At 39.0% G+C, this 60,948-nt stretch overlaps 1 protein-coding gene and 1 long non-coding RNA gene across 3 annotated transcripts; one reads left to right on the top strand and one right to left on the bottom strand.

Moving 5' to 3' along the window:
• Positions 1 to 342: 342 nt before the first annotated feature.
• LOC139702523 (uncharacterized) lies at positions 343 to 29,141 on the bottom strand. Its single transcript, XR_011705132.1, has 3 exons — positions 29,107 to 29,141; positions 711 to 786; positions 343 to 398 (listed from the first exon to the last, which is right to left on the bottom strand). It is a non-coding gene; the product is annotated as an uncharacterized lncRNA (long non-coding RNA).
• Positions 29,142 to 29,244: 103 nt separating this feature from the next.
• Positions 29,245 to 51,666, top strand: Aldh3a2 (aldehyde dehydrogenase 3 family member A2). 2 transcript variants are annotated; one of them, XM_027922302.2, is made up of 11 exons: positions 29,245 to 29,604; positions 31,070 to 31,301; positions 32,056 to 32,141; positions 34,098 to 34,306; positions 35,503 to 35,620; positions 37,574 to 37,715; positions 40,109 to 40,275; positions 42,077 to 42,176; positions 46,267 to 46,502; positions 47,408 to 47,531; positions 49,929 to 51,666. In XM_027922302.2, exons 1-10 carry the CDS (start codon positions 29,452 to 29,454, stop codon positions 47,486 to 47,488), a joined length of 1,524 nt encoding a protein of 507 aa, XP_027778103.2. In that variant the 5' UTR covers positions 29,245 to 29,451; the 3' UTR covers positions 47,489 to 47,531; positions 49,929 to 51,666. The 2 variants fall into 2 exon arrangements, with proteins under 2 accessions (XP_027778103.2, XP_027778104.2); XM_027922303.2 differs by lacking the exon at positions 47,408 to 47,531.
• The last annotated feature ends 9,282 nt before the right edge of the window (positions 51,667 to 60,948 follow it).

Raw genomic sequence — 60,948 nt, 5'->3', positions numbered from 1 at the left:
ACAGTTTCATATCAGGTAATAAAATTGAAGATAAGTAAAGTCCATAATTTGTTAGTTCAACTATGACTTATAGACGCTAGAGAAAATTGTGCACACATATGCCATGGAGTATATCCACGAATATTCATTGCAACATTATAATAGCCCCAGGTGGAAATAACCCCAATGCTTGTCTATATATTACAGTAGATCATGGTGTAGTGTATGTACTCATTGAGATAAAAACTGTATTATTCTCTTTGCATGGCCATAACAAATAGCTGATCATCAAATGAAAAAGAGGAAAGGCTTATTCTGGCGTTCAGTTTCAGACATTTCCGTCCATGATCAGTTGGCGACCAGGCTTTGGGGCCTGTAGTGGGAGTGCATGGCAGAGGAAACTGCTAACCTCAGGACAGCTGGGAAGCAGAGAGAGAGACAGGAAAATACTGGGGTTCCAATATCTACCTCCTTCAAGGGAATGTCCCTAATGAGCTAATTTCTTTCTACCAGTCCATATTCCTAAAGATTCCATTGCCTTCCAATAGTGCCATGGGTTGGAGACCAAATCTTCAACACATGGATCTTTAGGGACATTCAAGGTCTGAATTATAGCAATAACTAAAAGTGGAAATGAATGAGTCACAGCAACATGCAGTAAGGTGGATACATTTTACCAAAATAAAGCAGACATAAAGAAGGAAGGAACATCCAGGTGTGGTAGCTCATACCTGTCATTCCAGCTCTTCAGGAGGCTGAGGCAAGAGGATCCAGAGTTGAAGTCAGCCTGGGTAGCACAGAGAGAAGCTGCCTCAAAACAAAACAATACAAAGTAATAACATAATGAAAATCAAAGGAAGATCAGTAGAGGAACCAGGGAGAGGAAGGGGATGTGCTAGGGTGTGACATTGGCCAAATTATATTGTTATATCATGTGCATGTATGAATGTGTAACAACAAACGCCATTATCATTATGTACAGTGATAATGTACCAATGAAAACTTTGGAAAGAGAAAAAAAAAATCAGGAACAAATTGATAAATAGAGAATGCCTCCATTTAGAGAGCAATAATATGCAAAAACCAGAACAGATTGTTTCTGGATGCATTCACAGGTAACAATCCAAAAAAAAAAAAAAAAAAAAGGAGGCTAGAAAGAATGAGGTGGGTTGATCCAGTCACACTTGCTATCTCTGGAGACAAGGAGGGTGGTAATGAGTGACTGGGAATCTGTGGGAGTTACCATTTTTCTCAGGGAAGTAGGAAACAAGGCTATCAGTTGAGGGTATGATCAGGACCCTGAGGTATGGAGGAGGTTTGAGGAGAGAGGAGAGAGGGAGTGTGATTGCCTGGGAAATAGATTGTGATTCCCAGGCAACAACAAGGGCCCACTTGGGGTTTCAAGTCCTGACTTTAAAATGAATACAATCAGCAAAATTAGGTGTTTTTCTTCTGGGTATAAACTGATTTGTAGGAACAATGATCACAGAAATAATGTTTTATATTCTAATTTTAAAAGTCAATTCAATATGAAAAGTTAAACACTCTTGTCACCAAATAGCACTCCACCTTTCACCACCAACCTAGTTATCCATAGGAAACTCAGTCTTTTCTGTAGCTTTTCAGTTTTTCTCTAAGCAAAACCAAGAACATTGTTATTTCTTTCATTTTTAAAAAATTTTTTAGTTGTAGATGGACATAGTACCTTTATTTATTTTTATATGGTGTGGAGGATTGAACCCAGTGCCTCATATGTGCTAGGCGAGTGCTCTGAGCCACATCCCTAGCCCTATTTCTTTCATTTCTTATACAAACACAGCATAGCACATATCATGCACTGTTTGCCTTTTTTTTTCATTTAATCATATAACTCAGAGATACTTCACTTAGCACGATATTCTCCAGATCCTTCCATTTACTGATAAATGTCATTCTTCTTAAAGGCTGAGTAATATTCCATTCCATTCCATTCCAAAATAGAGCACATTTTCTTTATCCATTCATCTGTTGATGGGCATCTAGTCTGGTTCCATAGCTTAGCTATTGTGAATTGTGTTGCTGTAAACACTGATGTGGCTGCGTCACTGTAGTATGCTGATTTTAAATTTTGGATATATGCTGAATGGGATGACTGGGTCAAATGGTGGTTCCATTCCCAGTTTTTTGAGGAATCTCCATATTGCTTTCCAGAGTGGTTGCACCACATTGCAGTCTGACCAGCCACGTACGAGTGTTTCCTTTCCCCCAAATCCTCGCCAACATCTGTTGTTACTTGTATTCTTAATAATTGCCATTCTCACTGGTATGAGATGGAATCTCAGTAATTTTCATTTCTCTAATTGCTAGAGATGTTGAACATTTTTTCATGTATTTGTTGCTCACTCATATTTCTTCTTTTGAGAGGGTCTGTTTAGTTCTTTTGCCCATTTATTGATTGTGTTATTTGTGGGATACGGTTCATATAAGAGGACTTGCTGGGTCAAACTGAATTTGTGAATTTGACAAACTATTGCCCAATTACTCTCCAAAGGGATCACACCATTTTTACACTCCAGTAGCAATAGATAATGTTCCCTATATCATCATGACATTGATCACAGAATATACTGGGAAACTTCTGTATTTTTGCCTAGCTGATAGGTAAGAAGCAGCATTTGTGTACTTTTAATTTGCATGTCTCTTATTAGGAGAAAGGTTGAGCACCATTTTGTATGTTCAAGGGCCATTTGAGTTCTTTTTGCATAATCTGGTCATGCCCTTTGCCCATTTTTATATCAGGTTGTTGGTTGTCTTCATCTTACATTTAGAAGCTCTCTGTAAGGATAACTATATAGTAACTTGCCCACTAATAAACATGGCTTTACCAGTGTCCTGGAATCCAACCTATTTCAGATGAACAACTGTTCCATTTGGTAAAGAACTGGAAGGGAGGTGGAAAATTAGTGGAAGCTTTGGCTTCATCTTATAACTCAAATATAGATAAAAAACAATGTGTTTTGAAAGGTGCAAGAGATTAAATAAAAATGCAGATGGACTCCCTTATATCACTCTTCCTTCTCCTCTAAATCCCACTGAAATAAATGATAGTGAGTCAGAATTCCTAGATGATAAAAAGCTGAAGGAATCAGAAAACTACTGGAGGAAAAAAAAATCATAGCCCAAATCCCTAAATAGAAGGCTACTATTATAGCATTCCTAACAAAATTCCAGAGTTAAATAAGAGTGCAGGAGGTTCTGGCAGAAATGACTAGGACAAATAATTTCAAGGTTTTATTTGGAGGAGTTGGGACAATTAGGCCTTTTTCCCTTTCTCAGTGCCTTAAGTTTCTGGTAGCTGCCATATTTGCTCTATGATGAATCCCTGAAAATTGCTTTCTCCATAAAGTAAACACCCCACCAGATGGGAGCTCATGGTGTTAAGTGCCAGGATAAATGGCAACATAGCAAAGCTATGGTAACTCTGGAAATACATAGCAGACCACGAGGACTCTTACTCTTCAACATATCCAACACAATAAAACAAAGATATGAGGGGTGAAAATGTGGGAGGAAAATAAGAAAAAGTACCATTATTTGCATATGATGAGGTCACCTACCTAGAAAATGCAGAAAAGCTAAAAAGTTATTAGAATGAATTAGAGGTTTCGAAAACTTGTTAAGCTATGAAGTCCACTTCTATAAACTCCACAGCTTTCTTGTATTTCATCAATTACCAGTTAAAATTTTAATGAAAAATATACTCACAATAGTGAAAACAAACAAACCATTAGAAAAATCTAAACACCTATGAATCAGGCCTCACAAGAAGTAGGCAAAATCCACAGGAAGACACACTCTCTGTGGCTGAACTGCTAAATCTTCTCATGGGCATTAAGTACCAGCTGCTCTATCTTTCCTTGGTTCCTCTACTGGTGTCTCTGACTCATGGGTCAGGAGTGTGTGGTGAGCTCTTTGATGAAGGTTTTGGCTTCTGCAGGATACTTGTCTGTCCCTAGGATCAAAGACAGTAGAAACTAACAGGAGTTTCCATCTGTCTTCATAGGGTCCCAGCTTATATGTGGGGCTTGTACCCTGTTTTTGATCTCTTCCACTTTATATCCATCTTCCCTTCCTGCTGGCTTACCTTCTGGACTGAAAACTCTAGCATCAGACCCAGCAACAATGAGAGATTTGTTACCCAGCTCCTACAACAGTGTAAGCCAGTTCCCTGTAATGAACTTATATGAAAATGTTCCCAGTGGTTCTGCTTCTCTGGATGAAGCCCAGTTGATGTAGTACATTTCAAAGGTTAAACATAAAGCAAATGGTATCAATTACATTACACAGGCAGAAGTGTGCTCTTAGGGAAAAGGTCATTGTTGACCAGTAGGACCAGAAAAGACAATACTTCTGAAAAATTATGGAAAAATTTTCTTTCTAAATTAGTCTCAGCTACTGTTTCAGAATTACAAATGTCAATGATTCAAATTTTATAGTATACACAGAATTACCTGAAATGTTAACTTCCTTTCACCCAACTTCCTGTTTCATTCCAGGCAATACAGTAAGTAAATAGTAGTGTGATTTACCATAGCACCAAAATAAAGCACAGGGATCAGATTCAAGATACTGACTCCATCAGTTATTAGCTGAGTCAGGTTCCTTTGCTCGGTTTGTTAATTGTAAAATGTGGACAAAATACTGCCTACCTCATAGTATTGAAGGGACTCTTACATGTAAAGATCTTTAGCAAAATACTTATTACAAAGGAAAAATCAACATTAGTAATTATTGGTTTTAGTCATCCTTATTCACTAAAAATGTATTTTTTAAATGGCCAAATGTTTGCAGTCTGCAATATCACTGTCCACTGTCTCTTCATATTTCTTGCATTTATTCTTTTCTTTTTTCTCTGTTTGCATTAGGGATTGAACCTAGAGTGCTTTACCACTGAACTACATCACCAGTCCTTCATATATATATATTTCTTTTTTTTTTAAGAGAGAGAGAGAGAGAGAATTTTTTAATATTTATTTTTTAGTTTTTCGGCGGACACAACATCTTTGTTTGTAAGTGGTGCTGAGGATCGAACCCAGGCCGTGTGCATGCCAGGCGAGCGTGCTACCGCTTGAGCGCACTCACCAGTCCTTTATATTTTTAATTTTCAGACAAGCTGAATTGCTTATAGCCTTGCTAATTTTCTGATGCTGGCCACAAACTTGTGATCCTCCTGCCTCAGCTTCCCAAGTCACTGGGATTACAGGCATGTGCCACTGTGCCCAACCTGCATTTCTTTGGTTTTAAAAGATGATAGTTCCCAGATTGCCATCACCTTAATAATTACAATTAATACTTAGATAATGATTATTATATACCAAGGAATGGTCTAAGAGTTTTCCATAAACTAAATAACTTAATCTAATGAAAACAACCTTGTGATATAGGTGCTATTGTTCCCCCAAGTTGAAGTGTCTGAAGCATAGGGATATTAAACAACTTGACCAAGGCACCCAGGTGGTGCTAGACTTCTTAGCAAGCTTTTGGTTCTTGCCATTCTCTCCCTCTACCCACCCTCAGAGACAAAGTCATTGGGACTTCCACAATACGTACAAATTAGGATTTAATTTTCTCTCCCTGACTGAGTCAACATTTGCTAAATTCTATCAAATTCTTAATTCCTATCTTCCTAACCTCATAATTCTATGAAAGGTGTTATCACTAACTGGTAAAGAACCTACTATGTTCCAGGCATAGAGGGTGAATAGGAGGAACGAGGGATGGGGTAAAAAGATAAAACATGATTAAAAGGTAAATGATGATTTATACCTATTGTCTTACAATTAATCTCATTTTTATATTAGTGTTAAACTATGCTTGAAGCATATAATTAACATGAATCCCAAGAAGGAATGCATCCCTGGAGTGGAACAGGACAAAATGCACAACCACTCTCCTTCATGCTTAGTTGGGTGTTCATGCCTGGGGAGAAGAACCTGGATTCTAAAGTTTTGTAGTTAAGCAAAGAGGAGACTGCTTGAGATTGAGCCACCTCAGTCCCTTCTATCAGTAGTCTGTGATTCAGTGACTTTCTCTCAGGCCCATTGGTATTCCTCTCTTCCAAGTAAGTGAAAAAAAAAGTCCATAAATGGCCACTGTATGGATGTTTATGAAAGCTTTATTTTGTAATACCCCCCAAATTAGAAACAATCCAAATGTCCATCAACAGGTGAATGAACAAACTGGCATATCCATATGATGTAATACTACACAGCAGTAAAAAGGAACGGACTGTTGGTACATTCAGCAACATAGATAAATCTCAGGTGTGTGAGCTGTTCACCAGAAAAATCAACCATGTAATTAGAGTTGAAAATTTCAGCCACACTGGCTCCCCAATACCTGGGGAAGAAAGAACTGCAGTTCAATTATATGGCCAATAATATAACCAATCACATCTGCATAATGATTATTGTATACCAAGGAATGTTCTAAGAGTAAAATAATATAACCAATCACATCTGCATAATCCCATATAACTCAGAGGAGCTTCCTCCTGGTAAACACTTGACATGCTGGGAGGGTGACACTCCTGGATTTCAAAAGAAGGCCTGGAAGCTCTCTAACTACCTTGCCTGTGTGTTTCTTTTGTTGGGGGGGAGGAGGCACTGGGGATTGAACTCAGGGGCACTCGACCACTGAGCCTCCTCTCCAGCCCTATTGTGTAATTTATTTAGAGACGGGGTCTCACTAAATTGCTTAGCGCCTTGGTTGCTGAGGCTGGCTTTGAACTTGCAATCCTCCTGCCTCTGCCAAAACCATCAAATTGTTTTCCATGGTGGAAAACAATTGTTTTCCATAATGCACCATGTTTTCCTTCCTACCATCAATATATGAGGTTCCAATTTCTCCACATCCCCAATGACACTTATTATCTGTGTTGTTTACAGTCACTTAGTGCATGTGTAGTGATATCTCTCTGTGGTTTTCATTTGCACTTATCTAATGTAGAGCATCTTTTCATGTGCTAATTGGTCATTTGTATAACATCTTTGGAGGAATGCCTATTCAAATCCTTTGTCCATTTAAAAAATAGCCAGGTATATACCACACTTGTCATCCCAGCTACTCAGGAGGCTGAATCAGGAGAATCGCAAATTCGAGGCTAGCCTGGGCAACTTAGAGAGACCCTATCTCAAAACAAAATATTAAAAGAGCTGGGGATGTAGTCAGTGGTAGAGTACCTCTAGTTCAATTCTAGAACCACATAATAAAAGTTTGTTTTATATCAATTTTAGCTTAAAGAAAAACTATGCAGAAAGTAGAGTTCCCTAAATGCTGCCTCTACAACAAGAGTTTCTCTTATCATGCGTTAGAGGAATAAATTTGTATATGATGAATGAATATTGATGCATTATTCACTAACCTCCACATTGGAGTTCACTCTTTGGTTTGTCCAGCTCTATGAGCTTTGACAAATATATAATGCCATGAATCCACTATCATTGTTACCAGAGACAGTAGCTTCACTGCCTAAAAATCCCCTTTGATCTACCTACTCCTCTTTTCCCTGCCAGTCACTGCTCTTTTTTAAATTCTCTGTGATCTTGCCTTCTCCAGAAAGTTGCATATTTGGAATCACAGAATATGTGACCTTTTGAGACTGGAGTCTTTCACTTAAAAATATGCATTTAGGGCTGGGGCTCTGGCTCAGTGGTATAGTGCTTGCCTAGCACATGTGAGGCACTGGGTTCGATCCCCAGCACCACATTAAAAAAAAAAATAAAAGTATTGTGTCCATCTACAACTAAAAATATTTTTAAAATATGCATTTAAAAATTATACTCCATGTATACATAATATATCAAAGTATATTTTAGGGGCTGGGGGTCATAGCTCAGTGGCAGAATGCTTGCCTAGCATGTGTGAGGTACTGCATATAAAGAAATAAGTAAATAATAAATAAAGGTTCATGAACAACTAAAAAAATTTTTAAAAGTATACTCTAATATCTTGAATATCTAAAAAGAACAAATATTTTTAAAAACCTTTCTCAGAAGGTCTGGAAAATGGCAGGATGAGTACCCCACACAAACCTGTTCCTCCATAGAATGGAAACAGAGCGACAGACGTGTAACTGCTTGAGGAGGTGAATGGCCAAGGGTAACGTTTTGAAACTGTCAGCAGAGAAAACGAATCCTAGTAAAATCCAGAGAGTAACAAAGCAAGAGAAGTGGAATACCCCAGCACTTGGCACCTCTCTTGGGGGTATAGGACAAAGGGCCAGAGCATGACTCAGAAGTCTGCCTCCCACACACAAACAGCTTAAATAAATAAGTGAGCTGGAGTCTGCACAAGAGGCAAGCTTTGGAGATCTCACTGCATCTCTCAGCTGTAGCCAGGATCATCTTGGAAAAATTCCCACTGTCTGAGATTTATACTGCTCTGGGAGTCAGAAAATCAGAGTTCCTGTGGACACCTCCCTGCACTGACCAGGCAGAAGGCAGCCATGCAAGACACTCTTGGCTTAGGGGAATGTCTCTTGACACAAATCCACAGAGAGTTTTATGCCACAGGGTTGTGTCAGGGAGATAAGTAGAGGACAATGCCCTCTGGAATCAGTGCTTTCAGCAAACCTGCCCTCTGTGACTGGGAGCAACACCAGTCCTATGTAGTTACCATCGGGGGCTGAGTCTGAAGACAGTGAGGTCAAGAGTAGCAGTTTCTATAAACTTCCTCCAGTAATTCAATTGCTCCCCAGTCCTCGGTGGCTTTGGCCTTTGCCACACTCCTGGGCACACAGACTGAAAACCTCTGGAATGAACGTAGGCCTGGAATGGGCTATATTCTACCCAAAGTTGGTTGGCAAGAAGGTCTGATCCACCACCACCCAGGCCACACAGACCCTTCCCGCTGGATGCAGAACTGAAAACCTCCAAGGAAGAAAGATTCCTGACCCTAAGGAAAGGTTCAGGAATGTTGTTAATAATTCATATATGTTGATATTTCTAAAGAGGAGTAATTCAGATGTCCCCTCTTAAGGAACCAGTAAACAAATGACATAAAGGAAATATTAGTAATGATTAAAAATATGTCTTTAACAAGTACCTAGGGATAAATTACATATTCTGTATAACCTCATATTTGTGAATAACAGAATTATACTGAAAAAAAAAATACATTGAAAAACCTTAACTTTTGTAGCTGAGAAGTGCAATTGTGTCAATTTTTTTTTTATATTTTTAGGTTTCCCCCCCCCCAATTTTCCATAGTTAATGTATAACTTAAGTAATAAAATGTTATTTAATAAATATGAGCATTTGTTTTGTACAATAGCAAGCAGTTCATTAGTAGGCAAAGAGGAAAATCTGACATCTCACTTATTCTAAAGGAGCTTAGAGTTTGATAAGGGATTTTTAAAATTTATTGTTTGTTTGCTTGTTTTTTTAAGGAAAGATGAAATAAATGTGAAACCTCAGCTCATTAAAAGCAGGGATTGAATAGTATTTCCCCAGTGTCTCTCACAGTGCTTTGGTAGAGAAGACACAATAGCACATATTGGTAGTTCTGTAACCAAATAAAGAATGATGAATTCCGACTTGAGATTAGTCAAATACAGTAGGGGGTCCCAGTCTTAACCTGTTACTAAAAAACAGACACAAAGCCAGGCACGATGGTGCTTGCCTGGAGCCCCAGCTACTTAGAAGTCTGAGAGTACAAGACCACTGAGGCCATGAGCCTGGGGGAGCCTGAGTGATACAGCTTTAAAAACAGGGAGGGAGGGAGGGAGGGTGAGAGGGAGGGGCAGGAAATAACATTGAAGACAATTACTTCTTAAGTCACCAAGAGATATTTCCAAGATGACAGGATAAGAAATGAAGTCTCTGTGTTTATAAGATACAAGAAAGTTCTTGTGAGAGCTACAAGATCAAAATTTCACCTAGAAATAGGGACAGGGTAAAATTTTTTTATCATGTAAAATTTTTACTATGGTTGGATACAGAGCAAAAGGAGTTGTTTAAATACATACTGCACATTCATTCCATTGTCTCATTAGACTATTTTTTTCCTAAAGAAAATAAAATTCATTATTACTGAAATCAATATAAAATGCAGATGTGGATATAATCATGGAAAACACATCTATAACAAAAGCACATGAATTATGTAATGATTCTATATATTTTAGAACCTCAATAAAATGGGTAATTTTCTTCTTTCTCTCTCTGTCTGTCTCTCTTTGATACGAAGGATTGAACCCAATTCCTCATGCATGCTATGCAGGTGCTTTAATCACTGAGCTACATCCCCAGCCCAAATTTCTTAAAAATATAAATGAATAACATTGATCCAATGAAAGAAATTTTCAGAATGATTTTCATAAAAGAAATTGAGAAAGTTGTAAGTAGGATTAAACTCATCTAAAATAGGAGCTCATGACAGCTCTATAGAATCCCACCAATAATTTATGAAGTAGATTATTTCTATACTATTTAAGTTTTCCCAGAGTATAAAAAAAGAACAAAATTTTAATTAGCTTTATGAAATAAGAATAATGTTAATACCAAAATCTAACAAAGAAACAAAAAATAAAGTTAGACTGGTCTTGCTTATAAATACCATTGCAAAAATCTTAAATATTTAACAATATGAATTCAGCACCTCAAAAAAAAGAATTTCATAATCAGGATAGTTCAATATGAGGAGATCAATAATTATAATTTATCATCACAATAGTTCTAAGGAAAGAAACGATAGGCTCAATATTATAGGCACTAAAATGGCATGTGACAGAATACTCAACACATCTTGAAAAACCAGCCTCTACCTCAGAGCAAAGCCTGTCCAAGGAAGGGACATCACCTTTGTCCTTGGAAAAACCCACAGAGCACTCTTAGGCACATTCCCACCCTGCTAAGTTGTTTATCTTCAAATAACAGGAGAGATCTGCTGCGCCAGGTGTCCCTGACTCAGTCAGGCTAGGTGGGGATCCATAGCAACCCCCTAGCAGCCACCAATCAGCATGAGACAGGGAAATACCTGGGATGCCAGATGACCCTCCCAGTAGTTTATGGTGGTTGATAATATATTGGGAAACCATGTAGTTCAGCACGTACACCCCTCTTGGCTTAAACCAATCAGTTCAAATGAATACCCCTTTTGTACTGACCAATCACCCCTACCCAACGTGTTCCCGCCAGTGAATGTGCTAATCATGTTTTAGAGTTGTTATTTGATTTGTGTGTGGTGATTTGCTAAGAGATGCTATGATGTATGTGAAGTCCCTGCCTTCTCCAAAGAATGTATAAAACTGCTGTAAACCCTGGGCTCGGGGCCTCTCAGCATCACCAGTTGCTGTGTGTGCACGCGGAGGACCGAGCTAGCTCGCAATAAACACCTCTTTGCTGCTTACATCGATCTTGGGCCTCTGGTGGTCTTTTGGGGGTCCCGAATTCGAGCATAACAATCTTATTGGCAATATTCAATAAAATAGACTCCACGGACACTTCATAAACATAATTTAAAAAAGACATGCACACACATACAAAGCTCTGTGTGTATATATATGCATGTAATTCAGCTCCAAATCTAGCATGCCATTTAATTGAGAAACATTGAAACATTATCACTGAAGTCATAAGACAAGAATTTCCACTAATACCACAATTTATTATACTACTACAGGCATTAGGAAAAAGAAAGAGAACTACAAATCTGTGGTAAAAAAAAATCTGTAAAGAATATCAAATTAAGATTATTCACAGATTATATGACTATATATCTGGAAGACTGAGAAGCAACTATAAGTCACTGTAAATAATAAGAATTCAGAATTTTATTCTGCTGCAGAATAAAATAGACACTAGTATTGCTGTATGTATATACATGTCTGTATAACCAATGTGATTCTGCAACCTGTACACTCAGAAAAATGAGAAATTATACCCATTTGATTCAAATGTATGATATGTCAAGATCATTGTATTGTCATGTACAACTAATAAAAAAAGAATTCAGAATTGTAACAAGATTCAAATTCACACACTTATTAATGGTCTTCATCTGTGATGTTAAAAGAAAAACTGTGGGGGATGGGGTATAGCTCAGTGGTAGAGCACTTGCCTAGTATGTGCAAGTCCCTATCTATGTTCTATCACCAGTATTGGGGGGCAGGTGGAACAAAACTTTAGACAGATTAAATTTAATAAAGCCTATGTGGGCAAAGAATGATTTATGTATTAGACAGTATTCAGAAATAGAAAAGGCTCGGAGAGCTCCACCCAATAAGCATGAGCAGTGAGCTTTTATAGGCAGAACACAGAAGCAAAGTAGATAGATCACTTTAGGTTTGCCTTATTTAGCTTGCTGTGATCAGGTATTTACCTTATTTGGGCTGTAAGGGTCCCGCGAAACGTCGGAGAAAGAGACCACCAAGTGACCACTCATGCAATTGGCAGAAGGGGGGGTTTATTGAACCAGCATGCTGGGGCTCCGTGCCCACTCAAGAAGGGAAAGCAGCCCAGAGCCCCGAGCAGGGGCTGAGGATTGCTTAAGTACACTTTTTGGGGAGGGCGGAGGGCTTTGTATACATCAGAACAAATCATCATGAGGCGCGGGAAAATTGAACAACAACTCCTAAACATGATTGGTTCATTCATTGGCGGGAACAGGTCAGGCTGGAGTGATAGGTCATTCCTAAGGAGGGGGTTACATTTAAACTGATTGATCCAGGCCCTGCAATGCCTGCGTGCAACCACACAGACCCCTTCAGTTATTAAACAACCAATCAGGGGAAATGTTTACTGGGTGGTTCTAAGCATTGTCTTAACAGCTAACTCAGACCTTGCAGCTTAGAAACTTTTACAACACCCGATCTTTTACGCTTTAACTTTTACGCTTTAACTTCAATTTCTTTTACCCTTACATTCCCCACTCCTTTTTTCTGACTACTTTTAATCTTAAAAGTAATGCATCACGATTATTGAAGGGTTTCACATTTCATGAGTTGTTTTGCGTTCCCTGGAATCATTTTCAGCATGGCCTCCATTTTAGATTCCACTCAGTATTAGACCCCGATTTATCTAACTACACTGACTACCTAACTTAAAATCTGGCTTTATTCCCCCCTCTAATTTGGGAACTCCTTACTGCTGTAAGGAAGGGGGGGCGAAGAGAATCTTTTTGGCTTCTTCAGGCTGAAAAGGGACGGTGTGGGGCAAGCAGTTTGGAGTCCCCCTTTAAAAATATCGGGTCTATCGAGTGGTCCATGATAAAAGTTCAATTAAGAAGTATTAGGCTGGAGGGCCATTCGAGTGATAGGTGGTCTATAAGAGAAACAAGAATTTATTAATTTACTGGAACCATATTGATGCAGCAATAAATGTCACAGCACAGGAATATGCCAATGAGTATAATGGCCAAGACAGAGACTAACAATGTTTTCCACCAGGAAGTACCAAGAACCAGAAGCTAAGATATTGTTTCCATGACAAAGTTGCTGAGGACATGGCTTCTATCTAAGCATGTAAATCTTTAAGGATATTTGTCACCTTGCCAGAAATGTCAGGGATGTAAACACAACAACTAACATTTAGGTTTACAGATGTCCTTTTTACTAGTATGACCTATGTCTAATAGAGAAACCTTTAATTTTGCTACTTAGGGCTGGATAACCATACTAGCAAACACCAAGCCTACCTGTGTAGGTTAGGAATATCTGTGGGCCTTAAACTAAAAACTACTTTGGTAGTTCCTTTTAATAGTTATCAGACATTCCTGTCTGAGAATCTCTTTTGTAGCCTCCAGTTTACTTATTTTTGGAAGTTACATTTAATTATTATTTAATTTAAAATGTCTAGGAACAGCTGTGCTTTGGCTTTAACTATCTTTGCTAAGTGTTTAAGATGAAGCAAGTCAAACTGACTTTTGTTCTTATCTATTGTCAACAGTCAGCTGAGTTTCCCTGGGAGTCCTCGGGGAACTTCATAGCAGCTTCTCAGTTCTGCTAGTGCCATTTACCTTAGGATGGGTCCAGGCCTTGCTTGACCATGTGGCTTCCCTCGGAAGCATCAGGGATGTCTCCCCTTTCTAATGACCCTCCTCTTTACAGCAAATGCACCGATTGGCTTTCTGTCCTCCACTGGTCTCATTAATCTCCCTGCTCAGGAGGTTATGTGGCCTAGAGTTGCTGAGCCCTTTGGAGAAGTCCCCTATTCCCTGATTCAGACTGACTCAGAGGGCAAGAGCCGAATATTGGTTTTCTTGGCCCTTTTAATTTAACTAATTTTAAAAACTTGATCTTAAACATCCAGCAAATAAGTTAACAGCCTTATATTAAGAGCACTGGGCTTTAATGTCTATCTCTCTATCCTGTAGGTGATAACTCCTTATCTTATGTTGACCCAGGTTGTGTTCTTAAAGCAATACCTCTTTAAAACATTAACAGGCAATCCTTAAACCATCTATAAGCAAACTACAAAACAAAACTAACTAGGGTAAAAACATATTTAGCTTATATAATAGCTACCTTGAATTCTGGCAGAGTTATACATCATAATTCCCTGTTTGAGATCCTGGTAATCGTGACAAAAACCAACTTTTGGACACAACTTTAAATGTACTGAAATCTGGCCTACTTCCTCCATAGTCACTTTCACATGTAGTGAGATGGGACAGAGCCTTATCTCAAGTAAGGCAGGGCTCTTCATAAATCTTAAGTACTGTAGTTCTGAAACTGATCTTTGCTTTTTTAAACATCATTTTACAAAGCCTACATAAATTGTTGCTCAAGTTCACATGAATATTAGCTAACAAAATATCACACCCAAAACATGAATTAAAGAAAGGCTGAAAGCTTTTAACCTTTTGTAGAAAAGTAGTAATGTACTTTTGTGTTTTGCAATAAAACCTTCACACAGATTAGGCTCTCATTAACTTAAAAATACATTTAAATTGTATCTCAGTGTAAAAAGTAACATAGAACTTTACATATCTTATAGATAACAAGTCCAGTTATAGAACACAAATGATATAAATAAATCAACATGTTTTTCTTTTTAAATCTAAAATTACCATACAATTTTAGAACACCAGCTTGATATAATGCTCTTTCTAAAGCTTCTACCTTACAGACTTGTATACCTGGAAGATATGAACACATTAATAGCACCATAATTACATTGATGTTTTTATATTAACCGAGGTTAGCTTTTAAAGTAACAACATTACAATATTGAAAAATAACAGCTGTTGTTTAACCATAGTTGTATAATCTTTAATTTCTTTAAGATTATTTGCTCAAAAACTTACACACATAACCAACTTACACAAACCTTTTTTATCACTTACTTAAACCTTCTTAATTACTTAATCACATAGACTCTCTTATCCAGAAACACATTTTCCCTCTATTAAATCCATACCTAAAACTTTCTAGTTTTTTTTTCCATCTGTTAACCTCCTTTTGTTCACACTTTAAAACAATATCTGTAAATTTCTGAATTTAAGCAGATTATTTTATAGACACCATCATTTTATCTGTTTACCCAATTTAAATTGAACCATTTGAATCACGTGAATCAAAGATATTTGGATCCATTTTTAAATTTTTTATGAGTGCTCCTCATCTGTCAATTGTCATATCACTGCAGGATATATGGACATACACACATACAGACATACCGACATACAACACATAACACAAGTGTAACACCCTTGTAGCTTTTTCAGGTGAAATCTCCATTGCAATGTTTAAAAACTCCACAGTTGATCAGAAATAGAACTGATCAGAATTAAAATCATGAGCTCCAAAAAAAATGCAGAATCTAAGAAAAAGCAAGAGTCCTAAAAAAGATGACTGGCCAGTAATTAATAAATACCATATAATTTTACTTTTTGGTTGGGTCTAGTTTGAGTTCAGGTAAAAAGACACTTTAACCTTTTTTTTTTTTTCCTTGGGCCTGAAATCTGCCCTCTGTTGAGCCCCAGGCTTCTTCTATTTGCATATCAGCTTAAGTCCTGGCTGAGGTCTGGAAGGAACTGGGAAAACTGGAATTCTGAGCAGAAACCTCATGCCTAAGGCATTTTAGCTATAAGTCATAATTTCTAGGTTTAAGATGTAATTTTCAAAATTTTATATCCTTATATCTTTTTACATTAGAAACACTTGCTCATGCAAAACTGAAAATAGGATCTTTTTCTGATAATATAAAGGCCACCATCAGAGGAAATTCCCTCAGGATCATTAAGCTGCTTCCTTTGTTCTGAAGTTTCTAAAGTAGTATTAAGTTTTATCATGTATATCCAAAATCAAGCCTTAAAAATTTCCAAGACTGTTGCTAATTAATGTCATTTCAATAAGCCAGACCAACATTTTAGTTAAGCAAACAGAGGTGGGGTAATCCCTAAAGTGCAAGTAAGGAAGGAGGAGACTCCCCAAAGCAAAATGGCTTTGGCAGCTGCTGGGAGCCCCTTAGTTCCACCTTTTACTTATAGGATTAGTTCCTCTGGCCTGGTCTGACCCCAGGCACTAGGCATTTCTCACATCTTCTAACTTTTCAGTAGTCAGCTTCCCAAAAAGTTCATCTTCTGCTTGCAGTTGTTTCGAGTTTGAGAAAAGTTTAAGTGAGATATCAAAGTTTTTAGACCCCAGGCATTTCCCTCTGCAGTGGGCGTGCTCAAGCCAACTACGGGAAGAAAAGAAAACACTGCTTCCCTAATCTCGCTTAACAAAGGGGGGTAAAGTTTATCAAAGTTCTTTAAAACACAGCTAAGAGAGGTGTAAAAGGTGAGAACAGAAAAGCTGGCAGTTCTATTGACTTTTGGTCACTCACAGGAGAAGCATTAGGTTAAAATTACTAAAGTTACTTCCACACATCTAAGGCCGTTTGGAATTTGGGACTCTGCATCGGTCCAAAGTAAAACAATGCCATCACACTTAACAGAGACACAGACAAAATGACACACAAAGATCATCATGTAGCTCCCGTTCGTTCACAACCCCAAGATCTACAATCTTGTGACTCAAGGAGAATGGAGGGAAAAGGGGGAGGAGCAGAAGGATTGAGTGATAGGATCTTGGGGGAAGGGGTCGGAGTGGAGGCAGGGACCAAGAAAGGCTTCAGGGACAGAGGCGTGGAATGGCTTTGTCCCATACTGGGAGTTACTCAGGCAGAGACAGGGACAATACAAACGTGACACAGAGACAAGGACAAACAGTAAATGGTTAACACAAGTTTAGAGGCAAAGATTAAAGACAGACTGTCAATCCAATCTGAGAGAAAGAATTGCCGGCGAAACCAAACGGGTTGGCAGCAGAGTACAAACGAGGGCACTCTTGTCCCTCTACCAACTGGGGGCACTTTTGCCCCCCCCCCCAATCCTCTAAGGCGTCCCTAAGAGGAGTGGCCTGTGGATTAGGACACGTCTGTCACCACTGCCAAGGAGAATTTACACTCTCCGCTGACGGCCACGCTGCCAACCCAACCAAACCAATCCAAGCCAAAGACCAAACCTGAACCAAAAAGCTCTGAGAACTTACGCTCTCCACCGAGCCAAAAACCAAAAAGCTCTGAGAACTTACGCTCTCCATCGAGCCAAAAACCAAAAAGCTCTAAGCGATCACAAAGGAAAAACAAGAAGGAGAACAAGGAGGAGAAGAAAAGGAGGAAGAAGAAGAGGAAGAGGCGCCTTACTTACCCCCTAAAGGAGTCCATTGGAGGTCTCCTTGTCCGGCGATGCGCTTTTCCCGGCCAACGCACCAAATGTAAGGGTCCCGCGAAACGTCGGAGAACGAGACCACCAAGTGACCACTCATGCAATTGGCAGAAGGGGGGGTTTATTGAACCAGCATGCTGGGGCTCCGTGCCCACTCAAGAAGGGAAAGCAGCCCAGAGCCCCGAGCAGGGGCTGAGGATTGCTTAAGTACACTTTTTGGGGAGGGCGGAGGGCTTTGTATACATCAGAACAAATCATCATGAGGCGCGGGAAAATTGAACAACAACTCCTAAACATGATTGGTTCATTCATTGGCGGGAACAGGTCAGGCTGGAGTGATAGGTCATTCCTAAGGAGGGGGTTACATTTAAACTGATTGATCCAGGCCCTGCAATGCCTGCGTGCAACCACACAGACCCCTTCAGTTATTAAACAACCAATCAGGGGAAATGTTTACTGGGTGGTTCTAAGCATTGTCTTAACAGCTAACTCAGACCTTGCAGCTTAGAAACTTTTACAACACCCGATCTTTTACGCTTTAACTTTTACGCTTTAACTTCAATTTCTTTTACCCTTACAGGGCATGGTCTGAAAAATTGGATACCTGTGATTAGCTGAAGCTCAGCTGTTTGCAATTGACTGAATTTTGGTTCAGTCAATTGCAAATTTTGGTTCCTTATTTACTAAGTTAACATTTCCCTTTGTTATGGAAGAACTCTTCAGTACAGATACAGCTTCAGGGCAAGGGCCCACTGTTTATTTAACGATATAACCACCTAGATCATTTAATGGAAGGAAAGGCCTTATCTACACGGAAGGATAGCTGTGTAGGGATAAACTTAAGAAATGTACAAAAGTTCTATGAGGACAGTGATAAAAATATGCCTGAGTGAAACTGGCATTTCATCAGCTATGTGAACATAAAAGCTGTGTTAGAGAAGCACCCATTTCATAAAAACAGCTGGCTTCCAGGTATTGGTCATGATATTAACAAATAACTTTACTTGTTCCTTTCTAATTTAGACATGTTTTCTTTTTCTAATTGTTCTGTGTCAAACTTCCAATACTATGTTGAGTACAAGTAGCAGAACCAGACATCCTTATCTTGAGCTGAGGGAAAAACTTAGCCTTTCACCACTTTGTTTATAAATGGCCTTTATCACATGGAAGAATTTTCCCATCTTTGAATCATTTTTGTTTTTCTATCCTGCATTTTTTATTGTGATAAAACACACATAATAACATTTACCTATACAACTCAATGGTGATTAGTATATTCACACTGTACAACCATCATTACTACCTACCCACAGGACTTTTTCATTATTCCAACTGGTAATTCTGAGGCCAGATTTAAAGATAGGTAGTCAGTGTAGTTAGGTAAACCGGGTCTAATATCGAGTAAAATCCAAAATGAAGGCCATGTTGAGAATGAAGTCTGGGAAAAGCATAACAACTCTTGGAATATTAATGTCCCCAAGGCCCAGAGCCCATCCCAAAGAAATGTTAAAGAAACAGCTCCCAGCAAACTTAAAGATGCTGACCCAAAAGTCCTTCCTGCCCAGATTACTCCTTTGGCCCACCTGTGCCCCATCCTTCAGGCCTTCCTGAAAGAGTAAAAGAAATTGAAGTTAAAGTGTAAAAGACCGGGTATTGTAAAGTTTCTAAGCTGCAAAGCCTGAGTTAAAAACGTAAAGGACCAGGTATTGTTAAGTTCCTATGCTACACTCAAAACCTGAAATTCCTGTAGCTGTTAGGACAATTCCTGGGACTGCCCAGTAGATATTCCCCCTGACCATTTAGTTGTTTAATAACCTAGACCCTGTGCAGCCTTGCACGTAGGCATCTCAGGGCCCAAACCAATCAGTTTGAATGTATCCCCCTCCTTAGGACTGACCTATCACTCCCGCCCGACCTGTTCCTGCCAATGAATGTACTAATCATGTTTGAGAATTGTTGTTTGATTTTCCCACGGTGTATGTTGATTTGTTAAAGGAGACTGTGATGTATGTAAAGTCCCTGCCCTCCCAAAAAAAGTGTACTTAAGCACTGCTCAACCCCTGCTTGGGGCTCTGGGCTGCTCTCCCTCCTTGAGTGAGCACAGAGCCCCAGCATGCTGGATCTCCAATAAACCCCCTTTTGCTGTTGCATGAGTCGGTCTCTTGGTGGTCTCTTCCCTTACATTCCCACCTACATTCCATCACTGAAAGATAACATAACAGAGGACAGGAATGCGGGAAAGCTAAAAGAAGACCGTAGCTATAAAAGAGGGAGACCTCCCCCACTTCCACGGATTCCACCTCTTGGGTCCCCTTCTTCCTCTGGGAGAAGTCTTTTCTGCTGTCCTTACTAAAGCCTCTACTTTCCACTCTGACCTTGCCTCGGCGTGCTTCTCTGGTGTTATACTTCAACATTGGGGAAGCAAGAACTCTCACCAGTAAACAGCGGTAACAATTCTACACCCATTAAATGGTAACTCCTGTTACCCCCACTCCTTCCTGAATCCTACCACCATTCCCTGGTAACCACTACTTTCTGTCTCTGTGAATTTGGCTATTTTAGGTAAATCATACAAATGGAATTACATAGTATTTGTCTCCTTTTATCTTAGGTAATTTTATTTAAACTTCTATTTTTCATCTCTTTACCTTTTGTTCTCATTTTCTGTTAAAGGGTTCTTTACTCTTCCATTTCTTTCTTGAGTTTTAATTACTTGTTTGTCCTATCTTGTGTGAGAAACAATGCTCACCTGCCCAAACCCAAAGAATGGACTCAGAGATCCGAGGTGTGGTAGAAAAGTGAGACTTTAGTGACAGTCTTGAAAGGATAGGAGGCACACCAGGAACAGTTATAGTAAGCAATTTATTTATTCCTTGCATACAAATCCTCCTGCCCCAACCCTGGGTACTATGGGGGTTATAATCATCCCAGGTATCACCTAAGTTTCCTTATAAGGTCATTCCCTTTTTGGAAATGACTCCTGAACCAATCAAATCTAGGTGTATGTCTTTAAAAAGGAGTGCACCCTGTGGGGCCTAACTTTGGACCCATTGAGTTGTTTATGCTCAAGGATGCACCAAGCTGGGGAGTGCTGGGTGGGAGTGGGGGAGTTTATTCCTGATGTCTGCCAGTGCAAGATAAGGATATGCTGACAGGTTGCTGGTGGTTTTGTGCTTTATAGTCATCAAAACAAGCTGTTGTGCAAACTGGCTACCAGTAATCCTTCATTCAAAGCTGAGTCATTTGCATCCTTTAAACTAAATACTTTGCTTTGAAAATAGACCATCAAATATTTTATTCCTCACATCTGTTCTATCTATTCTTTAATCTTACAACCTTCCTTTAAACTTTTTTTTTTTTTTGGTACCAGGGATTAAACTCAGGGTCCTCAACCACTGAGCCACATATCCAGTCCTATTTTGTATTTTATTTAGAGACAGGGTCTCACTGAGTTGCTTAGCGCCTCACTGTTGCTGAGGCTGGCTTTGAAATGGAGGTCCTCCTGCCTCAGCCTCCTGAGCCACTGGGATAACGGGCGTGCACCACCATGCCTGGCTTGGACTTTTTTCTTTTCAAAGATCATGTTTAAATCTGCCAAGAAACTGTATCATACACCTGGATATTTCTTTTGCACAAGGTTTGTATTTCCTTTTTCCTTAGTTATATATACATGTGCATGTGTGTAACGTCTATGGTCCTGTGATTATTCTTTTTTGGCTATTACTGATCTGTGACCATAAACTACTACACCAAGGCTAGCATTTGCTGAAAAGGAGTGAGGTAAGAGTTAGGAAAGGTATCTAAGGCAGTCTGAGGCTCCAATTCAGATTTTATTCAGATTTGCTTAACCTTTCATAAAATTTGTTATTTCTAATCATATAAATTATGAAAAGAGTCAAAAAACACATGAAAAGGTGCCCATTGAAAGGAAAGTGACCACAACACTCGGAGCGACCAAGAGATTTTTATTGCAGCAGTGCAACAGAGGAGAAAAGAGAGAGAGAAGCGGGGGGGGGGGGGGGGGCAGCTGGGGAAGGCTTTTATAGCCCTTCTGCTGTGCTGCCTAAATCTAACAGGTCTCTGGGTTTGCAAGCTGCCTTGTTGGCACAAGGGGGGTTAAGTGTTCGGCCTTGAGTGGGGGCTTGGGCATTTGGGCTTGAAGCAAACAGGTGATAAAGAACCAGACAGAGGGTTTGAGAAGCTAGGTCATCCTGCAACTAACTTTGTTTGGCATGCCCTGCAGACAACTTATTCAGGCTGTCCTGCACCTAACATCCATGATCATTAATCAGTAGGGAAATGCAAGTTAAATTCACAATGAGGTATCACTATACATCTTTCAGAATGGATAATTTTTAAGAAACTGACATTAGCAAGTGTTAGAGAGGCTATGGAATACCTAGACTGTGCCATACATTACTGTTCTGTATATTGGTATGTATGGTATTCCAGTTAAATTGGTATAAACATGTTGAAAACTTATTGGGCTACTAAAGTTAAACATGTATTGCTTCTGCCCAGAAACTCTATATTAGCAACTCTATATTAGGCCCTACCCAACTGAGAAATTATCTGGGTAGTAGATATACAGGTAGGTTAATTATGTACACTATTTTGTACTTAAGTACTATATAATAAAATATACTATTTATGTACACTATTTTGTATTTAAGTACTATCTAATAAAATGTACTATTTATTTAAGTACTATCTAATAAAGTGTATTATTTATTACCAAACTCTCCACCGCCAAACTGATGGCCCATATGCAGGGTTTAGGTCTTTGATCTCCTCACTTGTTGGCACAGAGCTTGTTTTTAAGGCAAAGGTGAAATAAACAATTATCTCAACTTCTGAGGGTGGAAAACGGTGTGTACCCAGGACTTATTTCTTTCTTCTGGTTAATTTCATTTCTTAGATAGCTGGATATGATTTACTTTTTAGTTATTTCCCCCTACAAGGAGTATATTTATTGCTTAGGATTATTATTACAGATTTAAGATATTTTATTTCCTCCTACTCCACAGTGTAATCTGAGGACCTAAACAATAGAATTGAGTGAAATTTAGCAAGTTTTTCTATAATAAAGTCTCTTTTGATGGGAAGTGGCAAATAGTTGATTTGAATGTCTGTCTTTAACATCTGAAAATTTACTGACTCATGAAACTACAAAGTGCAGATGTACTTTTACCTACAAGTTTTTACTAAGTACAATAAATCTTATCAGGACACTGTCTCTAAACTCTTCTTTATTTTGTATTGACTTTATTTTTAAGGATTCATTTCCCTCTGGGTGCTAAAAAAACTAGTTACACAGAGCTCTATGATCATACCAAATACATATATAGTAATCCTACAGGGAAAAGCATTTCTTTTGCATGATAGTGTTAACAAAAGTTCCAGAGAGGACTGAGCTTGGGGCATCACACATTCCTGAATCAATCACTGTGCTGAGGAGGATTTGATTTTCTGTCTAGATATGCATGGATCATATAAACCCCTGGGGTTATGATGGGGAGTGATGATAGTGAATTTCCCATAAAAAGATGCCTCCTTTTTTAAAAAACTGGAAATGGGGTTGGAAAAGTACTACGGACAGGCCTTCTAATATTACTACAATCTAATACCTTTCCTGAAAGTAGCTTGGGAGGACTCATCCCATGTTTTTGTATCCTGTAGTTGCAATTTCATTGGCCCTTAGCTACTTAAATGAATGGATCATATTTGAACCAGAAAAGAGAATGTTTCAATTTGGGAGCACAGTAAAAGAATTCTCAGTCCTCTCCTTGATTCCATACATAAATTGCCTTGTTCTCTTAAAGTGTTTGAATATGGGCTTTAAATATGCCTATCAAAATGCCATCAATTGATTTCTCTAATAAAATATGCAAGAGCAAGTAAGAGTCAACTCTGTGATTATGCCATTAGAATTACAATACATTAGTTTTGTAACCTTCACATCTTATCTTCAATAGAAGCACCTCTTCTCAGAGATTAACTCACCATAGAGGATATTGATTGCTCTTCAATTTCACACTGGAATTCTTATCTCAGGGTTTACAAATGTTCACTCTTTCAGATTAGATAAAGATAGTAACTGAGTGTACTGTATGGTAAACTTTGAGCTGATTTAAACATTGCCACACAGTTCTAGATGCTGACCTTAGACAGTTGGCTTGCTAGGCACAGACATTCCTCAATTATGTATGGAGTTGATTGATTTAAAGATTTCGATGTCTGGGGCTGGGGTCATAGTTCAGTGGTATCGTGCTTGCCTGGCACATGTGAAGTACTGGGTTTAGTTCTCAGCACCACATAAAAATAAATAAAATAAAGATTAAAAAAAAAGATTTGGTATGTCTTGGGGGGGCTATTGCCTGTAATCTAACAAGCGTTTACCTTCTCCCAGGCCTTCTCTTACCTACAATTTCCCAACTTTAACCATAACATCTCCATATGGACTGGCTTATTTTGTTCTGTTTTAGCAGGCAAGGGAGAAGCAGAAGGGAAGAAGAGTTTGATAATCTTGCCAATTTTCTTGCTCCACTGTTTTATCAGCTTTTTGGCTGCCATGACCAAAAGACCTGACAAGAACAAATTTAGAGGAGGCAAAGTTTATTTGGCACTCATGGTTTCAAAGATCTCTATCGATCCATAGTTAGCTGGCTCCACTGCTCTGGGTATAAGGTGAGGCAAAACCTCATGGTGGGCGTGGTGGAGAAAAGCAGTTCAGATATAGCACCAGAAAGCAGAGACACAGACAGTTCCCCTCAACACAGACAGAATATAAACCCCAGGGCTCTCCCCCAGCAATCTACCTCCTCCAGCCACACCCTGCCGGCCTACAGTAATCCCAATCAGGGAGTTGATGCACTGAGTAGGTAAGGCTCTCATAAAATGATCATTTCACCTCTGAACATTCTTGCATTGTTTCACACATGACCTTTTGGGGGGACTTCTCATATCTAAACCGTAATATTCACCAAAAATCTCCTTAAAAAACCTCAAATTACAGGCCATTGAGAAAATCACAAATTAGCTGGACATGCCATGCAAAGGAAATGGAGTAAAAAAGCCCTGGGGTGAATTCTTAATTATTTGTTTCATAATTGTTACATGCTTCTTTATGATTTATAAAGGTTTTGTAGAGAAAAGTAAAATCTTTAAGGCATTTTATGATAACACATTAAAGGACTCTGCTTTTGTGTCAGCTCAGGTGTTCACGGGAACAGGAATATAGAATGCTAGTCCTTACTTTTAATTGCACTTTCATGATTAATTTTTCTTCCTGTTAAATCTTTTACACTGGTATGTAAAATAAAAAGAAATGATTATTTGATTTCCCTTCTGATGATCTGTAATGATTTAAATTGCAGATATTTAATATTACTTAATGTATTCAAACATAAGTTTGATTTAAAAAAAATCTCATACCTTGTGAAGGCAATGAAATATTTCTCAATGACCTGAGGACCAAAGGAACCATCTTTCCAGTTAAATGAGTCTTATTACAAAGGACCAAATGGTTAAAAAGAGAAGAATGTGTACATTTACTTAGCTTCTGCATGTGAAGCTTGGGTTCCACTACTACCTGTATTACTTACCCATCTTCATCCAAGTGAAGCAAAAGGGAATTCATAACATTTTTTTTCTCATCTGAACAACTAGTGAAATGAATAACAAATCTGAATTTTAATCTTCACTAAATAGCTGAAAACCTTGTCTTTTGGCTGTGTTGGGCTACTGCCTCATCAAAAATACATAAAATTCTCTGTCAATTAATGAAAGAGAAAGGAGTAGTTTGGCAATAACTTTCAAATTTTCCTGAATTCAGATTTTCAGTTATGGCTAAAATGAGGCTTTTCATTCTTGCATGCCCCTTTAATAATTTGGCAGGCAACACAGTCCTAGAATTTAAGCTTCCTTTTTAGTTCATGACTATTAAATAGATAATTCCTCAAAACATACTTCTTATATTAAGGATTATGTAACCACATTTTAAAAAATAAATTCGTTTTTCTTGTTGGTATGTGTTTCCTTTTCATTTAATTTGATTATCTGCTGGTGTTGGGGCCAATAGATTTGTGAATATTCTGTGAATGTGTACCTGTATAAGTGTATATATATTTTCTTCCAGCTAATACCTCAGATGTGTGATTGTTTAATAATATATATACCACACTACATTTGCACATAGCAGGGCTTCCATTAGCAGTGGATATTCATATTTCTAAATTTGAATATCCACAGAATTAGTCCACAGAATTTCATTGGTGTAAATTCTTTCAGTTGATCTTTTTTCATATTTTAATGCAAATTCCTACTGTAAGGCCTATACTTCTTTCTAAATCTAGCAATCTGGAAATATATAAAGGTAAGAAGTGTTTCTTAAAGTATCTTAATTTAGTAAGTGATTAAAAATTGGGATGATTAGTTGCCAAGATGTCTAGTAACTGCATAGCAGATGACACCTGGCATGAATACGGGTCTCATTTACCTCACAAGATTCTATATGTTCTGATATTCTACTTTGTCACTTAAGAGCACCATTAAACTTTGGAGTATTTTAATCATTGCTTTGAAAATGAATTGTTTGTGAGATTGGATGACTATAATAATGATAAGAAATGTAATTGATATTTTGTAATTTATATTAAGAAATGCTTCTTACCTTTTTTTGCTTTGATTTTGAGATTGCTACATAAGACTTTCTTATTTAAAGTTTAGTTTTAGTTTGTTTTAAAAAGCTACAGGTAATTTTCAAGGTATGATGGAATTTTTAATGGAAGCCTTATGTAAGTTGAGTGAAGTGAAACTGGTAAAGGCAATATTACTTTATTTGTAGTGCATTCAAGATTATATAATTAGGTTTAAAGATGAAATGTTTGATTTGTAAAATATTTAATGTTATATCAGAGTTATATAAAATAAAATTTTCTGTGTGAGAACTGTTAAAATGCATTTGATTTTTAATGAATGTTCTACTGAATGATTTATGATGAATTTTTTGTCTTTCAGTCTCTGTAGTTTATCTCAATATATTAATAAAAAGGTTTGTTCTCACAAAAAAAAAAAAAAAAAAAAGCCCTGGGATGAGAATGTGTTCAGTGACCTTCAAGGAACATACTAAAAGGGAACATCCTGAACTTGAGACTATTATGTTAAGTGAAATAAACCAAACTCAGAAGGTTGAGAGTGGTATGTTTTCTCTCATATGTGGAAGCTAGAGAGGAAAAAGGAAAAGAAAGTTGGAGGTGGGGCAGGGATCTAATGAATCAAAGGGAGATCATTAGAGGAAAAGGACCAGGGGATGAGAGGAACAGAGTGAGGGCAAAAATGTTAGAGAGTGATATTGGCCCAATTATATTGTTATATTGTGTGTATGTATAAATTGTAACAATAAATCCCATTATTATGTACAGTTATAATGCACCAATAAAAATTGTGGAAAGAAAAAAAAAGAGGGAGCATCATACAAATGTAGGTATACCCAGAGGCCAAGACATACAGGGTTGTAGAATTTGGTGTGGGCTTTGGATATTATTCTTAGTGTGACTGGAGGCTGTTGGAGTTTTGAGCAGGGAGCCTTCTAAAGGATCAACAACAGTTAGGTGAAGAAATAGGCTATAGCAAAGTCCATGAGTCAGGGTCCAGTCACAAAATAGAAAATAATCTATTATTTCATATTGGGGGAATTTTAAGAATAACAGATGTCAAAACAGAGAATGGGGTGATACAAGAGATCAGAAGCTTCTACAAATAACCTTGGCTGGAACCCATAGGGCTGAACAGCTCCTGTGCCAACTGAATATGCTATTGTCTCTTATCCTCTGTCTAATAGACAGGTGTCACCTTGACCAAGGAAGGAACTCCTAGAGTCAGGAAGAAGCCAGGTGGCATGAGAGCCTAAAAAATATTATCTATGCATTCTGGGTCCCTGCGGTACAATCAAGGCAAGTGTAGAACTGAGAAATAACAGATAAATAACCACCAAGGAGGCAAGAGCAGAAGTAGGGAGACCATTAGGGTGCTATTGCCATACATAGATCAGGTGAAAGATGATTATTGTTTGAACTAGGGTAGAAGTATTTAGATTTAATATCTATTTTAAAGACAGCCAAAGAGAAGAGCTAAGGGCTTCAGCTTGAGTAAATGGGATGAAGAACAGTCTCATTTATTGAGACAGTGAATACAGGACGCATATATTGTATTTGGTGAAGAATAGAGTTCAATTTAAAGTTAAGACTCCTATTATAAATACAAATGGAGATAAATAGAATGTAGCCGAACCCTTTGGAATTCAGAGGAAAGATCAGAATTAGAGCCTTCTCTGACCACTATCCATAGGATTACTTGAGCTAGTGACGGTGAAAAGAGGACTAGGGCACTTGAACACTTAAAGAGAACAGAAAGGGGCGAAAGATACAGCAAAGAAAACCCAGAGGACTCCAGTGGGCTAAAACAAAACCCAAAAGAGTGCAGGGAAAGTGGGCGGGGGCACTGTTTCTAGAAATGAGAATGACAACTGTGCCAAATGTTGCTGAATAGAACAAGAATGAGAACTAAGCTCTCCTACTAAATCTGCAAAAAGGAAGTGGGAAAGAAAACTTGAATAGTGTGGGTTCCCTCTATTAGGAGGAGTTGAGAGGAAAACCGGGATGATTTGCAGCTGAGAGAGGGAGGGAGGTGGGGGATGTGGCTCAGAGGTCGAGGGCTGGCCTAGCATGCACGAAGCCCTGAGTTCCATCCCCAGGGCTTCCCCGCCACCCGCAAAGCCCTAAAACCAAAACCAAAACAAAACAAAAAAAAAACAAAACAAAAAAACGGTTGGGAGATGATAATGCTCATTAATTATATTTCTGGAAATTATCCCTGGGCTAGCATTCCAGGAGATTAAGACCTGATTTCCTGCCCTCGAGAGAATTTCTGAGCTCCACCTGCAATGCTAAATTGTGGCAGCTAATTCGCGAAAGGCAGGCTCGCGGTGGGGGGGGGGGGTACTGAGGGGGTACTGAGGGGGTGCTGGGGGCAGCTGGAGGAAAAAAGGTGGGTCCTTCCTCCACTTGGTGGCCTCGGTGGCTGGTGGTTTGTGGCTGAGGCGGCGCTGGGCGCTGCTCTGGGGCCCACTCTCCCACCCAGAGGCGAGACCCTGCCCACCTAGGCCCAGCGCGTTCGGCACCCCCAGGCCCCCCGACTCTGTGTATTCAGCCACATCTGAAGAGCCACAGAACGGAGGAGGAAGGAAACCCGCTTTCCAGGGCGTCTCGGTGTGTGGGCTGCATTCTCTAGGCGTCTGGGTACTTCCTGCACGATGTCTGGCTCTCCGCAGCTGCTTGCCCCTCTGCGACTCAGCTCACTTCTCCAGGACTACTCTTCCCTTTTTTTGGGAACCATCCAGGGGTTCCCTTCCCCAGCCCCCGCAACCTCTTCACTCACCTCGAAACCCAAAGCCCAGCCACCTCCGCTCGCCGTCAGGGAGGAGGGAGCCGGCGGGGCCGCGCGGTCACGTGGGCCGCCAGGACCAATAGGCACGCGGCTCGGGGTTGAGCTTAGCCTTGCGGCGCTTCTGTTGGGCAGTTGTACGTGGCCGGCGCTGAGGCAGCCAGGGAAGTAGCATTTAGTGGGACAAGTGAGGGGCGGCCTGGGTTCAGCGGTGGGAGTCCAACCGAAAGGAGGAGAGAATATCTGAGAGGGGGGACAGCGCCTGCAAGCACAGCTTCCATCCCGTTCGCCACGCCCCAGCGCCCCGGGAGCTTGCCTTTTTTTCTTCAGGACCAGGCCATGGAGAGCCAAGTCCGGCAGCTTCGACAAGCTTTCCGGTCCGGCCGGTCGCGACCCCTGCGGTTCCGGCTGCAGCAGCTCGAGGCCCTGCGAAGGATGGTGCAGGAGCGCGAGAAGGACATCCTGTCTGCCATCGCCGCCGACCTGTGCAAGGTAAGTACGCGGAAGGAGGGGCGGGGATGCTAATCTCGTGAAGCCTTACTCCGGGGCCAATTTCCGCCCGAACTTTTGCTTTTCCCTTTATTTCTGATTATGCAAGCACTGTTGGAGTATTCTTCCCAGCAATACAAACAAAGCAAAATTCCTGTCGACTTTCCGATTCTCCTTATCCTCCAGTCTTGCTTAGATCCAGCCCTAACTGTATCAGCAGAGACCCTGGAAGTGCATGCGTTTCCTGAAGTCTGTAGTTCCTCTTCTGAGAATTTCCTTTTATATTCTTGCTCATATTTCTGTTGCACTTATGGTCCTTTTCCTTATGATTTGTAGGAGCTTTTTGTATATTCTGGACGTCAAAAGTTTATCAGCCTGACTTATAGCAGATATTTTGCTCCAGGTCTATTCTTGACTTATAACTTCGTTTTTAGTTTCTTCTGTAGACAGTGGTTTGGGGGTTATTATTTTTGCACTCAGATTTTTCTTCATTGCTTTGTGTATTATTAGGTCTTTGCTTCTCAAATTCTGCACTGACTGTCTCACCTGGGGATCTTAAACACAAATTATGGTTCAATAGGTCTGTGATGAAGACTTGAGATTGAAAGTTTCCAGCGAGGTCTCCTGTGAGACTATACTGCCTTTTTTGGAAGCACATTTTGAGTAGCAAAGTTTTAAGTAGTATTTAGGGTATAATTTTTTCTAATTTTCTATTGCTGTATTTTTTTTCTAATATTTCTGTATTTTCTAATATTGCTTTCCTCTTGTTTTTGCTTTTTATGTACATTCCAGGGATAGCAAGGCCTTCCCCTGGGTTTGATTCTTCCTTCCTCAGTCAAAGACTATTTCAAGGAGTAGTAACAGTAGTAGCTATGGAATTTCCTTTGGAGTACTTATGGTGGAGAGGCACTGTGATATTAAGTAAACAAAGTGGAGTAATTAAGATTCAGAACTGCTGTAAATCATTTATTCATTCTATAAGCTCCAAATTTTTTTTTTCAGTGTGTGGTAAATACATGATTACTGAAGAAATACAGTAAGTTCCCATCTCTTAAGAGCTTTAAACTTAGTTGGGAAACAGAGCATACAGATAAAATATGAGTATAGTTATAAACCAGAGTGTTAAAGGTGAAATATTAGGATACAGGTCAAAAGCATAACTGCTATGTTAGTTAAAATGTGGTCAAGGCAGGGCATTATTAATCAGGGAGGTCTCCTTGAGAGAGATAAATGTTTAAATTGAGTTTTAAAGGACTTAGATTAGTAAAAGGAGGTTTTAAAAGCATTGCATATATTGCATAGGGAGTTAATAAATTCTAATAGAGGAGTTGGATGGCAAACCAGCTAGTATGGTAACCCATTTATTTGTTACTACAGATGTACCTGGCCTGCAGCTTTTGACATTCATGTACAAGCCTATCCTACTCATTTTGTTAACTGGAAGTTAACTTCGATTCTCTTCTAACAGAGTGAATTCAATTCATACAATCAAGAAGTCATTACTGTCCTTGGGGAAATAGATCTTATGCTGGGGAATCTTCATGAATGGGTTACTGCTAAACCAGTTAAGAAGAACCTGCTCACTATGATGGATGAGGCCTATGTTCAACCAGAGCCTCTGGGAGTCATACTGATTATTGGAGCTTGGAACTACCCCTTTGTACTCACTGTGCAACCACTGGTGGGAGCCATTGCTGCAGGTCTGGTGTCAGCTTATGTCTTTATACCTTTTTAGAGGGGATTATTCTCTCACATTGGTTATAAAGTAAGGATTGTGGCTAATTAAGTACATTTTCTTTGGTGGTTTGCTTTGGTTTATACCAGAAGTGTATCGAGAATTCATAAATATATACTTTTAAATGAGCTGCTGACAAGATTTGAATGAATGTTGTTTTGAAGTAACTGGGGAATGAACCTGTGAGACTGAAAGGCATCTGAGTCAATAGATGCAGGGATTTGGGGTCAGGCATCCATATTTAATGTAGTTTCAATTGCTGGCTCTGGCCTTGGTTGTACCATTTGATTCTGTCTGACCAGTTTTCTTCATACTGATAAAGGATCTGGGAGTAATACCAGCTTGGGTGTATACCAAGTGCCAAGAGATTGATTTCTTACTGTGGAGAATCCAGATTGTCAGCTTTATGTTGACATAGTCTATTTGCTCATTAATTCTAGGGTACAGAGTAGAATCCAAGAGCAGAATTAGGAGAAAAACATGATAGCTGGAGGAGTGGGAAAGGCTGGAGATGTATGAATTAAGGGGTTAGCAATAAAGAAGGAGAAAATAAAAAGGAAGAGAAAGTAAGACAAGCTCTGATGTCCCTTGATGAAGACCAGACTTAAAACACTGCAAAAATAATTGGAATATCTCACCTGTACATGAATATCATTTTGGTAGCCATTAAAATGACTAAAGTATTTGATATTACTGTTCTGATTTTTTATTTTGTTTAGGAAATGCTGTGATTATCAAGCCTTCTGAACTAAGTGAAAATACAGCCAAGATCTTGGCTAAGCTCCTCCCTCAGTATTTAGATCAGGTAAGAATGTCTTGACCCATTTGAACACATCTGTTCATAGTGGAAGGTATACATTTGATTTTCCTGTATGTCATTGCTAGCTGGGGAATTGTTTGCAGTTTCCTTAAACCTTCAACAATTGGCTTACTAAAAGAAGATAAGTTCCAAATTACACTGTGGAGAAACCTGTCTTTTGTAGTTACACAATATATTTAGGCTTGTGGCTTCCTAAGTACGCCAGCTATTCACAGATATTCTTCTACAGTATGGTGTTTGTGATTAATCCTTGTTTGCATTATCGTGATTTTTAGATGTTTTCATTTAATGAATTACTTAATGAGGGGCTAGCACTGTGCTGGCTGCTAGTTTATTTTTGTCACTGATAATCTCTTTTGTCTTTACAGAATATAATACTATATTATTATATAAGAGTACTTCTGCTTTTTAAAAGGGCACACTTGCTGCATGAAAACTACAGAAAGTGGATTCTCACTCTGAGTTAAAGTGCTGGCATTTAAGAGTATCAAAGTCTGAATAAAGAAGATTCTTTATTCTCTTAAGAGCTTTAAACTTGGCTATGGGGTGATTTATTCCTTTGTCTGAATCAGAGGTTCTTGTGCTCTCCTAGGGAGGAAGATAGTCACAAATTTAGGACTGCTGAGTTCCACATGAAATTGTTGTGGAATTCATTTAGCTTTCAACAAGACAACTTTAAAATATACTGCCTGAATTGTACATATTAATTTATAATGGCCTTGAGGCCAACTCTGGCCCTTGGAATAACATTGTTCTCTTTGTTAGCTTATCACTGTCATGACAGCCCACAGAACAATTTTGTTCTAATAGCTGTGGTTATCCAATCCAGAAGGATGAAATGGAAGATAATGAGATGTCAAGGATTGAGTAGGACATGGAGCCAAAAGATAGAAGATTAAGGTCCTGCTTTGTCCCTCACCAGGGGTAAACTCATTAGTAGTTGACTGTCCAGGCAGGGAGGGAAATAAGGCTTTAGTTGCTTCAGTTAGCTTATTAGGCAGTCCATTACATATGCTGTGGACATGAAGCCACAGAAAAGTTAAAACTTGAAACGTGTTGTGCAGTTAAACCATGAAATGAATGAGAACTAATTAGCCTTTTAAGGAGAAGGAAATCAAATGGAGACTTGAGGTCCACAAGCCAGCTTTTGCTTCATACTCAGAACTCAGAATCTTTTCAACATCTCCCTCTGTCTTCCTTCTTTGCCATTTGTTCTCAGTCATTATTTTTCATGCTGTTATTGTCCAAAGTAGTCTCTCTTTTAGAGTAGCTACTAATAATAGATGCACAGTGCATCTAAAGGTTCAGTCCACAGAAACTATGTGAATTCTCCCACTAACAGATAAGAAGACTGAGGCTCAGAGATGTTCAGTAGCTTGCCTAAGGTCACACATGTTAGCGAGTAGCAGAACCCAGAATCTGTCTGAATATACTTCAAAAGTAAGCATTCTCAGTCCCATGTTATATATACTACTCATTCAGCAGACATGAACTTGGCTTCTTTCTTGGACTAAGTCCTATTCTACAAATAGATTAAGCCATGCACCTTGGACCTGTCATGTGGTCATTGATAGTAGCCACTTTCTCACCTACGTCCTCAGCTTCTATATAACACCCTTCTTTTCTCTCATGCATTTCCCTGGTCAGATTCAGCCATTTGCTCTTGTTTGTGCCTCCATTGCAAGCTTACATAGGAAAAAAAAAAAAAAAGGGGTTCTTTTCATGTCTGTTTCATATAGGTTTTAAAGGTTCCCATGTATCAGCAGACACTATGTCTTTTCTTCCATTTGTCCTTGATCATGTCCCTCTTCCATCTTCACAGGCACTTGTCTCAGTCTCCTGGTTTTACTGAATGTTACATGTTTATATTGAAGAAGTTGCTGATGTTAGACAATAGGATTAATTTGGCAATGTAAGAGTTCATGTTTCTCTTTCTTTGAGGACCTATATGCTGTTGTTAATGGTGGAGTTGAGGAAACCACAGAGCTTCTGAAGCAGCGATTTGATCACATTCTCTATACGGGAAACTCTGCAGTTGGAAAAATTGTCATGGAAGCTGCTGCCAAGTATCTGACCCCAGTGACACTTGAACTGGGAGGGAAGAGTCCATGTTACATTGATAAAGATTGTGACCTGGACGTTGTCTGCAGGTGAGTCTGGCTTTGGTTTCCTAATTTCCCCAGCACAATGGAGACTTTTCCTAGTACATTAATGTGAGCCTTTGCACTTGAACCCCGTGCCTTATGGTTCTAAGACAGGTCATTAAACTTTTGTGGTCAAAGTGCTGAAGAGTAATAGAAGCCTTTCACAAACTGTCTTTTGATGCCACTATCAGAAATGATGAGCCATAGGTTCTGATATTGTGTAGATGTCCTTAGGAATATTGGAAAAGTTCTTTCTTTTCTCAAGATTCTAGTTAAATCTGGTGAGAAATTTTATTGTTCTCTTAGCCAGTGATCCAGTAAGTAGATAATCCAAAGTATTGTGTGTACCTAGTGAAATTTTTAAATTTTCAGTGGAAGAGGTATTTTGTTGATCTCTTAACTAAGATCTTTTTTTTTTTTTTTTTTTTTGATAGAAACCAGTACTTCTCCTCTTTTAACTTTGAATAGCATCTTGCAGTCAGGAACTAGAAAATAAAAGGATTCAGGTTCTCTTCTTGAGGGTTTGCTACCAGGAAGTGCACAAACATAGAACTACCTCTGTGCTTTGGGTGGTGTGGCTTCCCTTTCAGAGACGGGGAGCCAAGAAGGAGGTGTGGTGGTGGGTCAGTGTTCCAGGTTGGCTTCATAAATATAATCGTAATCACCAGAATAAGAGAACCTCTGTCAACGAATGTTGTGGTCATGGCCTCTGTCCATACATAGAAAGAGTTTTTCGTCGGGGAGGGCTCCACATAGAGGCGAGTGGTCTTAGATCCTGACTGTGTCCTGCTTTACTGCCTGCACATCTTGCCAGCAGCAGCTATAGCCACAGCCAAAAGCAGCAGAGTCTGAAGCTAGCTCTTGTCATCCAGGACAGCCTTCTGACTGGAGATTAGAGGTAAAGAGGTGTTGGAAGTCTCTTTCTCCTTCCTGAGGCAGGCAATGACTTCACTGCTTTTCAAGTACTCTTTCATACGAGGTGACTTGAGAACCTTCCTGCCACTTAGAATATTCTACCACAGAAGGAAAAAGTATTTTTATAAGTTCCAGGTAAACAATTTAGAGATGAGTTTATTTATTTTTTTAAAAGAGTACCAACTAAATATATAAATACATTTTGGTTGGAAAACATTCAAATGACACAAAGTATGTAACAAATGAAAATTTGAATTTTATAGCTAACCTAGGTTTTTTCCCTCAAGACGCATAACCTGGGGAAAATATATGAATTGTGGCCAAACCTGCATTGCTCCTGACTACATTCTCTGTGAAGCCTCCCTCCAGAATCAAATAGTGCAGAAGATAAAGGAAACTGTGAAGGTCTGTGTTTAATATATTTGATTCTACCGATTTCAGTATGTAAGGAATCATTCAACTATTTGCAGATGGCATCCCTATCCCCCTCTCCCAGGAAATTTCCAGAAGCATATGTGCCTGAATTAACTTATTAACCAGTTAAAAATGCTCTGCGTACCTTTTATAAGAATGGGCAATGGGAGCAGAGTTAGGTTGATGTAAATCCACTTAACCTGTCTTTTGATTTGTTGATTAATTGTGGTGTATTCTTAAAAAGAAAAAAGGTAAATAGCTAATTTTTTCTTTCCTTTTTTTTTTTTTTTAATTGGGAGTTGAACTCAGGGCCTTACACTTGCTAAGCAAGCACTCTACCACTGAGCCCTTTTTAAATTTTTGAGATAGGGTCTTGCCAAAATGTTGAGACTGGCCTTGAACTTGTAATCCTCCTGCCTCAACCTCCTGAGTCACTGGGATTACAGGTATGTACCATCTTGCCCAAGCTCTTTATCTGTACTTTTGAGAGAATGATGCCAATCCCTTGAAGTATAACCAGAGACTTTTTGACATATTGGCCTTTGCTGGTTAAGGCTGTCAGTTTTTGTATATGTAGAGGGCCTGGGGTTAAAGGGAGTGAGTTAAACAAATACCTACTTTGTAGAGTACCCTTTAGATGGTTATCAGTTTTATAGGAAGTTTAAAGTAAAGTTCTGCATGAGGGAACTAAGGAAGGCTTCATGGTGTTATCATGAGCTGAGATTTGAAAGAAAAATGTAGGATTTAAGTTGGTGGAATGCAATGGGTTCACCCATATTACTGAGTTCAGCAGTGGGAGGGGGTTGCTATGCACCCTTACCGAAAGAAATTGTTGGAATAATTGTTGTTCAGTCAACCAGTGTTACTTGAACACTAGAAGGAAGCATCAAGAATTCCAAAGAGGCATGTATGATCAGAGAAGGAAAATTGCATACCAGGGAGTTGAGGGAGGTAAGATAAGGTGCTAAGCTGGACATTAGTAATGGGACTGAAATATGAATCCAGACCAGGAGAACATGAAAGTTGGCCAGTTACCAGGGAATATGGGATGGAAGAAGAGTAATTGAAGATACTTATGAGATTGAAAACATTGGGAATTGGCAAATTGCTTGTTGAGTATGGTGATGAATTCAGTTTCAAAGGAATAGGGCCCCTTTGTCTTCCTTTGAGACATTTACACAGTGTTTCTCAACTGAGCTTCATGTTAGAATCACTACAGAGCTGTTTAAAAATAGATTTTCAGCCCTTATCCTCCAAAGATTGATTCAGATCGTCTGGATCCTCTAGGTGATTGTGTGATGCAATCAGCCCTGAAAACCACTGTTCGTGGCATGGTCTTTGGGCCCAAGAACGCGCATTTCAGCAAGCTGCTAGGTGGTTCCTGCCACTCAGACTTGAGAGTTGCTCTTGGTGGAGGGTGGGTGAATAATGTTCATTTTATTTGAGATTAAATCTAGAGCCCTCACAAGGCTTTGAAGCGATGCAGCAATTCAGTAGTTTTGGGTTTGTTTTACCCAATAAATATTGATTGTATGCTTATTGTGATTCTTTGACCTTGGTATTTACCAAAGCTGTATTTTGATCCTTCAAGTGGTTTCACTGTCATCCAGAGAAGATACAGGTCAACGAAATAGAGTAAGACTTCTTCTCCAAAACCTGCTTTCACAATCGTCCTGGGGAAGCCCATAGGTAGATTGCAAGAGAACCTACTGGAACTATGGAAAATAATAGATCAGTTAGGGGGTATGTTTTATTTCTTACCCTAAACCTGCCAAAAAGCTTAAACTTATTGCTATTATACTACTACTAAATATTTGGGGGGTAGAGTGTTGGATTCTATGAGGATATAAAACCAGATTGATTTTCAGGCATGAGTGGATTTTGAACTCAGAGTAATTGAAAAATGAATTTGTGACAATTAAATGCTTTTTTTTATTTCAATAGGAATTTTATGGAGAAAACATAAAAGAGTCTCCTGATTATGAAAGAATCATCAATCTTCGTCATTTTAAGAGGATACAAAGTTTGCTTGAAGGACAAAAGATAGCTTTTGGTGGGGAGACTGATGAGGCCACACGCTATATAGGTAATGGAAATTTACCTTTTTCTATGGGAAAATGACAGTTTGACAGATTTTACTGACTATTACTTTATCGACCCTAAATAAACTATTATTTATACATAGCATTTCATTATTAAACTACTGAATTCTGCTTTATAATATACCACTTTTTTTAAAAACCGTTTTAAAATGAATGTGCATATACATGTTTAATACCACTTGTGCAACACCGTTACCCTAATTTTTTCATGTTTACATGTATATTATCTGTTTTTTAAAAATTCCTAACAACCCTGAGAAGCAGAATAGAACTTTGTAATTTTCTTGCATTCGTGGATGGGAAAGTAGCACGAAGAAATAGCTGTGTCAAAATTCCGCGGTTAGCCAATGCCATTGACAACAGCAAAAGTAATGTTTTGGTTTATCATGCTTGACTTTATTATTTGTTTACCTTCTTTGTGGGTTTTTTTTTTTTTGCTATAATATGTATTACTTTGAATTTAAACACATTTTTCTAAAATAACATATAAAACAATTATATGACACATTTGTTGGCAAAGAATCTGCTCCAAAGAATCTTAATCTCTTAAGAGTTAGGAAGTTGCAAGAAACCAAAAAACCAACTTAAAAAAAAAAAACTTGAAAGACTTAAGTAATAAGGAAAAAGTTATTCTCTTATAATAATCTGTCCTAGTCTGTCCTGGATTGTATAATTCAGTGGCTCAAGGATACCTTAAAATCCCCTTTATCAGTCTTTCTCTTCTCCTGTCCTCTCCGTATCACCTTTGCCCTCTTCTAGCTAATAAATGGCAAAGACAAGGGGCTATCATCCGTAGCTTTGTCTGACTGAGCTGGAGCTAGGTTACAGCACCTGAGCATACAGCTATGCTGAGGAGTTGTGGGAGGCTCAAACAAGATTGGTTCTGTGACCCAAGGAAGATGTGGGCAGTGAATTTAGGGAAGCAGCTTATGTAGGAGTACTGCTGCAAAGAGCTGTCCTCAGCCACGCTGCCAAAAGAATTAAGTAGAAAGTAGGGATAAAGAAAAAGAGCCAACTTGTTATTTTCAGATGTCTTCTCTCTTTTTGTTTTTTAAATATTTATTTTTTAGTTATAGGTGAACCCAATAACTTTATTTTATTTGTATGTGGTGCTGAGAATTGAACCCAGTGCCTCATGCATGCTGGGTGAGTGTTCTTCCTCTGAGCCACAACCCCAGCCCAGATGTCTTCTCTTTTAGTTTTGATCCAGTTTATTAACAGGGTCTTCTTGAATACTGCAAATTGATGACTTTACCTTGCATGGATGCTGGGATACTCTGCACAGCTTCTTCAGCATTCATTTTGCTCTTCTTTCTTGTGCTCGTTCCCCATTGTAGACAAAATAGGGAATCTTTTTTAAAAAAATATTTTTAGTTGTAGATGGACACGATATCTTTATTTATTCATTTATTTATTTACTTATTTAATGCAATACTGAGAATTGAACCCAGTGCTTCACATGTGCTGGGTAAGCACTCTACCACTGAGTTTGTTTCTAATTTGTTGTAAAACAAATTATGGTTTATTTGTATATCAAAGTCCACCATGGGCTGGGATTGTGGCTCAGTGGTAGAGCACTCGCTTAGCACAGGCGGGACCCAGGTTCGATTCTCAGCACCACATAAAAATAAAGGCATTGTGTTGTGTCCATCTACCAAAAAAAAAAAAAAAAAAAAGAATTTCTCTCTCTCTCTCTCTCTCTCTCTCTCTCTCTTTATCTCTGTTAAAAAAAAAAAAAAAGTCCACCAAATGAATTCATATTAATAGCTTGTTGTTTTGGGTGATGAGGCCCTGGGGTTATCCCTGCATCCCTCCCCTGCTCCCTGGGGTTAGATCTGAGTCCACAGGGGTGAGTGTCGTAAGTCCTTTTGACTTACAAACACCTGTATAATAGGAAAACTTTCCACAACCCCAGCGCCAAAATAGGGAATCTTGACCACATAAGTATGGTTTTCTAAATCTAACAGAGTTGTAATAATATGCATGAAACAACTTGAGTTAAGAAGAAGCAGTATGATGAAGAGCTGTCAGTATTCCCAGAAAGACCAGTTCAGGGAAAGATGTAACTATAACCTATGGTTAAATATGCATATGACCAGGAACATAATGTGAATAAGATGTATTTGGATATGTATCTTTCTCTTGGTTTGCATAAGAATCCTGGTCCACTTGCTCTGAAGATTCTTAATTGCACAGTTCTGTCACAAAACCAGGGCTGGCACATGATAAGAGGACTTTTTTTTTCCCCAGTAGATATGACTTGGGTGGGAGAGAGAGAAAGGTATGGGTAGGTGACTCAGTGAAATAAAAGTAAGATGAGAGTTTTGCATTTTTGTCTTCTACTTTAACATTTTCATTTTGTTTATTTTCTCTTTAGCCCCAACAGTACTTACTGATGTTGATCCTGAAACCAGAGTGATGCAAGAAGAAATTTTTGGACCAGTTCTTCCAATAGTGCCTGTGAAAAATGCAGATGAAGCCATAAATTTCATAAATGAACGTGAAAAGCCCCTGGCGCTGTATATATTTTCTCATAACAACAAGGTTAACTTTATGAAAAAAACAGCTCACTATCATGAATGACTGTTATGTTTATTGTATATCAAAGTCCACCAAATGAGTTTATATTCATAGCTTGTTGTTTTGGGTGATGAGGCCCTGGGGTTATCCCTGCATCCTTCCCCTGCTCCCTGGGGTTAGATCTGAGTCCACAGGAGCGAGTGTCATGAGTCATTTTGACTCACAAACACCTGTATAATTGGAAAACTTATAAGTACTAACATTTAGTGCTTTTGTGACACTAATCTTCCAGGCATTGCTGTATGAGAACCTGTCCTTGTAACCGAAATGGCATTCCTAGCCACTCAGATGAGGCTAGGTAGGACACAGACCTTTGGCACCATCATATAAATAATTGTAATACTTTGGATTTCAGTTTCTCAAATTAAATTTCTTTTTTGTTAGAATGGGGAACCCATAGCTTGTAGTCCAGTATCTGTGCCACTTTCTGCATGGCTCTCTCATTTGTGTCTCTGGGTAATGGGCTACTGCTAAAAATCAGTGGCCTCTTTGTGGGCAAATAGGCTTAGGTACTCTCTGAAGAAGTGGGAAAAGAAAAAGGGGGAAGATGGGACCAGTCAGTCTGAGGAGTTCATAAGCCAGGTATGTTCTGGATAGTTCTGCTGGTAAAAAATAGCAGTTTTTCTGTGACGGCTTCTGGAGCTTATGATGCTAACGAGACACCAATAGCTATAGATATTTGAAGTGAGACCAATATGCAGAGCCCAGAGAAGACTGAGTTATTCACAGAACAATGATCTGTCATTTTGAATGAACATGGATAGATAATGTGGTGAGTGGGAACTCTGAAACCTAAAGTCTCTTGGCCAGGGTGCAGCTGAGTGAGGAGCCCTGGGTCACCTGAGGTCACTACAGCCCATATTTGACATCTGCCACGAAGAACTCTCAAGGGCTTGTCAGCACTCAGGTGAAATGATGCTAGTATAATGTCATGTCCTTTTTTGGATCTTAGGCCAGCCAACCATTTACTTCTTCAAAAATAGGATGCTAAACTTAAAATCTTAAATATCTTGCATTTCATAAAGATTAATACATTTTAATTGTATGCTACAATTTAGAGCAGATATTTTTAGATCTTTGGATTTTAATTTCTAGAAATCCAAAGATTTTAGAGAGAAATAATTTTTAAAAAGTGGGATATAATCTGAACTGTCTGTTATAAAAGCCTTTTGCTCCTGTTTTGTAGAGAATTAAGTCTATGTGGCAATCAAGTGAACAGGCTCCAAGAAAGTTCAGGGGTGCCTCCTGCAATGTATAGTTGAAACACTGGGAACCAGAAATGTTTTATGTTATTAATTTTTTTTAGATTTTGGAATATTTGCATATGCATAATGAGATATCTTAGGGATGGGACCCAAGTCTGAACACAGAATTCATTTATGTTTCATATACAAATAGCCTACAGATAATTTATGCAGTGTTTTTAGTAATTCTGTGTTTGAAAGAGTTTCATAGCATGGAATTGTCTACTTGCAGTGTCATATTGTCACTTAAAAAGTTTGGAGCATTTCACTTCTGCTCTTCAGATTAGGATGCCCAACCTGTACTTGATAAGTGTCTGAGAAGTTAGATATCAACATGTTTGCTAAGTTAACCACAGTGTAGTTTGTTTTTATCCAATTGGCATGGTGTCCCTAGACTCAAGAACTCCCGCTGGCAGGTAAAGAATGTGTTTCCCTTCCACACGGTCCTACCTATGAGGAGCTCTGAGCACTCCCTGAGATGCAAGTGTCACTGACCTGGATGCCTTTGGTCTATTCCTTAGCTCATCAAACGGATGATTGACGAGACATCCAGCGGTGGTGTGACAGGCAATGATGTCATCATGCACTTCACTCTCAATTCTCTGCCTTTTGGAGGAGTGGGTAAATATCACTTTATTTGCTCATATTAAATTCAGAAGCTCTGCATTTCAACAGTCTTTTGTGCAGCCTGTTAAAGAGCTGATTGCTATAGGTCACTGCATGATTGTTCTCTTCTGAGAGAGGCCTTCCCCAGCTATCCAGTTTCCTGATTCCTTGTACCCCAGGGTGAATCTGTCCTGTCACCACTTTCTGTCCTCACTAGCACTGGCCACACTTGTGGGTACTTTGTTCATTTCATTGCTTTACTTGTTTATTTTATTCCTATATTTAGGAGATTTGAGGACTAAGACTCCAGTCTCAATTAGTGAGATTCCCTTTCTCTCTCCCTCTCTCTGTCTCTCTCTCTTTCTCTCTCTCTCAGTGAGGTAATGAAAGAAACATTTAGAATGTCAGAGAAGAGACAGCATTCAGAGGGTTTTCTGATATCCCTTTGTTTTCCACTCAAGGTAGAGTCAAGTATAATCAGCTAGTACCTGTATTGGGTCCTCAGCCCTCTGTCGGGGACGAGTGGCCTATGCTTGCCTGTCCTTCATTTGAAGAGAGTAAGATTCCCATGTTCTAGAGAAAATGGGCTGTGGACACAGCCTGGTCCTGGCCATTCCCTTTGGGATGTGATCTACCTCTCTCTTCCCCACATGAGATGATTGACTCACCTTTTTATTTCTTTGGGATCTAAGTGGTAGATATCTCTGCTGTACAGTAGCAATAGTACAGAATAACCAATGTGGAAAAATTCTCACAACAATGAGCAAACTATAGAAGCAACTATCTTGAAAGCCCCTGGTTTATTTTCTCTATATGTAATAATGTAAATTAATCCATGGGATGAATAGCCAGTCTGGCAGCAACATCTGTTCCTGGTTAAGGAAACCTTGTTCCATAGCCAAGGAGCGCTGACTTGCTCCCATGAGTGCTACTGGTCCCTTCTGGGGATGTAAACAGCACCAGCACCCAGCACAATACTGACATATGGCATATGTGACCCAGCACAATACTGACATATGGGGAGAGACTAGGTAGACACTACCAGATCCAGACTGGAGAGGGTGGTGGCAGAAGAGATAGGGGAATAGGAAGGAATATTTTGGGGGTCAAGCAGAATTTCCAGATGGAGTGTATGTGAAGGAACAGGTGAATGAAAGCAAGTTGGCTCCTGAGATTTTGGCTGGAACACTTATGTTTTATAGCCCAAATTCTTAAAAGATTAGACTGTTGTCTCTAGATCCTCATCTCATCCCACAAGATTCTGTCCCCCACTGTGCTACCGCAGCAAATCTGTTATTGTTTCACATGATGTTACCAGTGCCCCATTTGCACATTTAATTAATTGGGTTTATTTCCTATTTCTGCTAGGTAACATGTGGCATCATCAGTAATACCCTCTTTTTAAAAACAAAACAAACCTTCCTTCACCAATGCAAAAGCAATATGGGCTTTTTAAAAGAACTTGGACAAAATAGAAGAGCCTAAAAAATAAATTTAAATTATTCATAACCCTACATGTGAAAATAACTGATATATGTCTTGCACATATATGTGTATATGCCTACACAGATTTAATGTTCTGTGCAAAGTGGTATCTTATTGTATGTGACAAGATAGTGTGAATGCTTTATGTCATGATTTTAGTAACTGTTCCATCATATGAATCTGGTAAATTTGTGTTAGCAATTCCTTCAGTTATATTTTTGTGACCTCAAAGTTTTGGGTATTATAATTTTTTTGTAATATATTTGTACAATCTGATTATTTCTTTAGAAAATATGTCTAGAAGTGTAATCACTGTTTTAAAAGGGCTTATATATTTCTTTCCTGAAGTGAAATGCTTTTTTCTTCTAATTCTAGACACAACATAGGCTTAATGGCAAAAGGCCTAAGCAGTTAAACAAAACACAGAATGATATAAGGAAACATGCAATAACCTCTCAGACATAGACACTTAATTATGTGTATAACACCAAAAATTTTGGTATGTAGCTCAGCTTTTTCTTTAGAGTTGCTTTCAACACATCTTGCTAGTTGTATTATCACTATTTCTGTGAACAGCGTAGGAATGTCCACTTCCTTATATCCCTAAACTGGATTATTCCATTACAAAGTTGCTAGACCAAAAAGGGTCTCATTTTAATTTGAACTCCTGTCATAATTAGTGAGGGTGAGCTAAAGATTCTTGTGAATTTCCTCTTTATGTCCTAAGATATTTTGTTGTGGTCACCTCTTATTGATTCATAAGTCGCCTTTTTTATAAGTAAAAAAAATTAACTGTATCTGTAACAAATTACTTCTTTCCAGATTGTAATTTGTCTGTCAGTTTTGTCTGTGATTTGAAACCTTTGTATAGTCAAATCTGTGAGGCCTCCAACTTCTAATTTGGCTTAGAAAGTCTTTCCTACTTTAGCATTATAGATATTCATGTGTAGTTTCTTTAAATTGCCTAATTTTCTTTTTATGTTTTAACCATGGGTTTAATTTTGGAATGTTTTATAAGAAAGAATACACCTTTATTTTTTTCCAAAGAGTAAGTTTGTGCTGGGACCATTTTTGTCATAATTATCCCTCTATCATCTATATTCAATAAAAACAATTACTTGGGTCATTTTTACATTTCCTCTTTGCTTCCTTAACTTTTTGCTTATCTTTCCCTGGACCAATGTGCCAGTTTTAATTACAATAGCTTTATAGTTAGCTATGTAGTTAGCATATCAAATGTGCTTATTATCTGCCAAGAGTTGAGTCTATGCACTTTAGAGACCAGTAGCTAGTAAATAGTAGAACCAGGAGCTGAGCCCAAATTTCCTGTTTCTAAAACCCATACATGCAACCAATTGAGTAGTTTACTCCTCAGGAACAATTCTGCTCAATATCTAAAAGTATATCCCTTGTGGATATTATTTTCTAGTGTTTTCTTGCCTATCACCTAGGCAAGATGAACTTTAAAATCAGTCACCATCTCCTCCTACTCAAAGAGAAAAAAATACCTTTGAGATTTCCTGGAATTTTGATTAAAATTGCTTTAATCTTAACAAATTGGGAAGAATTTAGATCTTTAAAATATGGAGTCTTAAGGGGAAAGTGTTCCATCTCTTCATTTATATAGCTGTTTTATGTCTGTCAGTAACACTTCGTAGTTTTCTTTATGTGGCTTTTTACCTTTTATTTTAAGTATTTTTCACGCCATTTTTCTTCCTTAAGTTCTTTATACATTTTCCCCCATTTCCTTCCTACCTTGGTCATGCCTTTGGCTGGCCCCTTGGCCTCTGCTCTTCCTCAGTGTTAGGGTTTCTCAGGGTTTGGTCCTGGGGCTTTATTGTGAACCAGTCTTGCTTCCTGAACGATCTATCCCTTCTTGTAGCTTCAGCTACCACTTCACCTACAGCCTGGCCCTAATAAATTGCCCCTTGTCTTCCAGTTACCTGGCCTTATTTCACTGTGTCATGTACCTGCCATTCTCCCTGCCCAGCACATGTGTCTCCCCTTGCATCTCTCAGTCTGTTGTACCCATAGTGAGTTAGAAAAATAGAAACTTTCACAGAACTGGCTTCTTAGAGGGCAAAGTTTTCACTTACTTATTCTCACCCAGCTGCATAACCCTGTCACCCTAGTCTTTGTCACTACTTGGCTTGGAGGAAGCAAGTGGGTAAATGGAGTCATGGATAAATAGAGCCATATTGGGATGATAGGAGAAGAGTCTGACATGTTCTGGCTTTGCCACTCAACAGCCACAGCAGGTTAATTAACCCTGTGAGCTCCCTTTCCCTTTCTAGAAACTGAACTGATAGAACTCAATACAGTACTGATGAAGTGAGACTTATAGAGAATCTATTTAAACTTTTCACATAGTCCCTGCTACCCAAGAAGGACTACAAATCCTTTTCTTGCTCTTGGAAAGCATCCTGGTTGAAAGGGAGGTTGATTGTGCTAAAGACAAAACTGGGGAGGATTTCTTGAAAAGAGACATTTGCTGGCAGAGAAATTCAGTGTGGGCATTCATGCAGCAGGGAGTGCATGTAGGTGTTCTCCATCTGCGTGGAGGCAGAGGAGTAGCCCAGGTCACCTCCAGTGAAAACTGTTTTGTCTCTTCTCTTTTCAGGTTCCAGTGGGATGGGGGCTTATCACGGAAAACATAGTTTTGATACTTTTTCTCATCAACGTCCCTGTTTATTAAAAAGTTTGAAGAGAGAAGGTGCTAACAAACTCAGGTATCCTCCCAACAGCCAGTCAAAGGTGGATTGGGCAAAATTTTTCGTGCTGAAACAGTTCAACAAAGGAAAACTTGGGCTTCTGTTGCTCACTTTCCTGGGTGTGGTGGCAGCAGTGGTTATCAAGGTGAGTCCCCTTTCCTCAGGAGCTGCCGGTTCTGGTCCTGCCCCAGTGGCTGCCACCTTTACTTCTTTTCTCCTGTCTTAGACCTTCTCTAGTTTTATAAATTAATTCTATCAAGACTCTACATAAACTTTTAGTGTCTCACACAGGTTCAGTGTCCAGCTTCTTGTTTTTATGAATAAAGTTCTTGGCACACACCCATACTCACTTCTCATCTTTGCCTGCTTTCCTAATACTATGGCAGAGTTGAATAGTTGTGATAGAGATTGACCAAAACTTTAACCGAAAAAGTTTGCTGACCTCTGGCCTAAGAGTTTAAAATACTGGAGTTTGCTTACAGAGTCCTGAGCTGTCTAACCCTCTGATCCTTATGGTACCCGACTTCCCTCTTCAGCTTCAGTTTCACTCTTGAATGTGCATGAACTCAGCATGCCACGGGGATGGGAGAGAGCATTCTGTGGTGGACGGTAGTGGTGAAGGATATTTTATGAGGCTTGAGTGTTTCCCCCCATAATTAACTACTAGATAATGTTTGACTTTGTTGATTGGTTGTTCTAGAGATGGGCTTAGCAAGAGGCCCTTGAGAAAGCTGCCTTCTCCAGGCAGTTTGTGTATATTTGGTGTGAAGGAGAAAATCTATGGGGTTGAAAGTTAGAATGGAATGGGGGAAGGCACCTGTGTCATTGTATCCCCTGGCCAGCCAAGGAAATGCATTGAAAACATTTGACAACTTCCAATGAAGAATGGGCATGAAAGAGAGGCAAGATTCAAGTATTTAATGGAAATTAATATATTTATATCTATGTTTTGTGTGAAATTTAAAGGGGGGGTTGGCTCGTCTTACAGTAGCACAGTTTTGGTGGAACTGGAGATACCAGTTACATTTGAAATCATTTGGGTTTTCTCAGAAATACCGAGCTGTGCTGAGGAGAAAGGCCCTGTTGATTTGTCTGGTAGTTCACAGACTGCATTGGTCCAATAAACAGTGATGGACAGGACATTTCAAATCCAACTCTGTCTTTTAAGAGTGAGGTAGGAACTCCTTATTTTCTTTCTATGCATATGGTAGGACAAGTTTTTGGGTATTTTTTATTTTGTTTTGTTTTTTGGTACTTGTTTTTCTCCAATTGGAGGCTTAGGGTTACTGAAAGTAGAGTGTTTAAACTTACCCGTCTCGTTTCAGACTTTGCCGAGAGTATTGAAGTGTTAAAATTCACCTTACTCACAGATTTAAATAGGACAGGGTGGGTCACTGGGAATCTAAGAGAAATGTATAGGGGCAACTACTGAGCCTACATCATTTCTAGAAAAAGAATGGCCATCTATGAGCCTCATTTCTCTTCCCTACACACTCAGCTTTCCTGGAGGAAAGGCCAGCTCTTTCAGACCTGTAGTCACCGTTTAGACTTTGAACTCCATTTCATTATTTAAGAATAATTTTTAAATCATTCGGTTGTTCAGATTAGCTTTGAGTTTTTAAAAAAGTTTGACTTTGGAATTCATAGTGACAAATGTATTGAATCAAATATAACTTGCAATTTAGATGGTTTCTACTTTTACTTCTATAATCATCCCTAGGGTGGAGATGTGGTTGGAGCCAGGCTTGGGTTTCTGGTTCTTATCTGCCTATTTTGCTCTTCTCCTGAGACAATGATCCCCTAGCCTCATATGCATCTTGATCGGGGTGGAATTTTTCAGCCTATTGGACAATATGGAAAACCAGGCTGGGTCTGTGCTCCCCAGGCTCATGCTGTCCCCAGAAGGCTTGCCCAGGTGCAGTGTACTGTACCAAGTAGGTTTGAATTCACAAGAAGGGTTTGGCAGTCAGGTCTTCCTCTGTGCAGATCTAGAGAAGCAATAACATATAGAATTCTTTAGCTGGGAACAAGAATTTGTGAGTTTGATTCTTGGCTCAGTTATTGGCTTAATTAAGACTTTGATCAAGGTCTTTCCTGAGCCCTCACTTGGGCCTGAGCTATACAGTGCAGAAGTGGGCATTGGTGACTTTCTAGGCTACTTTAAACTCTCTCTCCACGCTCCTTACTACTAACTGACACATTTGTTGCTTTTTGTTTGATTCACTATTGGTAGGACCAGTGAAATTTGGTTTTCTTTGCCTCTTTGCTTGCTTCTCTGCTCTGGTTTCTGAGATTTTAATCTTCTTTTTATCAAATCATGTTTAATTTTAAATGAATGAATGAATCTATATTGTGTATTTACTTAAGTTTTTTTTTATTTACTTTAAGTTCTTTTTTTTTTACTTTTAATTGACATAATGTACACATTTATGGGATGTACGGTGTGTCATTTCAACACTTGTACAATTTTTTTTTCTGTACTGGGGATTGAACCCCAGGTGTTTTATCACCGAGCCATATCCTCATTCCTTTTTATTTTTTATTTTGAGACAAAGTTACTTGCCAAATTACTGAGGCTGGTCTCAAACTTGAGACCCTATTGCCTCATCCTCCTCAGTTGCTGAGATTACAGGCATGTGCTACCACATCTAGCTACTTGTATACAATTTTTTAAAAAAACTTTGTTGTAGTTGGACACAATACCTTTATTTTATTTTTATGTGATGCTGAGGATCGAACCCAATGCCTCGCACATGCTAGGCGAGCACTCTACTGCTGAGCCCCAGCCCCAGCCCCTGTACACAATTTTTAATAAGATCAGGGCAGCTGGTGTCTGTCATCTCATATTTATCATTGCTTTGTGTTACGAATATTCAAAGTCCTATTAGCTTTTTTGAAATATACATTTAGTTGTTGTCAATTCGATAAGCCTTCATTTATTGTAATCATAAACATTTTTCTGAAATGGCTTTTCTGCACTTAATAGTTTACTCATTTTGTTAGATGTTTGATTTCATTTTATTAATTTACTAGAGTCAGAATGAATTTGGAACATAAGTCCACAAAGTTCAAAAAAAGCTTATAAACTACAGAAAGCATCATAGGTAGTCTGGGTTTGAAGGGTGGAAAAACATCATAGGTCCAAGTTGATAAATGCCATTGGCCTTTTACAATTAAATAGGATCGTACTTCGGTGGCTTCAGTGGATGGAATAACTTCATTCCTTTTTCTGAATTTAGAAACAAGTTTGCTTATCAGTTTTCAAATTGTGCAGATTTCAGCTTCCTGTTTTCAGTGCCAGCATAATAGATGAGTGTTTTCAGCCCTAGCTTTTACCTACATGCTGATTCTGAATAGAATAGCCTGTCTTGCTATTGTTACTGTTGAGGAAGGGTGTGACCCTGGGTCTTCAGTTGAAACCACACTTAGACTTCATAAGGATGCATAGCCTTTATTGTACAATACATTTAAGAGTCTCTTAAGATAGGGGGTATTTAACTGTGTTCCAAGACTGGTTGTGGGTGACTTTTAAATCAGTTGAGTAACCTAAACCACTTTCTCCTCTTTCCAGGCTGGATACTACTGAAGAATGAGTCTATTCAACCTCTTCTACTGAATTATTCCTCTATAAATGGCTAATGAACTGATAATTTTTCACTCCTACCAAAATCAGAAAATATGCAAATATGCCATGATGAAACCTAAAAGTCATTACCACTCACCTTTAATAAAACTTGCCGTTTCAGCCAAGTCCTGACATTCCCCAATAATAAGAATAGTTAGAGAATTTATTCTAGATTGTGCTAGGGGCAGGAATGTGTTTGGCTAAATCCAGACTCCTTGAAGACTTGAACCTGCTCAGTGACTTTCATCCCAATTCATAGGACATCCAATCCCCTGCCCCTGCTGCCGCCATCAGAGTGAAGCTTTCAAGAGCTCAGTACTGCCCAGGGCTACCAGTAGTCCTCTGTAGTACAGAGAGGAAAGGTTAGTTATTCCTAGTTCCCTTTGAAGTTTGCTGCACTAAAATTGGGGTTGGGGGAGCAAGGCTGGGGTGGAGGTGGCCCCTCATCCATTGGGACTTGAGAACTTGACGTCCAGCAGTTAGAGCTCTTCATCCTTTTTCATTTGTTCTCTATCATGTGCAGGTAGTTGGTTGCTACAGTCTGCAGGGTTATCCATAAATGCTCTTTGTGAGTAATATCACTCAAAATGTCTTGTAAGCTCTAAGGGCTTGCTAGAAAATCCTTGCCAGTTTCCTGCAAGTATCACCTGTCTTTCACATAACGTTGGACTTACATCTTATTGAAATCTAACTAGCACTTTTTAAAATGCTCTGATTAAAGTAAGTGTGAAAATATTGCCATGAGCAGTAGCATATGCCTGTAATTCCAGCTACTTAGGAAGCTGAGACAGAGAATTGCTTAAGTGCAGAAGTTCTCAGCCAGCCTAGGCAACATGGTGGTCCCACCTGCAAATAGTCTTCTCAGGACCCTAAAGTTGCAAGTCAGTGATCTTCAAGGACAAGTATTTAATCATCTGATTTCTAGAGTACCATACAAGTAAATTTCACTCTTTTAAACCTCAGAGAGGTTCCTTTCTATTCTGTTCAGCTTGCAGGACTTAAAATGGGGGAATCATTTCCTGTCACAAAAAAAAGAGGCCTTGGATATTAGGACTTTGGGGCTTGAGAGCTTCATAGGGAAGAGAGAGTGGATAATATAGAGAAGTTTAGAGAATGCTGTTTAAGTGAGTTGGCCATACTAAAAAGAATGGAAAAGGGTAAGAGGATCTCCTGAACAAATGGGTAGATCTTCTCTCTAGAGCCTTGCATCACCAAGGCCTGAGGTCCCCCATCCAAGAGGGAAAGTGCCAAAGGAGGCCTATGTGGAACGGGGTGTTCTCTCCAGGGAATGCTTTGCTGTGCCTTGGAGCTCCTGGTTGCAGGACCTCAGTTCCTTTCCTTGAATTTGAAAAAGAGACTTGGCCCACTCAATGACAAAATATAATTTGCACTATCAAATGTATAATCAATTTTGTTAAGTAATTTGTTCCATTAAGCTGTCTGCAGTATGGTATATCTTTATCATCTCACAAGGTGTCAAGAATTAATCACTGCCCTAATTTAGGAAAACAGTTACTTAAACTGTGGTTCTGATAGAATGATCAATCATAGAATATCTTACATAAAATTTCAATATGGAATTCTCATTTAGTATATTGTATTTTGTAATTTCTAGTTAAGCTAAATTATTGGCTTATCTACTAATATATTCTCTAAAATAAATGGTTATATTTCATAAAACTGACATGAATTTTGATATCATTTTTCATGTGGAACCTCGGACATTCCTGTTGGAGATGATCCTTTGATTGTAAGTTTTCTTCATTTTTTGCTCTTGTCTGCCAAAGGTGGTATTTATTAACTCTCTTTATTGTGCTTTCTCATTTTAAATTCTTAGCCAAGAAAATTTTCTCAGACTTTGGTTTCTGGTTACTTGGGGTGGAGTTGTGGGGGTGGGTGCAGAGAGGGAGAGGGAGAAGGAGAAGAGAGATACTGATTGGTGGCTACCTGTGGCCTGATTCACCATTGAACCCAAAGATATTCACCAATTCCAGGCCTCAAAAGCATCCAGGAATTTGGATCAGCACTGGATCCCATCCTGAGGCTCTGTGGCAAAATCATCTTTACTGCTCTGGTTTATATCATATCACTGCTGTAAGAAAAAAAAAAAACTGCAATGTGAGCGAGTACTTCTCCAAGTCTGTGATACTGAAAATGTTAGTGGGATGAAAGACTGCAGATCCACAGACAACCCCTGCCCCTGCCAGGGCCTTAAAGCACCCATGCCTGCAGGGGGCTGAGGGGTCCCCTGGGCAGGATGCACCGCCCGCTTCTCAGAGGGTTATAGAGGCTCTGTGAATAGACAGGCATCAGGCTGTGCCTAGAACAAGTCTAGGCACAACTTATAATGTTAGTGGTTTTTGCAATTTTTGTTTTATTTGAATCTTTAATTTGAAGCCATTTATATTCTGTGTGCTGTGTGTGTGTGTGTGTGTGTGTGTGTGTGTGTTTTACTGGGAGTAAACCCAGAGGTGTTCTATGAATGAGATGCATCCCCAGCTCCTTTTATTTTTTGAGACAGGGTCTAAGTTGAGAAGTGAAAGCTGCCTGCTTAAAACACTTATCCAAGAGGATGATGGGCAAGTAATTTCATTACCTTATCTAAAATCTAAGCACACTCATGGGTACTTATCTGGTTTCAGGCTAGTCGGGTTGAGCTTTTTACTTTGATTTTCAGTAGGTCGGCCATCACAGAAAGGCTTGGGTTTTACGTTTCTCTTTGTAACTATGGAGGGTGCTTATACTGGCCAACCACAATGTCAGGAATAGAGGCTGAGGCTCCAGTGGCCCCTTCACATTCCCCCCAGCTTACACCCCAGACCACTGCCAAGTCCTGATGCATTCAGGCACTTCCAGCTGTACAGTCACTACCCATGCTGGTCAGGGGCAACCGACTCACTCACCTCCTCTGCAGCTAGCTTTCTGTCCAACTGGAAGGGATAGGTTTTTTTAAAAAAAAGTAAAAAGTGTCACAGGCCAGCATTCCTATCCAGAGGCCTGTTGGAGACAAGTGCCAAAGTACATGTCAGGTGACCACCCCAAGCCTCTCCTGACTTCCTAGCACCACATGCCACAATTCTTATTCCAATCACAAAGATTAGCAGAGTGCCCAGAGGGAGCGGATGATACATCATATACTTCAGTGTTCACAGTGGCTCCAAAAGGATTGCTTCCCAGGTACTGTGCTGCAGGTATGCTGGGAGAGTGACAAGGGACAAGAGCCCCAACAGTTTACATGGCATTGCTTTATTTGTATCACTTAATTCAAACCCCGAGGAGGCTGTCATAGGGAGACCTGATCTAATGCATGAACATAGAATAGTGTGTTTTAGACAAAGATCCCGAGTCCCCACACTTAACCTTCTAGTGTTTTAGCTCATTAGAATGTAAAGGTGGAACCAGTGGCCAACCACCAGCTGGTCTGGGAGACAGGACTAACTTCACATGGGGAAGACATGGTATATTGGCTTCCTGCGGCTGTTCTAGCAATGACTACAAACATTATTTTACAGTTCTGTAGGTTAGAAGTTCAAAGTGGGTCTCACTGTATGTCAAGGACTGTCTTCTGCTAGAGTCCTCAGGTTAAATCTTTTTCTGCCTGTTCCAACTTCTAGAAGCTGCCTGCATTCCTTGACCTGTGGCCTCCATTACGTCAACTTCTTCCACCCTTACATCTTGGGCTCTGGCCATCCCACTTCCTTATAAAGATCTTTGTGATTAGATACGGTGGTTTACACCTGTAAGTACCCATGAGTGTGCTTGGATTTTAGATAAGGTGGTTCACACCTATAACCCCAGCAGCTCAAGGGAGCTGAGGCAGGAGGATCTTGAGTTTGAGGTCAGCCTCCCTCAGCAACCTATCGAGGGTCTAAGTAACTTAGTGAGACCCTGTCTCAAAATAAAAATAAAATGGGCTGAGGATGTGGCTCAGTGATTAAGCACCCCTGAGTTCAAACCTTGGTATCCTCCCTCTACCAAAAAAACCCTTCATGATTATTTTAAACCCATCTGGATAATCCAGAATAATTTTTGTATCTCAAGATTCTTATCACATCTGCAATGTCCCATTTGCTATATGATACTCAGGTTCTGAATATTGGGATGTGGATATCTTTGGGGGCCTTTATTCTGTCTGCCACATGTGGCAAGATAGATGGTATCTTAGTCCATATGCAGTAGGTAGCCCTTGCCCATTGAAGTCCATGAGCATGTCTCATCTCACAAACAAAAACTGCTTTGCAAAAAGTACTCTTTGCTTTATTTGGTTAATCTTTTTCTCCCAATTTGATCCCAGATGAAATAAACCAAGGAACTACAGACATAGTTTATGTCAAATGGCACTATTTACCAGTAGTATTTGGTTATCTTTAATTAAAATGAAGGATAGGTAGGATCTTGTTTTGCTTTTACACATTTGCACAGGTAGTCAATGCATGGAGGAGAGATGTGTGCGTCTTGAACAATGAAATATAATGTGCACATTTCTGGGTTTCATATATCATGACATAGAGGATGATCTTTGGGGGTTAAAAAAAAAGTTCTCCCAAATTATGACTGACATACTCTGGACCAGTATTTCTTATCCAGAGATGATTTTGCCCCCAGGAGACATTTGGCAGTGTCTAGAGACACTTTTGGTTGTCACAACAAGGGGATGCTACTGGTGTCTAATGGATAGATACCAAGGATGTGGCTAAAATCCTGTAATGCACAGGAAAGCTCCCATGACAAAAAGTTATCCGGTCGAAACACCAGTAGTGACGAGGCTGAGAAACCTGGTGAGCACTGTGAATTAAAGTGGCAATTTTAATGACAGGCAGTTGTAATGGTGGCCCTGCAAAACTAGGTTTTAGGCCCATTTTAGAGAAGCCATGGGCCAGGGGACTAGAGAGGGATTTAATAGGGAATTTCATGAAGTTAAATAGCTGGGACTGGGGCTAAGTTCTCAGCATATCCCAAGTTGAATGGAGGCTGTGCATCTGTGTAGGAGAGGCCAGAGCAGGCTGCAGCCTCCCACATGTCCTTGGATAGTGAAGCTGACACATGTGGCAAAAGAAATGAGGACCCAGAAGAAATTAAAAGCTGGGGCAGACCTGAAAACAGTCCAGTTTTGAAGGTGTCTCCAGCCCACACACAGGTCCTTCTGCAGAGAATGGAAGCCTTAATAGCTAAAGTGTTTGAACACAATCTTTTACTAATAATTGACTGAAAGCTATAGTTAGCAGATGAGAAAAAAAAAAAAATTCTGGGCAGAGAGATCAGCAACTGCCCATGTAGAGGAGACAGGAGTCACAGAATTAGTCCAGGAAAAATATTAAGCAACCAACATGATAACAATCCTGGGGTAAGAGGTCACACAAACTTTCCAGGTCAGAGGCCCCAAAATAAACCTCAATAAATTAGAGAGGACTGGATTCATACAAAGTATGCCCTCTGACCACATAGAAATGCCTACCAGGAAGAAATCTCCAAATATTTGGAAATTAAGTAATATGCTTTGAAGCCCATGGATCAAAAAATACATCACAATAGATATGTAGAAAGTTTGAACTCAATGAAAAGAAAAATGTATTAGGTGCAATGTTTACAGGGAAATGTATAGTTGTATTTTTTTATCGTTACTGTTTATTTTTGCCATTCTGAGAAGTGAACCCAGAGGCAGTTGACCACTTGAGCTACCTCCCCAGCCCTTTTTTATATTTTATTTTGAGACAGGCTGAACTGATGTCAAATTTGTGATCCTTTGGTCTCAGCCTCTTGAGTTACTGGGATTACAATGGTATGCCACTGTACCCAACAGGAAATGTGTAGTTTTAAATGCCTATGTCAGAAAAGAAGAAAGATCTCAATCAATAACCTAATTCTCCAACCCAAGAATCTAATCTATACCCAAACAACAGTGAAAACCAATGAAACCAAACCCAAAGTTAGTTCTTTTTTTTTTTAATTTGGTTGTTCAAAACATTACAAAGCTCATGACATATCATCTTTCATACATTTGATTCAAGTGAGTTATGAACTCCCATTTTTACCCCAAATACAAATTGCAGAATCACATCAGTTACACATTCACATTTTTGCATAATGCCATATTTGTGACTGTTGTATTCTGCTGCCTTTCCTATCCCCTACTATCCTCCCTCCCCTCCCCTCCCATCTTCCCTCTCTACCTCATCTGTTGTGTTCAGTTCTCTCCCTTGTTTTTTTTTATTCCCCCCCTTTCCCCTCACAACCTCTTGTATGTGATTTCGTAAACATTGAATTTCCCTTCTCTCTCCCTTTCCCTCCCACCACTTGTCTCTGTTTAATGTTAATCTTTTCCTCATGCTCTTCCTCCCTGCTCAGTTCTTAGTTGCTCTTCTTAAATCAAAGAAGACATTTGGCATTAGTTTTTTAAGGATTGGCTAGCTTCACTTAGCATAATCTGCTCTAATGCCATCCATTTCCCTGCAAATTCCATGATTTTGTCATTTTTTAGTGCTGTGTAATACTCCATTGTGTATAAATGCCACATTTTTGATATACATTCATCTATTGAAGGGCATCTAAGTTGGTTCCACAGTCTAGCTATTGTGAATTGTGCTGCTATGATCATTGATGTGGCAGTATCCCTATAGTACGCTCTTTTAAGGTCTTCAGGGAATAGTCCGAGAAGGGCGATAGCTGGGTCAAATGGTGGTTCCATTCCCAGCTTTCCCAGGAATCTCCATACTGCTTTCCATATTGGCCGCACCAATTTGCAGTCCCACTAGCAATGTACAAGTGTGCCCTTTTCCCCACATCTTCGCCAGCACTTATTGTTGTTTGACTTCATAATGGCTGCCAATCTTACTGGAGTGAGATGGTATCTTAGGGTGGTTTTGATTTGCATTTCTCTGACTGCTAGAGATGGTGAGCATTTTTTCATGTACTTATCGATTGATTGTATGTCCTCCTCTGAGAAGTGTCTGTTCAGGTCCTTGGCCCATTTGTTGATTGGGTTATTTGTTATTGTTTAATTTTTTGAGTTCTTTGTATATTCTGGAAATTAGGGCTCTATCTGAAGTGTGAGGAGTAAAGATTTGTTCCCAGGATGTAGGCTCCCTATTTACTTCTCTTATTGTTTCTCTTGCTGAGAAAAAACTTTTTAGTTTAAATAAGTCCCATTTGTTTATTCTTGTTATTAACTCTTGGGCTATGGGCGTCCTATTAAGGAATTTGGAGCCCGACCCCACAATATGTAGATCGGAGCCAACTTTTTCTTCTATCAGGTGCAGAGTCTCTGATTTGATATCAAGCTCTTTGATCCATTTTGAGTTAACTTTTGTGCATGGCGAGAGAAAGGGGTTCAGCTTCATTTTGTTGCATATGGATTTCCAGTTTTCCCAGCACCATTTGTTGAAGATGCTATCCTTCCTCCATTGCATACATTTAGCCCCTTTATCAAATATAAGAAAGTTGTAATTTTGTGGATTGGTCTCTGTGTCCTCTATTCTGTACCATTGGTCCACCTGCCTGTTTTGGTACCAGTACCACGCTGTTTTTGTTACTATTGCTCTGTAGTATAGTTTGAAATCTGGTATCGCTATACCTCCAGATTCACACTTCCTGCTTAGAATTGCTTTTGCTATTCTGGGTCTTTTGTTTTTCCATATGAATTTCATGATTGCTTTATCTATTTCTACAAGAAATGCTGTTGGGATTTTGATTGGCATCGCATTAAACCTGTAGAGAACTTTGGGTAATATCGCCATTTTGATGATGTTAGTTCTGCCTATCCATGAACAGGGTACATTTTTCCATCTTCTAAGATCTTCTTCTATCTCTCTCTTTAGGGTTCTGTAGTTTTCATTGTATAAATCTTTCACCTCTTTTGTTAGGTTGATTCCCAAGTATTTTATTTTTTTTGAGGATATTGTGAATGGAGTGGTTTTCCTCATTTCCATTTCAGAAGTTTTGTTGCTGATATACAGGAGGAATGCCTTTGATTTATGCGTGTTGATTTTATATCCTGCCACTTTGCTGAATTCATTTATTAACTCTAGAAGTTTCTTTGTAGACCCTTTTGGGTCTGTTAGATATATTATCATATCATCCGCAAATAGTGATAATTTAAGTTCTTCTTTTCCTATTTTTATGCCTTTAATTTCTTTTTTCTGTCTAATTGCTCTGGCTAGTATTTCAAGAACTAAATTGAATAGAAGTGGTGAGAGAGGGCATCCCTGTCTTGTTCCAGATTTTAGAGGGAATGCCTTCAGTTTTTCTCCATTTAGAATGATGCTAGCCTGAGGCTTAGCATACATAGCTTTTGCAATGTTGAGGTAAGTTCCTGTTATCCCTAGTTTTTCTAGTGTTTTGAACATAAAGGGATGCTGTACTTTGTCGAATGCTTTTTCTGCATCTATCGAGATGATCATATGATTCTTATCTTTAAGTCTATTGATGTGGTGAATAACATTTATTGATTTTCGTATATTGAACCAGCCTTGCATCCCAGGGATGAATCCTACTTGATCATGGTGCACAATTTTTTTGATATGCTTTTGTATTCGATTCGCCAGGATTTTATTGAGAATTTTTGCATCCAAGTTCATTAGAGATATTGGTCTGTAGTTTTCTTTCTTTGAAGTGTCTTTGTCTGGTTTCGGGATCAGGGTGATGTTGGCCTCATAGAATGAATTTGGAAGAGCTCCTTCTTTTTCTATTTCTTGAAATAGCTTGAAAAGTATTGGTATTAATTCTTCTTTGAAGGTTTTGTAAAACTCTGCTGTATACCCATCCTGTCCAGGGCTTTTCTTGGTTGGTAGTCTTTTGATGGCTTCTTCTATTTCTTCCTTTGTTATTGGTCTGTTTAAATTATGTGTGTCTTCCTGACTCAATCTGGGCAGATCATATGACTTAAGAAATTTATCGATAATCTTCATTATCTTCTATTTTATTGGAATATAGGGTTTCAAAATACTTTCTAATTATCTTCTGTATTTCTGTAGTGTCTGTTGTGATATTGCCTTTTTTCATCCCGTATGTTAGTAATTTGAGTTCTTTCTCTTCTTCTCTTCGTTAGCATGGCTAAGGGTCTGTCGATCTTATTTATTTTTTCAAAGAACCAACTTTTAGTTTTATCAATTTTTTCAATGTTTTTTTTTTTTTGGTTTCAATTTCGTTGATTTCCGCTCTGATTTTAATTATTTCTTGTCTTCTACTACATTTTCTGTTGTTTTGCTCTTCCTTTTCTAGGGTTTTAAGATGTAGTGTGAGTTCATTTATTTGTTGGTTTTTTCTTTTTTGGGGGGATGAAGTCCAGGAAATGAATTTCCCTCTTAAAACTGCTTTCATTGTGTCCCATAGATTCCGGTATGTTGTGTCTGTATTGTCGTTTATCTCTAAGAATTTTTTTATTTCCTCCTTTATGTCTTCTGTAACCCATTGATCATTCAGTAACATATTGTTCATTTTCCAGGTGATGCAGGATTTTTCCTTCCTTCTTTTATCATTGATTTCCAGTTTCATTCCATTATGATCAGATATGGTGCATGGTATTATCTCCACACCTTTATATTTACTGATAGTTGCCCTATGGCATAATATATGGTCTATCTTTGAGTAGGATCCATGTGCTGCTGAGAAGAACGTGTATCCTCTTGATGATGGTTGATTTATTCTATATATGTCGGTTAAGTCTAGGTTATTGATTGCGTTATTGAGTTCTATAGTTTCTTTATTCAGCTTTTGTCTAGAGGATCTGTCTAATGGCGAGAGTGGTGTGTTGAAGTCACCTATAATTATTGTGTTGTGGTCAATTTGACTCTTGAACTTGAGGAGAGTTTGTTTTATGAACGCTGCAGCACCATTGTTTGGTGTATACAAATTGTCTTGTTGGTGGATGGTTCCTTTTAACAGTATATAGTGTCCTTCTTTATCCCTTTTGATTAACTTAGGTTTGAAGTTGATTTTATTCGATATGAGTATGGCCACTCCTGCTTGCTTCCGAGGGCCATGTGAGTCGTATGATTTTTCCCAACCTTTCACCTTCAGCCTGTGTATGTCTTTTCCTATCATATGAGTCTCCTGAAGGCAGCATATTGTTGGATTTGTTTTTTTAATCCAGGTTACTAGCCTATGTCTCTTGATTGGTGAGTTTAAGCCATTAACATTTAAGGTTACAATTGAAATATGGTTTATACTTCCAGTCATGTTTATTTATTTATTTATTTTAGTTTGGCTAGTTTTTCCTCTTTGGTTATTTTTCTCCCCGTTTACTGAGATACCTCCTACTGTTAGTTTTGGGCACTATTTTTCAATTCCTCTTCTTGTAGTATTTTGCTCAAAATGCTTTGCAGTGCTGGTTTTCTGGCTGCGAATTCTTTTAGCTTTTGTTTATCGTGAAAGATTTTAACTTCATTGTCAAATCTGAAGCTTAATTTTGCTGGATACAGTATTCTTGGTTGGAATCCATTATTTTTCCGCGTTTGAAATACGTTGTTCCAGGATCTTCTTGCTTTCAAAGTCTGTGATGAAAAATCAGTCGTTAACCTAATTGGTTTACCCCTGAATGTAATCTGCCTCCTTTCTCTCGTAGCTTTTAATATTCTCTCCTTGTTCTGTATGTTGGCTATCTTCATAATTATATGTCTTGGAGTTGGTCTATTACGGTTTTGAATGTTTGGGGTCCTGTAGGCTTCCAGGATTTGGCAATCCATTCCATCTTTCATCTCTGGGAAGTTTTCTAGGATTATTTCATTTAATATGTTGTCCATTCCTTTGGTTTAAACCTCTATACCTTTTTCTATCCCAGTGACTCTCAAGTTTGGTTTTTTTATGATATCCCATAACTCTTGGATAGATTGCTCGTGAGATTTAAGCATCCTTTCTGTGTTGACTATATTCTTTTCAAGTTGATAAACTTTGTCTTCATTATCTGATGTTCTGATTCCTACTTGACCTAGTCTATTTGTAATATTCTCGTTAGAGTTTTTAATTTGGTTTA

The sequence above is a fragment of the Marmota flaviventris genome, chromosome 17, assembly GCF_047511675.1.
Source record: "Marmota flaviventris isolate mMarFla1 chromosome 17, mMarFla1.hap1, whole genome shotgun sequence".
NCBI lineage: Eukaryota > Metazoa > Chordata > Mammalia > Rodentia > Sciuridae > Marmota > Marmota flaviventris.
This window is presented reverse-complemented; position numbering and strand designations above follow the sequence as displayed.

What these genes read in the sequence shown, in the direction of transcription:
- Aldh3a2 (XM_027922302.2), top strand. Translation starts at nt 29,452, where the DNA reads ATGGAGAGCCAAGTCCGGCAGCTTCGACAAGCTTTCCGGTCCGGCCGG. An exon ending in GACCTGGACGTTGTCTGCAG is followed by an intron (nt 34,307 to 35,502) that starts GTGAGTCTGGCT and finishes TTTTCCCTCAAG; the next exon opens with ACGCATAACCTGGGGAAAAT. An exon ending in TATTTTCTCATAACAACAAG is followed by an intron (nt 40,276 to 42,076) that starts GTTAACTTTATG and finishes TCTATTCCTTAG; the next exon opens with CTCATCAAACGGATGATTGA.